Genomic DNA, 72,089 nt, shown 5'->3' with positions numbered 1-72,089 from the left:
AAAACAGGGCTGCTTACTTAAACAGGTGAAGCAGAAAGCAACCAAAAGTGTCACTATGTTTTTATTTTTTTATTTTATTTAATTCATAAGGTTTTAACACTGTGTCGACAATAATAAGAATCTCTCGATGAGAAGCCACACTTTTCAAAGTGGCTTTCACAAACATGTAGATGAAAATAACATAGCCTGTGGTGGGAAGTGAAAACCCCTATTTTTGCAATTAAAGTTAGGAAGAAGTTTCGTTTACGTTCTCATTTGGTTTCTTTCATGACACAATGCCGTGTTAGTGACTGTGATGTTTAGCCAATCAGATTGTGTTGTGTTATTTGATCACAGGGACATAAGAGAAAAAACTGGAAGGTGCGAAAGTTCATCCTGAGGGATGACCCTGCTTATATGCATTACTATGAGCCCTCAAAGGTAAATATATTGACTTATACAAGCAGAAATAAGAATAAAAGTTTCTTTTTTTTCTGATATTCTTTCTTGTTCTTATTTTCTACCTTATTGTGTCCCCTTTCTTTCTTTGTGTCAGGGTGATGACCCTCTGGGTTCCATCCATCTCCGTGGGTCTGTGGTTACAGCTGTGGAGTTTGTGCCAGATGGTGAGTGAAACCGTTGTCACAGGATACACATGGCCCATGTCGCTTCCCCACTGTGACAGTGACATGACCATGAAATATAATTGCTGTTTACTGTCAGCAGTTTCTCTTCAACTAATCCCTTTTATCTCCCTTTTCTTCATCTTTTCCCGGGCTCAGCCAAAAAATATGAGGTTGAAGGAAACCTCTTTGAGATCATAACCTCAGATGACACTCACTACTTTTTCCAAGCTGCAACAGCCGACGAAAGAAAGGAGTGGATCAAAGCAATACAGGCAGTGTCAAAAACTGGAAAATAACAGGAGCAGTGAAGCAGCTGTGCAGTATATACCAGCCATATTGTAAAATCACATGTTTGAAATGTGTATAATTACATTTAACAATGTGTTAGCTAAGCATAACTGAATTACTGGCAAGTTCCACTCCTCTTTACACTATCAAACTAATGTGCCAATGTTTTTGTGCAAAAACAAACTAATCAAAGAAAAAAATAAAGTTATATTGTCTAAATGTATCAGTATATTTAATCACTAATGTCTGAATAGACTTTTGTATGCAAATACAATATTGTGATATGTGGCAATATATGATTAAATTGGTAGCCCTTCAGATTTCAGCTCAGTAATACAAATATAATAATGGGTTATAGTTTGAACAACAGGTAATAACATAGTAATTACACAGGCAATACTTGTAATAACACTGATGATATCTTGGTAGTAATAGGGTTTATTTTCAATAATAAGGAAATATTATTAAAGCATGAAAAACATGAGGGTAATACAGTGACAATAATTTCATAATAAGTAAAAATGTGGTAGTATCACTGTGTATAAAATTTTTTCACAGGTGGAAGTAGTAATAGGAAAAATAGTAATATTAATATTATTACTAACACCAATTAGTTACAATTATAGTAATTATAGTGTAATTTTTTTTTATTACCTTTGTCTTTACCAAATATTACAGAAATGATTATTGACACAAGCGTTATTATCTGTATAATTACATTGTTATTAATGCAGTAATGGCCTGCTGTTCTCATGAGTGCTACTTTTATATCTTTTCGTGGCTGTAAGAACTCATTCCACTATTTAAAACACAGCGCATTATATAACTGTTGTATCTGTAAATACATAGTTTACGCAATGATCTGTGTGGTTTATTTTCAAACTAACCAGAGAAGTAGGGTAACACTACTGCATTTTTTGAGAAGATGTTATGGCAGCTGTTTCACAAGGAGGCTAATCTGTGAAGCTGTTGCATATTTTAGGTTCCCCAAAAAGTCAGAATCTTGTCTGTTTGAGCATAAAGGTTCCTGCCTTCTATGCTCAAGCAGATAAGTTTCTGACAGTTAAGAGCAATTTCAAGTAAAGAAGAAGCTCTGTGTCTTTGGTTTACTTTGCTATCATTCTGCTCAATGTGTTTTTTCTGATTTCCTCCTTGTTCACTAGTCTGTCAAAAGTTTGAGATAGTTTGAACTATCATGCAAGCACACTCGGTTCCTGAGTGTGAACACAGTCAGAATAATTTTAACGCCTTCGTATTTCAGTATCACTTTGTGGCCGAGAGGCATGTGTGAGAGATTTTATCAGTGACAGAAATGACTCACTTGAGCTAAAATGTGACAAAACACACAAAAACAAACAAACAAAACAAACAAACAACAACCAGACGCTCTGTTAAGTAGCTCTTTCAAATAATAATTGAATTTCTTACAGCTTAGGGTTTATTTTCATCAATCTTTGGAAATGTATCACAAACCATGTGTATCATTGTGGCTGTCTGCGTGTGTGTTTTACTATTTGAACACAGGAGGGCACTATGTATCAACTGAAGACTGTTCATGTGAGTCACAGCAAAGTGAGATCTTGCTTTCAGTGGTTAATGGCCAGTGTACTTAAACATGATGAAAACAGGTGAAATGTCAACACCCTGCAGTCAATCGCCCACACATCGCCTCCGAGCCTTGTGTTCTCGCCGGTTCTATTTGACGAACACGTGGCTCTGTAAAGCGGTGTGTTCATGCACAAGCACTGTTGCAATAAAGGTGTTGCTGTGACCAATAAATTGTCTTGTAGCTAGTGCAACACTTTCCACTGTAATCCAAGGTTTAAATGAGGAGACATTGTGTTTCTAGGGTAAAGTTCAAAAGCTGATGTTATAATATTAATAAAAAAAAAGAAGTGATTATTGAATTCTGAAACAATTTAACGGCATCTCATTTGTTTGAAGAAGAATACAGCTCTCTTCATTTTAATAGCAAACCTGATACTGGCTTCTACTAAAAGCTTTTTGTATTTTAAGTTAATGGAAACTGTATGGAGATATACTGCTGCATGTGTGGTAGAGTAAAGCTAAAGACCAAGCAGCAACCTCTATGGCTGTGAAGTGAAGCCAATATGGAAATGCCAAAAACTGCACTTCCTCAATATCAATATTTCACAGCAGAAATAAACATGTTTACAGCCAACAGCTTTTTTTTCTTCCTTGGGAGTTCCCTGTTCATGAAAACTATGTCATTTTTTTAAACTCACCCATTCAAATTATATACAGCATAAAGTTATGCATAATTAACAGCATGGTTACTTTGATTAACAGATGGATGCCATTACAGATGGCTTGGCTGAGCACCCAGGTGTCATTCAGCACACCTCAGGTACACAAATGATCCACGTTATTGTCTTTAAATTGTGAGCTTCACAACAACTCTTCAGAAACCTGTGGGTGGCGTCATGCATATACTGACCATTCTTTACATTGTCGGTGTTTAGCACTGACGTATCAAGCTCATGTATGGGCTGATTTATTTTATTTTTTAAATAGAGCAGAGTGAGTTCTTCCTAAAAAAATAGGAAAATCAAACACTCTTCTTAAATTCTGTCCACACTAGTGTAGATATGTTTCTTTTCCTCTCTTTTGCCACTCCAGAAATCATAGTGAAATAAATTTGTAAAGAAAATATAATCTGTGAAGGGAGAGCAGAACTTTCAAAAAGTGTTCACCTCTGGTCAACAACACTGAAATGTCGGATTGTCTCAGTGTAGCATTGACCTATCTTCTTTAGTCTTCTTTGACAGTTAGCGTTTACCATTCAGATATATTCATAGTTGACAACAGAAGCAGACACTTCTACTGTGTTATTAAAGCGCTGAAAACATAAAGAGCGACACATTCAAATGTGACAGCATAGGGTTTCACCCTGCTGATAACAAACAGAATTACCAGTCATGTTTTTCAAAAACAGTTCAGCCACGAATCTTACTAGGAGATAGTGTACAATTGTGTTACAGCCGTCATTAAACTTGAGTGGAGGAAGTTTAAAATGGAAAATGTCTGAAAAGCCTCATATAGATGAAACATCTTTTTGGGATGTGAACGGGATTCCTGCTTTAACTGCATTCACATGGAGATGGCGTCAGTAACAACTTGTGGCTCACCCCAGAGTTTGGCCAAAGTGATAATTTGAGAGCCCTTTTTTTAACCTGTATGGAACAATGTTTACCACACCTTTGACTGGCACCTCCCCAAGAGGAGTCTTGATGACACTGATCCACGGGATTTCAGATCTGTACTTTTCTGTCAGATCACAGATCGGCTTCTGCCCAGGTGGAGTACTTCAAAGCTCTTCAGACTAAAAGCCTATCTTACGGTTCAACAGACACGGACTATGTCTGCGAAATTGGACCTGTCACCTATTAACAACATTTAAAATGAGTATGTGCCGTCTCTGTTCTAACTTCAAAGGTTCTGATGTTTGACTCCCCAACTAACACATTATGTTCTGCAGAGGGCACACTGTGTTCTTTATAGAAACACATTCAGAGAACTTCATGGTTTGTTTAGTGACAAAATCTGTCATATACACAATTGAATTTAATTAGGTTTGGAAGTTCTGTTGGACAATGATGTAAATCATATGCTAGGGCCTTCCCAGTCAGATCTCGAGCTAATTAAACACCTGTCGGAGATACTGAACAACCTGTCACACAGCAATCTCCACCACCACCATCATCAAAACACCAAAAAGTAGAAGTAAGAGTGGAGTAATGCTTTAAATTATATAGCAGAATGTGGAGTGTTCTAGGCATTTCGGTATATTCAGGCTTACAGTGGTCAGACACACAACACTTTATGTGCAGGCTTTATTGAAAAGCAAAGCAATTAGTTAAAAGTTACCTAAATCTGCATAGAGCTGTGCTCATTCAGGGTTTAGTGTCATGAGTGACCTTTTCTATTTTAGACAGGGAGAGACAAGGGAAGGCGGCTGCAGACACCCACAGCAATCACAAAGGGAGACATGACGAGTGGAAAGAAGGGAACGAGACTCCCTCCTGAGTACCGGCAGCAGTTTTAAAAGGAAACAAGTTCAGATTAATAACAAAAGGTCTGGGTGTGAGACAGGCTTTGTCAATATTACAAAATCAATACGTCCCAAAGAGCCAAGTGAAGATGAGACTGACAATAACTGATGCTTTGCTCATACTCTAAGCGTCTATGCATTAATTGAATTTTGGTTATAATGACAAACAACCACACACAACAATCCAAGATTTTCTTAAATTATTAGTCATACCAGGGTCATATGCAATCCATCCGTTTTTTTTTTTTTAATGACAAAGTCAGAGCTGTGTCCATTGGGCACTGGAGTTCACCAAGGCCTTGACACCAATTCTGTTTATGATTTCCATGGATAGATATTCAGCATTAGTTGAGGAGTGAGTTCTCTTGTTTCTGTTTTTTGTTTTGTTTTATTTATCTACTTATGATAGATTCATAAAACATTGACATTCAACATGTTTGTGTAGTTTGAAAAGGTTAGGATGTCAGCATCATGTCGTGTTCATAGGGTTAGATAGTACATGAGTATGTAAACAGCATCCGGCAAATCATGTGACAACAATTTACTAATCAATCCTCATCAAAACTCATGGGGTTTGAATAATAACAGAAAGAATGGGGTCACAGCTTCAGGCAGCTGAAATAAGTTTCCTCAGCAGGGCTTCTCACTATAGGTATAGTAATGCCTTCAGATTGCTGAAGGTGAGCTGGAGAGCACGTCTGGGAAGGAAGGATATTTGGAATACTAAGCCTAGCTTGCTGCCATCATGACCTGGACATGGATAAGTTATAAGCTATAGGCGAATCAACAAGGCTAATAGACAAATTGTGTGTAAAACTGAACATGGAAATCGTGATGATTGTAATAACTGTGTTTGAGATCCATCAGAAAGCCACAGTGTGTCAGAAGTCACAGAGTTTCTGTGACTGCAAAGACTGAAGATCTTGCAGGATCGTATTTATTCACTTATGTGTGCATTGTGAAGGCTGCAGCAATTTCTGTCCACTTTTTGTCCTTTCTCCACTCTATCTCCCCTCACCAAAATGCATTTGTCCTCCAACAGTCTTCCCGCAGATTTCTCTGATAGCACTCATGGGGATAACAGCTTCTTTGAAACAAAGTGCACCTGTGTTTGGAATTCATTACACAAACCATGACTAGAAAAGCCTTTTTTCACCCTTTTGATCTGGCTATTTCAAGTCCAAATCTAAAATACAAACCAGCTTGTTTGTCAGTGCCGCCAAAAATGCCTGATGGGAACAAAAGGGAACAAAATACTCATTAGTGTTTTATAATCTGCCAGTCCTATAAGTTTGGATAATTAAAACTACTTGGTTATGGTCAGGGAAAGGTCGCCTTTATAACTACTTTCACCTTCTTCAATTATCATTATTGCTAGAGGTCGCTTGTCAGGAAACATACCGTTGGCTAAAGACCAAACCAACCAAAAAAAAACAAAAAAAACATGAAGCAGTCATTTTTCTGAGCAGTGCGTTCTCAGAAAGCAGTACATTTTGAGCTGTCACGTTTCATTGCACAACAAACAAGAAGGCAGACAAGAGGTCAGAAACTGTTAATAACTCACACACGTTGTCATTTCAAAAGTCATGCTGTGAGGTATTTCTGTAGATTCCGATGATGCATGAAATCATCTCATTTCACTTCAGTGTGTCTTGAATTCGAATCAATAAAACATTATCCGGTTGTGATAGAGTCTCATCAGTATCCAGTCTTTGATTCTGAATTCTGAACTATTAACTCAAATTTAAAGAGAGAGATTATTGTATTGGCAGTAGTTAACATACAGAAGTGACAAGCAAGTGCTAATTAAAGCATTTGTATGAAATCTTTTAAAGCAGATGTCTACCATATAGCACGTAAAAGGCAATGAAAACTTAATATAAACTATATACATACTATATAAACTAGATATATTTATATAGGGGAAGTTACTGACTGTGGTGTCTGTGTGTCTTACTTTATGTTTTTACATGACCACATTTTTATCTTAACAACACAGCTTCTGTACCAACATCTAGATTCACAGTTAATAACTTTTTAAACTGCACCTCTCATGTGCGAGTATGTTTCTGACTAATATTAATTAAGTGTGGTTAGTAAATACTTCTCGTTGATGTATTATTTTGTATTCAAGTGTTTATATTTCATTTGAGTTACATAAACCTCCCATGGCAGCACTCCAGTGTGCCTTCTCACCAGAGCATGGACAGGACGGTAACACAAAAAACAAGTATGGACTTTGCTCCCTGTTTCTCCTTTGTCTTTCCTGTTATCCCTGGGGTGAAGGAGAAGCTATCTCCAAAACCAGCAAAGCAGAACACTTAATTTTCTATTATTCTGAGGGCCTCTCCATGACACTGGAGAGGCTCATTGGATTTGTACCTTAACTGTCCTGGTCAAAATAAATGACCAATGCAATAGAGTGTGAAGTGCCAAGAGGCATGGGTGTAATAAGAGAGGCAAACAAACACACATTCATACTACTACTACTACTACTACTACTGATAAGTGTTGTTTAATATATTAATTTGAATTAAAAAATATATTATTTATTTATTATTTTTTTTAAGTTAAATGATTTTAAGGCCTTTTAAACAAAGAACCATGAGTAACCATTTCCTGTTTCTTTTCATCTTGGTGCAGAATTTCCTTAAACTTCCAATTTTTTTTTCTCTTTTGTTTGTTGTCATCATTTTTCTTTTTTTTATTAAATGAACATTAACTAGACCCTGTGTAGAATATTACAGGTATTTTGATAAAGTATTTGGATGTGTCTAAGCATAATCTGAAAATTAAAAAACTCTTAAAAATAAGACTTTTGGTCTTAATTTTTAAATTAAATTTAACAGTTTTAAATACTTTTTAAGGATCCAGGATTAAATGTTGTTGTTTTGCTCCGGTCTTCTTCTTCAACAATTCTCTCTGCAGGCTCAACGCAATCCATCTCATTGCATATACATATTTGACGAGAGCCTTCTGACCCATGATGACAGTAATTAAAAGATGTGATTGACAAAGTCTGGTGAGATTGCCATTCATGGAAAGTCTTCGCAGGGAGTTGATGTGTTAGATTTGTTGACTTGTCCTACTCCATTTACACCCTGATATTTAAGAGTGGCTAAAATCTGGACCTTGACAGCCTGTCATCACTATACCAGCACCATTGTAGGGGGGGTGAGCCACGCTAACTTATGACACGGTGGGATGGATGGTTTCTTGTTAGATTTTATGCCTGGTGGGCATAAAAGTCAAAAAGTATATCTTGCTACATAGGATGTGATGCTGCCTTAAACGGTGGAATGATATAAATAGCGCACACTTCATTATATCTTGTAAAATTCTCATTATCATCTTCCATGTGAAAGAAGTAGTTAACATAGTCACATTACAATCACAAAACCGCATTAATGAAGCCTTTAAGCAAAACAGCTTGCATACTGATTAAGTCATCTCATTAAGTAACCTATGGTCCATTACTACATGAATATGTCTTTGTACATACATAGCCTAAGAATCAAACAGAAAATGGTTATTTAAGGTACTATATGCAAATGAGAAAGCTAACTGCCCTCCATGTTGCCTGCACTCATTTACCTCTCTCAATCCAACTGTCTGCTTCACACTGACCTGCAGATCCCCTGCCCCAGTGTGTGCCGAAGGTCATGGTCTGATAAAGCCAAACAGAAAAAGTAGAAATGCAATTCGGAGATTCCCAAACCGGACACCATCCTTTAGATCCCGTCCATGAATATCATGAAGAGAAATGTTTCTCAGAGAGCTTTATATTAAAAGTGTGATGTTTTGCTTCATCTAGGCCTGGATAGTACATGGTGGACTGCTGGGTGTGCATGCTTTGGTGTAATTGGTATAACAAAGGCCAGTGGAATCATGAGCACTTCTTCATTTAAGCTGTTTAAGAAACAGTATCAATCAAATTGTTCCCTCTTCAGTGTAAGCCTGAAGTCAGAATCATTATTCATGATCAGACAATGATTTTCTGTCACAGGATGTCTCTTTTCTGCAAAGCTGTGGGCCATGCGCGGAAAGGAAAGTGCACAAGCATTGCATTAAACTGCGATCTAGAAGAGATGATCTGAACAACCCTGGACTGACGTCTAATAGTCAGCAGCTCGCTGAACATGCTAGCTCCTGGCAAGAATTACTCACCACTCTTGCATTGTTTCTTGATCAAATGGAGACGTGTAGTGAATTGAGCAAAATCTACTTAGATTATACATTTAGGCTATACATTTTTATAGTGCAGAAATGATTCACACATGATAATATAACTTATAATATATCGTGTCAATAGATGAGTTACAATGTTTTTGATCTATAAAACATTTTATTAAAGGAATAGTTCACTGTTGACCATTAGATGAATAGTCAGGAGTTTAAAAAAATAAAAAATAAAAATAAAACAAAATCCTAATTTTGTCTTTAAATAGCTTAAAAGCTATGAGAAGGCAATGGCCCAACATACTTGCACAATCACCACTATTTCAGTTTGAACCACTCCACATCACCACTAGTATTGGCAGTCATGGACTGAACCATCTTTGTCAGAACATAGCAAAAAGAGAAAGTGCAGAATCAACATCTGAAGCACCCCAGTTGTTTGAGCAATATGTCAATGAACAGAGGGGGCAGATGTCAGAACTGATGGAGCTCCAAAAAAAAAAACAACTGAAGTAGCAAGTGAACAGAATGACAGCTTAATTTGTTACTGCTTTAATGAAGAAAGACTGGGAACTTATTACCACGTTCTCCTGGTGGCTTAGGCTGAATTCTGTTTGTTTAATGGCATGATGTAGTTTATTCTGAAAACAACATTTAATGATGGATTTAACAATCATTGAGGTTCTAAACTAGGTGGCTCGGTCAAATCAGTGTTATGAGTTCACAAGGAAACTGCAGAATTCATTCAGTTTTCCAGAGATATATACACTGATCAGTAGCACTACCTACTGCTTTATATTCATTGCTATTCACATCTTCAAAATCCTCCATTTGGTCTCCTTCTTTCCTAAATACAACCAAGACTGTTTTTTTTCTTTCTTTTTTTTGGTCTTCCATGGGTATTTCAATAATGTCCATTCACATTTAGAAGCCCAAAATGTGAAAAGGTGTGGGGTATAGTGAATTTAGTTTGCCTCTGAGATAAGTGCCCATTGTGTCTGTTCGGTGTGATGAGAGATGTGGTGAGTGGGTAGGCAGAGTCTCTAAGCAGGTGGTAGTCACATTCATGAACATCATCTCTGATGTGCACGCTGCCTGGAGTTGAATGCTTGCATGTCCTCTCCTGTTTATGTAACTGTTTCTAACAAGTGTGGGTGCTGGAATGGCTGCACTGACTCCTCGGAAGCCAATTTTAAGTCTTAAAACTTGCCAGGTTGGCAAGCTCATCATCACTGGGTCATCATATGTATTTATTTCTCAGTCCACATTAGACCTTGCAAATGTCTGCCAAAATACAATACATGTCAAACTGGTTTGCTGTGCTCTCCAAATGGAGCATAGCAATTTCTTCATACACACTGATCCACATACTGCATTATATAATAATTGTAAGTAAATATTGAACACCAAAATACATATTCAAGGGTAATGAGTTTGCAAGGACAGCTTCAATAATGACAGCACACGCATATAAATGTGGAATTTGTTGACATTCATTTGAATATCAATTCGTTACATTTAATAGCTGAACTCAAATGCAGAACACAGACTCTTTACTCAGACTCGGACTTTATTGCAAAAGCTGAAGAATGGCAGACGAGAGGATGACAAATGGTTCTCGCTAGCAAAGGTAGAAGTTTTGTCAAAAATGGAAGATGGATGGGCTGAGTCGAAGTACTAAGTAGACCTGGGTAAGAGGGGGGGCTTCTTTTGGTGATTAGAATCCAATACAGCTGACATAAGGAGAGTGGTAAGGAGTGCTAAAATATTTATAAATGGGGCATTGATGTAAGTACGGAGGACAACAAGTGAGGTCAAATGTCTCAAAGCAAACTGAAATGAACAGATATGGGATTAAATGTCTTTCCAAGTCTCTCAGTTCTGATGGTATTTAACAAAGACTCCGGGGAAAGAGGTTCATTCACAGCTGTTTCAAGTGTCAGAGATTTGGACATGGGAAAGTAAAGGCATTGTAGATGTGGTGGAGACCATGAGTATTGCAATGTGCAGAGGGGGCAAAGCTGAAACATTACAATTGTGTTAAAAATTGTTGTATGACGACACTAATGCAGCAATAACCTGATAAAAATGAAGTAGCATTGGTTAAGGTTTTGACAATATTATAGGCGACTATATTAGTGTAATAACTTCAAAATACTGTGAAAATTCTTCTTTTGATGCTGAAATTCATACTCCTCCATTTTGTGTTAGGTTACTGTACAAATTGCGTTTAATACCATGGCTTGTTACTTGGAAACTTTCTGTCATTGTAGTTTCTGTGTAATAACCATGAATCCTATTTGATCCCAGAAAAGGTGGCTTTATCCACAGACTGACAGTTGAGCTCTGCTTGCAAATCAGTCAGCTGGAGTAGCAAGACTTGCACTTCAATACCATGGATCCAACCCAGAACATTACTGCACAGACTCTGCCTCCAAATTAGTTCACCAGCGCAAGAAGGCAGCAACTGTTTTCGGGTATTTTGGCTTGTTTCTGTACAATGGCAGAAAGTGAAGACATGCCATCAATCTGTACATACATATATGGGTTAATTAGTTGGATTGCTAAACAATAAGGCTAATGGCAAAATTAGAGATACAAGGCAGCAAACAGCAAGATGCATTCCTCAGCATGTATGTGTTCATATTACTTCACTATTATTGAAGTATGGGACAAAATTTGACATTGACATTTTGATTATTGCATTTTTCCAATGTTTCCAACAATAGAATGCAACATAAGCCAACTAATAGTATATTTATTCTCCACTCTTCCCACTGGTCAACATTTCCTTACATATTCTTTATTTTTGTTTCTTAATTTTTTGTAGTGTTGTATTCCCAGTTAGCATTCTACACGTTCTACACCAGTGTTAGTGCATACAATGTGTCCCTAACAACTGTATTTGACCTTGCTGTGGAGTGTTTTGAACATACTGAATATACAGAGCAAGGGCAAAGAGCAAGGGTGAAGTGGATTATGCTGCCGGAGTGGTTTGAAAAATCTGTATAGATATTTATACGTTGGTACAATTCTACAGCTGTAAGCACATTTCAAGACAGTGTGCATTTCATGCTCAAAATATGTTATTTTATTTCTTTTTTCTTAATGCAAATGTCTCTCCTATCACAGTGTTGCATGCATCACTGGACTCAGTACAAACTGTATCACATTGACAGGCGGGTTTTCTTCCAAACGGATATAACATTTTGGGTGTTCATGCTTTAATGAAAAAGTTCAATCAAATTCCATTTAAGGAAATGATCTGTGTCACTAGTGAATTAACATGAAAGTCCTCTGCAGTACAAGCCAGGCACTTTAAGTGAGGACAAGCTGAAAAGACAGAGGCAACTTCTTGTTAATGTCAAATGTCATCGTGCTGGATCTGCTTCAACTGGTCAACCATGTAAGGAAATCTTTTTCTACACCAAACAGCCTGGTCTCTAGGTAAGGAATGGGTCAAGCTCAGGCCAAGCACATTTGGAAAAGAGGGAACAAAGAAGTTTTTCTCAATGTCAGATTTAGTTATCTGGATAGCATCACTCTGCTGGATCTGCTCCTGATCGCAGGTCAAACTGAGAGTCAGCTGGGTGGACAGGTCAAGAGACAGACACATCACTGTTCCCACAGATGATCATCATACACAGACACACACACATGAGAGTTGTGAGGTGAGATAAGTTAAAGTCTTTTATTTTAATTCGCAGCAGGAGCTTGCGGCAATGGGGAAGGAATCTAGGTAGAGGATTTGCAGAGGTCATCACAGGTATAGAAGCTAACCTCAATCCTGACAAACTAACAAAATAAAACAAATTGTTTAAATTTATTCCTGGGTCTAGCCAGTAGAAAATAGGTAACTGACTGAAAGAAGTGGATGACATGAAAAGAAACAGGCTTTCAAAGTCCAGAATTTTGTTGTTACCATTGATCAATACTTGACTACACTTGCACTTTGTTTCAACTTAAGTGATGGATGATAAATGTTAAGTGTTAAAATTAGTTTCATTCGTTCGTTTGGTCATTTCAGACCCAGTTTTTTCCTCCAGCCTACCTCCATTGCTCTTACCTGTTTGCACTGAGCTGTGTACATGGTCTTTTATTTGAAGAGATTGAACAAAACTGGTGGAAGTGGTGGTTTTTAAAATTTTTAATTTTCTATTGTACAATACATATATTTAGTGTTATGTCAGTAGAACTTACAAAATGCTTGTGTGATTTCCACATTTCAGGAAAGAGAAATATTTATTTTATTTAAAAAGTGTGATGATTACCATTTTCTGTATGTATGTGAAATGTTATGCAAATGTATGCAGGAAAATATGTAGATAATATGTAGCTTCTGAGCAAGTGGGAAATAACATCTTGAGGTCATTTGCAACACTTGAGTCTCAGAGTCTTAAAAGCCAATTGCAGCTAAACCGAGAAACTGAACTATCTGTTGGGAGCAAAATATGTGTTTTGAAAATGGTTTTCATTAGTACGACCTAATGGCAGGTTCTCTGGGAAAGTAAGGTACAGCGGAAAAAAAGAAAACACCTCTGCTCTAAACTGACACTTCACCCACAGGGGCCAGAGCACAGAGACTAATGGAGACAATAAGCAAGATCTCTAATGGCAACATAAACATTTCCAGGTAATAAGCCCAGTAAGAAAATTAGCATACGAGGCGACAATTTTGTCAAGCTGTTGACATACTGAACAAAACCTTAATGACAAAATCAGGAAAAGCATGACTAAATGTGTGGTTTAACAATAAGGGTGACGCACGCAGAGTGGAATGAGGCTAAGAAGAAAAAAGGTTAACTTATGTAATTTAAAGTAAATGTGTTCCAGACAAAATCTCACTACTGTTTCTGTGTTATAAATGAAAATTGTCTCGGAGCTTGTAAAAAAAGTGCATGTGAATCAGAGTGTGAATACCTTTTTAACCCACTGCTTTTGGTTTTTCTGAAGCTGAGAAAATCAGTTCTCAGGTCACTGTGCCTTCTATAATGGGAACATGACGGCACCCTCTTTCGCCACCATGCCAGCAGGAGAAAGTCTCCTGCAGGTCGCTCTGCTTAGAGTCATTTTGTTACTTTAACATCTGTGCTCTAAAGAGGGAACTATTGTACCTTTACAACACAGGATCAAAGATCTGCAATTTCATGACCATCTATATATGCTTTGCTTTCTATCTGTGCATTATAGAGTCGTATATATTTAACTACTGTGCATTATTTCAGCTCATGTCTCTAATTCATAATTTCAGTAGGCCTCTATAGAATGTACAATGCCAGCTATCTTTATTGCAGGTCATACTGTATTAGATGGGTGTAATAAACTCCTTTGTTTCTCTCACTACTGTCAACTTTCATCTACAACAGCACAGAATTAGCCAGTTTAAAAAGGACTTAAGCAAAGACTTGATTTATGAATTCAAAACTTTACTGTCTCAGCATAAATCAGATTAAGTAGTAGACACCATTTGAGGCTAATTATTGATTATAAAGAGAAGCACCACAAACATTAAGCAGCTTCACCTTCTTGGCTTGACATTTATCTTCATTCCTTTCCCAAATGGACCCTTTATGTTGGAGGGGTGGGAATTAGCTACAGTGCCAGGAGCTGGAAGAAGGGCAGATTAAATATGCATGGATTATAGTAAGGAACAAAAGGTCTTTGTGCACTACAGCACTGATTATGAAGAGTTAAGGTGACACTGGTGGTAAAACAAATATATATATTTGCTTTTGGTTGTGCTTTTTTCCTAGATACAATGTTAGAACAAGAAAGAAATCAGAAAGCATATATCCTATGTCTGCCAAGATAGTATAAATGTTTAATTTTTAATTCGCAATATATCTCAGTCCAGATCTGCATTATATACACATAGGTAGATCTGAGAGTCTGCAGAAACGCTCTATATGTGACAAGAAATAGTTCCCTACCTTACAGGTTGATTCCCAGGTGATGTGACCTCTTGATTTCACAAATGTTGGTTGCTAGGGTCACACAAGGTCAATATTGACCTGTCACAGACCTGTAATTACTGTTTGCGTCTGTAGTAACTGTAACTACCTTAACCTAACCATAAGCATAGTTTATTTGGCATAACTCATATCTTTCATTCACTTTAATCATTCCATAACTACCATGCACAGATCGTGTGGAGAACAAACTTTTTCTTTTCTTTTTTTTTTATATTGGCACTAGACGCAAAATTACATTGTTAATGAAAAAATGCAAGGTTTAGAAGAATAAAAAGAGCTCATTTATGTTGAACACCGGCGCTGACGTCTTGCCTTTTACCTCTTGGCAAATACAAAATAAGAATTTTCTTTCCACCCATCTGGCAGCCAATCTGGACAGATGGTACCATGACGGTGCTGAATATCCTACATCTGGCTCAGGATCTATACATGGAATTTATTCTCAGAAGCTGAGATCTGGTCATGTAACTCAAATATCAAATATCCAAATCTAAATATTTTGTTGTTCTTCCTCTAAAAAAAACACCACCATTCCTGATTCTCTTGATTATTTAGAATGAATGGAGGGCACAAACAAATCTGTTAGACACCTGTTTGCTTTTCAGACCCTTACTTTTTTTTGTGCATGGTTTATGATAACACTATAGTGTAAAATATTATACATTTGAAGATTCACGTCTGATGATGAATCTGTGCTTGTTATATAGCAGGCAGAGCAAATAAAGGTTCGGCTTGCTTTCAAGTACTCCATAGTTTATTGAGATATGTACAGATTAAATGCATTCATCTACAAGGACAGCATGCACTGTATTCTTTTCTCAAAAAGACAAAAATAACTTTTATTTTAAAGACATTCAAAACACCTTCTCAATGCTCTAAATCGCATCAACAGAAAAACATGGATTATTTATTAGAAGCAAACAGGACAACAGAAAATATACAAGCAATGGTTAATTAAGGAATTTCTTTATCAGAAATGATTTCACCCTTTTGCCCTATTTGAACAAACAGATACAATGAATACAAAGATTAACCTTATGTACTATAGTCAACATCATGGATCAGTGAAGGTCAGTAGCAGCTGTTTAAAAGTCTTACATGTAATATATAATATACACATGCTACATTTCACAAGAACACCGTGTATAGTCACATTATGCACAACAATTACATTCTCTTAATGCCTCAGATAGAAGTACTGTATGTACTGCTGACTAACAACCTTTGAGATATGTTACCTCATTAATCAATATACGGTTTCTTTGTGGTTCATGATGATCCCCTTCTCTTCACCTCAAGTGAATGCATTCAATCTCCTCTGTTACAGGCAAGGAGTTTGTCCTCATATCCATCTCATCCACAGTCTTATTAGGGGCATATGATGACCTCCAGCGCAGCAGGACAATCTTCTTCAGGTACTTAACTGTGTTGTTCTTGACGCTAACAAAACAAAAGGTATTGATCATGCTGTTGCTCATGGCAATGCATTCAATGATGTAGAAGGCCACCAAAGAGTGCCTCTGTCGGGAGATCAGTGTTGGGTGGAAATCTCGTAGGATGGTGAAGCCATAGTAGGGTGCCCAGCAAAGTATGTATGCTGTCAAAATCCCAATCAGGACCATCACTGTCTTGCGGCGACAACGCAGCCTCTTCCTAATCTGCTCCGTCTGGAAACCTGGGACATTCTTGAACCAGAGCTCGCAGGAAATTCGAACATAACACATTGCCATGATGATAACAGGCGCAACAAACTCCACAGCAAAAACAAACAAGAAGTAGGATCTGTAGTAGGCTTGCTGATCCACAGGCCAGATCTGGGCACAGAAGTATTTGTGTGTGGTTGGGGTGGTGCCACCATGAGGGTACCTAATCTCAGAGGCAAAGTAGGCAGAGGGAATTGATATCAGAATAGGTACAATCCAGACTCCTGTTATCAGGCAGTAGGCGGTTTGGAACTTCATACGAGGCCTCAGAGGATGGACTATAGCCATGTACCTGGAAAGACACAGACATATTGTCACAATAAGGAGATGTGGAGTAAATCCATAATACAACACAAAGTTTTTGCTGGCTCTCGTAAAAGATTAAAGTTTAATACACAGGCTTCTAGTATTCCATAAAGTGATTTTTTTATATTGCCAGAAGTCATTTTTATGGATGCAAAACCTATACAGCCTCTAATCCATATGTAAAACCATAGCTATAGTGCTACCTATGTGTGTGTGTGTGTGTGTGTGTGTCTTTGTGTTTTGTTTTATGTGTATTTAAGAACTGCATTGTGGCAAATTCATAGCAACTGTTGCCATAGCAATAAAGTACTGAATTGAACTGACACAAGAGGGTGCATTAAATTGAGTGACGGCTGAACTAACATAACATAACTAACATAGAAATGAACGCTACTCATATTATTAGGATTGTATATGTTTACACCTATATGTTTACACCTATATTTTTCACAAACAATAAAATATATTTTCAATCACAATATGTTTATTGAGGCAAAAATTATCTATTTTAACACCCACGTTAATGTGGATATGAACAATCAAACAAATTGCCCTTTAAAATAAATAAAAGTCATCAATGATATGTGGTTATTAAAAAATGCTACTATCATACAGTAGGGAAATTAATATTTTCTGTGAAATTAAAACAACTTATAAGTGATTTATTTTAGTTAATATACATATTCACTGTTTTTTATGATTTCCCTCGTTTAACTCAAATAGAAATGTAAAAAGGGCAATTTTGAATTCTCACTGCATGTTTCTTTGTTTATTAATCTTCTTTCTCTACACAGACTTACGCTTAAGTAAAAAACTAACAAGTTTTCTATATTTTAATAAGCAACGTCATCACACAGCAGCCTCTTAAATTGATTACAACTGATCTAATTAACAATTAGATAGTCAGGACCTATTAAATGCTCTTCAAATCTGTGAGTTGAAAATGTACTTAATTATTTTCAATTTCATTTTCTAACGCTGTCCATTTCACTTTTTTTTTTCCCCTGCTGTGGCATTATTATTTAAACTACCTTCAACAACTCTTTAGATCAAAACATGTCTGTGTCCTACATTTAAATAAAGAGAACCATTCACAAAGAGGTAAATCATTTTCTTTTAGGATAGCAGCAGGCCTGTGAAATTTCCATAACAAGCTGCACTCAGTATGCTATTACTTGTTGTACGCACATACAACGTCAGGAGGAGTATCGACTAAAGAATACCTTGGAATAATTTCTTTGACGCACCAGTCATTATTCAGGCTCAGCACACTGCCCACAAGGCTTTGTGAAACTAAAACATGGTTCTTTGTTAATATGTCGGTATTGTGTGCTCTCATGCGCATATATAGTGTCTCCTTACATAAGGGATGTCTTCAGGGGTCACTACGTGTTAGGTTTAGGCACTTACACAACTTGGTTATGGCTGCAAACTTCCCCAGACTGCTCCAATAATGGTTGCATAAAATCAACAGTTTATAGAACATAAAAAATTAAAACCTGTTTTTTCCTGAAAATAAATCAAACGTTATTAAACAATGTAGTACAAAGAACAGTAAGGGGATGGAGGTGGCATTCTAGAGAGTGCTGGTTCTGTGTTTCCATTTTTGAAGAACTGAACTTTCACACTAAACAGGCAGTATAAGTAAATAGTATAAGTAAATAAGCAGTTGCATTTTTATTTCACTATGTAAAAGTGTTCAAGCATGCCAAATGAAGGGCAAAAAAATCAATAGCAACCATTTAAGTCACTCAGACTTTAACAGAACCTTGGTTTAAGGACCTTTTATCTGCAAAACACAGGTGCGACCAATTAACCAGCCAGCTCAATAAATCAAACCTTTTCAGTCTAAACAAATATAGACATTTTTTTGTCAGAGTAGGAAAAGCACAGGTTTTACTGATAAAACTGACAATGGCTTGATTTAAGCAAGCCATGACAGTGTGATAGTGAGAGCCTGCATGCAGAATAACTGAACCCTGAAATAGAAGCAGAGGCAGAAAAGAAGTCCAGCCATCAGGAAGTTAATTATTCAAACATGCTGTTCTTACTGTGACATGTCAACATGTCTTCCCTCTACTAATTGCGCATAATCAGTGATTAAAAAATAAATATCTGTAAAATATGTATCTTCCTTGCACTTTCTTGTCTCCCCCAGCCTGTGCCAGAGAAGAACTAAATAGATAATAAGTGGAGATGGGTGAGGGTAAACAGATGGACTCATCATGAAAGGATAGCCACCTGTTGCATGCTAAACAGAGCAGCAAGTGTTAAGCAAAATTATTGTCTCCTTATTAGGCTAAATGGCAACCAAACATGACTCAAAAGATGTTTTTGCATAGTCTTTGAAGAGCACAGACACAAATATTTTATGTGGATAAGTTATACATCAAGAGAAATCTGAGCCCCCAGATCTCATTTGCAGTATAGTTCCAATGTATGTCATGACAAGGACTGCAGCATTACAAAAAATAAACATATCTACTTCCAAGTGAATCAGTAAGGAGTAGAACCAGTGTGATTAAACCTTTAGTGGTATATGTTTTTTTCAACAATATGGTAGTAGTTCAGCTAATTTTTAAATGTGGTTAAAAGCTTGATAGAATAAAGATATCATTTTAAAAGATATGTTACAATACAGCCATGTTTGTTTAAAAGAGCAAGAACGGTTACATCTGTCGCCTGCTTTAATCTAAAAGTCAGTTTATTGTATCTATCAACAGAAAGCATGAAAAAAGCCTCAGTATCTCTCCCAATCTCTTGGAAAAGTCCAGATAGTGAATGACTGGAACAACAAAGTTGACCAAAAACCGAATTTCTAGATAGAGATAAATCTAGGTGAGAATATTGACAGATAAAAACATGTAGGCTTTATGGATTCAAATCTCTGCAGACACTGCTGGGAGATTTTCTGCAGTAAGCAGTGGCAGGGACACACTCACAAACCCACAAAAATATAAAAAAAACAAACTAAAAATACTGACCTGTCAACTGCAATGGCGAGCAATGCGTTTGTGGACACGTAGAGTGACACAGTCCGGAGGTAGTTGACAGAGGCGCACAGCACCAATCCATGATCCCAGGAAAGCTGTTTTACCACATAGTAGTCCACCAGGAACGGGCAGCAAACCACTGCCACAATGAAGTCTGAGATAGCCAGGTTAGCAATGAGTAGGTTGGTCAGGTTGCGGAGCTTTTTGTAGCGTGTCAGCGTGGCAATGAATATGAAGTTCCCAAAACCACAGACAAGCATGATACAGACAAGCACCACACCAATAACAATGGTGGCCACATAGAACGCCTGGCCCTGCGTGGTGTCTGGAATCTCATCAGGAGGGATATCATAGTCCATATCATAGTTATCCATGTAATGATCCAACTTGCCTGTTGGGAGACTTTCCTGCATTTCTGTATAAGCTACTGCCATGTGGCTGATGTTGGAGTCCCCCATGTCTTCACACGCACTTATTTTGTTTAAGAAAAATTAATGTTTGACAAGTCCATCCATCAAATTAGGTAAAAAATGATGACTCTTTTTGGTGCATGGTGCCAATGACAGCAGTTTCAATTATCACGTTGACTGTGTGAAAATAAAAATCTTCTTTGGAACCAGCAGCACATCTTCACCTGGAACAGAAAGTTCCAAACTCAGCGATACAGGGGCAAGATTCATGGCAACAAGATGTGATCAAAACAAATTACATGATCTCAACGCTTTGAGCGTAATCATGCTGACGTATGACATTTCTATGATATTTTCTAAAGAAAAAGTTTGTGGGTGAGGTCATTATATCTAGCAAAGTCCTTTATGTAATTTATTAGGACCTTGTCACTTTACAGCAAGCCAATGTCATAGATTGGACTCAGCGTGATGACAGGGCATTTCATCTGCTGTGATCACTTGAATCCCCCTGCATGCGTATGAGGTAAAACCAATTACAAGAAACTGAAATACAACCAGTTTATAGCAGATTCCTATTGTTTTAACAGAAGACAATAAGCCTGACACCCAGATAAAAGTTATTGCCTAAAGAGACCAAAAATGCTCTATTTTAATGCAATGCCAAGCAAAAAAATAAAATAAAAAAATGTCTGCAGAGCAAAAAGAGCCCTGAGGCAGTTTATAAAACCAAACTTGTATTTTTAAGTACTAGGGAGTCTCAACTGGAGTATTAAGCTCTTATAGATAATCACAGCCTGGAGGGGAATAACAGAGTGAAATTCATTCAAATAGAATTAAAAAAAACATACACACTGAAGTGTAAACTTTCAGCTGAGAGAGAGAGAGAAATGGGTGTTCTCGTTCATTATTATAGGAAATGTTCATCCTTAATGAGACTCCAGTGATTAAAAATACAGACAACGAAAAAATCTTACTCACCAGTTAAATTGAGCGACTTTTCTCGGCTAATTAACAAACAACAATGCCATTGCGAGCTCTGTCAGGTTCGGAAACAAGCCGAAGTGCTGAAGAAGAAAGTGGCTCCATCAACCTCCCCCTGAACACTGAATGTATCCGCCGTCAGCCCGCTGCGCTCCGCTCTCCTCCTCAGCGCTTCTTTGCAAAAAAAGGGAAAAGTTGCGTCTGTTTCTGTCTTCTGCGAGAGATCCGAGGATGACGCGCGGCGGAGAGTAACCGCATCACACGTCTTTCAGGAGGAGGGAGAGAGAGAGAGGGAGAGGCGCGTGCGCGTGCGCGTGCTCGCAAAGGTTGAAAAGTTGAAAGGGAGGTCTATCAATTCACCGTGTGGGATGTAAACATGTTCTTTACATTAAAGGCCGTGGTAACCTTTACCACATCTCACAAGACTGAAGGATGGAGGAAGCTGAGATATATTTGAAAAAAGCACACAGTCATATGCAGGCTCCTTTTTATTAAAGTCTCATATTGCGCTTTGATAATCAGAAATGATGCATCTCACTGTTAAACTTGGACGAAATGCTGGATATTTGTTCAAACTGACCATGGAAAAAAACTGCTTTTAAACCAGAAGCATACAAGCTGTAATATTACAGTTATTTAACTGTTTATTTGTTTGTTTGTTTGTTTCTATTTTGTTTTTGGACACTTGGTGGCAGTGGAAACAAGCTGCCAACACAACACTGACAACAAACAGACAGCAAATATAGAGCAACATTCATATCTGATGAGTATCCACTATTCTTTCATTCACCCCGGTGGAAAATATCTTGTTCTTTTAGCTTCTAAAAGCTCCACTCTGTTCACCAGCTACTCTCTAACTGTATCTCTATATGTCCAGAGTAGCTATGATAGTGTATAGGTTTATCGGAGCATTTTAGCAGAAAACCAATCAATAAAGTGGCTACATTTCTAAGGGCAGCTATACATGAATCATATCACTGCTCTGGTTTCGACCAAATTGAATCTTGACCAACCGTTGACCCCCAAAGACGAACATCCAGTGTTATTCAATTATTATGGTGAAGACCTACTGGAAGCAAACAAATCAATCAACAATCCCATGTTTGTGTCAATACCTACAAGCTGGAGATTAGCACGATAATGCCACTGTGTAAATAAGCAAAGTGCACGCTCTCCAACAGTGTATGTGATGATGTGCTATTGCATTTTGTATGTGCAATCCTGGAGGAAAGTACGGTAGTGCAATAATTATCTTCCCCTTCACAGACATGTATCCACAACAGGTAAATTTGATATTGTCCACCTTTCAACCTCTCCCTTTTTTTCTTGTCAGTCCTTTGCTTGGACTCCCATAATGCCTTGAGAAGGGCAAGATTTGTCAGACAAAATGAATCAGGCAAGCTTTGAAACGTGCTCTGCGCCACAGATGTTTCACTTTGACTGAAAATCTAACTGTCGAGAGATAATGGAAGAGACAATTAAGTTTGTATGTCTCCGAATTTGTTATACAACTCTCCTTTTGACTCAGAAGATATCCACGTTCATTCTGATGTAGCATTTTAAGGATTTTGAAGACCACTTGTGGTATTAATGTGGTTCAAATGTCTTGTGCTGCTTTGAATCTTAAAATGTGTTCACGTGTGTGTTCACACCAATGGTTGTCACTGACACTGATTGCACAGTACCTTTGGGGAATGTAATCAATAGCAGAGATGTTCAGGAACATATTTGGTCACAGTGAGCAAGAAAACCATTTTCCGCAGTGAAAAGAAATCCTCAACTTTAGAAATTCTTTCTTTTTTTTTTTCATAAACCTTCCAATAGGTTCAGTGGGTTGAGGAGAAACTGGAGTATGCCTTGAAAATACAACAATTAGTGAGACTGTGAATTTAATCTGAACCCTCTGATTCCCTTTTCTTGGTCAGCGGTCCACATCTATACAGAGCTGTAGAAAGCTGTCATCGCAATATCTCTGTGGTCATCCATCCTGAACAGCAGATAACTGACACCGATGACTTTTTAGGATCAATTCCTTATTGTGATGGAAAGTTAGCACTGCTGGGTTTTTTTATATCACCTCTGACAATCATCTGCCAATAGCAGCGAGATTTAGAACAGCTTTTTGTGTGTCTCGCATTGAGGGCAGTGGACTGGCAGATACAGTCAGTACAGTTTAAATATAATAACAGATAACAAAAACCGCAAGTGAAGTAGCAATGGTGTCCTTTTGTCATCTATAATGGACACAGGAGGGGAGAAAACATGCTTTCTTTTCTCGATCTTGCCCACCAAGCTCACAAGAGATTAGAAACCAGCCTTTGCATGTTCCTATTAGTTTTTATTACCCTCTAAATATTAGGAGCTACTTGTTCAGCCTTGCTGGTGTCTGTCACTGTAGCCCAGGAGGCTTGACCAGCAGGATAAACACTAGGCTTTCATTTCCAACTCTGGACAGCTCTCTAATCTCACCCAGGTCTCTGATTTACCACCACTCGTAACCAATGAATATAGATGGAAAAAGAGGATAGTGCGATCCTGGCATCTCTCCTCAGCCATGAAGAGAATATGCACAAGACCTGTAATCTATGGCCTGTGCATGAGGGCGGATAGATAGTCAGGTAGTTTATTGGTGACAATGTTATGGTGGAATAAGCAGCAGTGAAACAGAATCCATACAAATATTTATATAGGGTTTAAATCTGAACAGAGGCAGTCTGTTCTAGCAAAATGTCAGCTCTGCTGTGGATATTGACTTGTTAGTATTTGTCCAGACGCTGTGGCAGTATTCAAGCACACTTCTTTTTCTTTTCATGTATTTCTTTATGATTTGATTATTCACATTCTGTCTCTTTATGTGACCACAGGTAGCAAGTAAGTGGATTTCCAGCTGGGTATGATTTCTTCTCTCGGACACAGGGGTATATTAAGATATTTGTGTGAGCCTTTAGAGAGAGAGAGAGAGAGAGAGAGAGAGAGAGAAAGCATGTTGTTTGTGGACTATGTCTAAATCAACTTTCTAACTAGCTGCAGGTTAGAGATGCCCTAAAATGTCACTGCACATTTCCTCCTGACTGTAGCACCACAGTTCACAATGCAGAAACAGATTTCAAACTAAATTCACAATGAAACCTCAGTGATATTTGTTCAAAAGAAAACAGTACTGCTGTACACAACAAGTGGTTGTACAACTTGTACAAAAAAAACACCAGCTTGGAGCACTTAATGTTTTAAATCTCTGCATATTTTGTACATAGACACATGTACACTATAGACACTCTTTACCTTTAGCTGCCACATATATTCAGTCGCAGAGTGGTTCGTGAAATATTTATTTAGTACTTCAGGGACTGATACAGATCCCTGCATACAAGTGGAGATTGATACAGGCACACAGCCGGGTGTCCTTGCAAGATAGCTCATTAGTTGGAGGGGACATTCTTGGTCTTGGTGTTATGGGAAAATGTGAGTGGCTCTACTGAATGCTAAACAATTAGAACACCTTGAATAGCCTTGAGTTTTGATCTTGAAGAAAACCGTGAATCATAACATTGACATTTCAAGTAGTAAAAGATGAGTGATGTACCACACATATTATTTCATTATCTATAAGAATTAAAACTAATTCACTGCAGCGACTGTGGTGTGTAATAAAATTTGCATTATGCTACTGACAAGATCAACCAGGTGAAAGAAAAGTACACATCTATTGCTTGAAAGTCAAATTACAGCATTATGTTAATGCCATTATGTCCATGGATTTTTTGCCTTGTAGTTTAATTGTCATACTACTTCCCTTAAGCCATGGGCTTTGCTGGGTCTAAAATATGCTGAAACGCTGATGTAAAGCCATTTGACATGTGTTTCATTCAGCCGTTTTACTGACAGCTTGATAGATCTGTCTAGAGGGACATTTTGACTGACCGCGTACCAGAAGCCTGCAGAGAGCAAGCCGAAGCAGAAGCTCTTCTGTCGCTTCCTCATCACTTTCTCTTGCTCTCATTTTACTAAATGTTATTGTAAGTGAAAGAGACAGAATGCTAATACAAAAGGGAAATAAAGATGTCTGGGAAAAAGCACCATGAGGAAAACAACTATAGGCTTTCTTTATTGTTATTTAAAAAAAAATAAACTGACTGTGCTATTAGTTGTTCAGTTCAATTTTACCTTGTTTGCTATGCTTTTAGTGCTATAGACAGAGCTTACCAACGGGCCTGTCTGCCAGCAAATATGAATAGATTTCTGTAATTTACGGTGTTTTTGAAACACAATTAGTACCCACATGTGAACAAAAAAACAACATTGTCTCTTTCAGTGCAATGTACACAGTGTGTCAACACTTAGTCACTTCTGGCAGGAATGGTTCTCAGCAGTCCACACAAATTGCACTGCACAAAATGTCCCCTCTGTCCTGTGATGGGCCACCATCCAATCTGCCATATCAAACAGGGATCTAGAAAGCAGCTGACTAAGAACCAAAATAATGGTGTGTGACAACCCAGTGTTTTCGCAGGGCCAGCTATTGTTTGTTTTCGTGGTTCTGCTTTGTCATCAACAGCATGGCTTTTCTAATCTCTGCCACAAAGGCAACAATACACTCTGGAAGGTCCCAGGCTGGCAACATGTGTGGTCACAACCAGGGGGAGGTTTTGGGGGCTATTTCGCCACCAGTCAGTGCTGTGCAACGTTTAGTCTAGCATGAGACAGCCAAGGGTGAGCACCCGAGTTTTCACACAATAAAGGTGCGGAAGGGGACTGAGCACTCCGGGGATACCACCAACCCACGGGAGAGAAGCCTACCACCATGTTCAAGACCAGCTACCTGCGCGAGGTGCGCAAGGAAAAGTACGAGCGCTCAAATGTGTTTGATGACGAAACTGAGGACTCTGAATCGTCTGCAGGAATCTCAGCCATCCAAGGCTGGGAGAGCCTTCAGGAGCTCAATGGCCGCTTTGCCCGGTACATCAACAGAGCAAGGGTCCTGGAGCAACGCAATGCCGTGTTCCGCAAGCAGCTGGAAACGCTGCAGCGAATGGAAGAGTCCAGTGGCCTAGAGGAGGCCTTCAACGAGCAGATTGAAGTCAACAGGCAGCGCATCCGAGAGCTGACCTCTGACCATGCCAGACTGGAGCGAGAGCTGAAAGATGCCTGCAACATGCTGGATGAATTCACTAGCAAGTAAGAGAGTGGGCGGTTGTTGGTCTTATTTTTCTGTCAAAACTCGAATTTCTTCTTTAGAGGTAGGGTGATGGAATCAAAAATCAAAAAGGATATAACAGATACTTCTCAGCAAGCTGCAAACCGCTGAAAAATAAATGTATGGACTTTATGTTATTATGTTAAACCAAATAATACCCAAATCACATCAACAAAAAACAAGACAAAGCTAAAACAAACAACACTTTTTCTCACTTACCACTAGTAATATCCGTACCAACACTAAATATAATGGAGGTAAATTGAGATTAAGCTGTAATACTCATTAAAGTCAAGCAGCATTTGAAGACAACAGCCTTTCTTTCCAGAAAGAGCCAGCAGTTTCTCTGGATAATCCACAGAACAAATAACAGGTTCAATAGGGACTATTTGTTTGGTAGAAAGTAGTTCCAGTAAAAAAAACGCTTCGGCTTCACTTCGGCCGTAATGATGTGGTGGCAATAAAACCAAAAGTATCGACAGATAGAGATTTTCTTTTAAATGGACCATCACTTTAATTTTACCTCTCTACAAAATGATGATTAAAAAAATGATTGTTGTGAAACCTCACAACATAGTTCAGGTGTTGAGAGGAATATTGACCAACTCTGGTTTCTTTGTTAAAAACAAAACAAAAACTGTAAAAACGTTAAAATACAGAGGTGTAGCGCTTCAGAAAGGGGTGACTGATAATCTATCTGTCAAATAACACACAGGTTATTTAAAGTATGTATTCCTGCACCATGACATACTGTAGTTTTGATATAAAAATATCACGTCTTCCGGCTTCATATTAACACATAATTGAGATGTTTTGTCTTGCAGATATAAAGATGAATGTGAGTATCAAGAACAGCTGCGGGGCACACTGGAACAGTTAAACAAGGTATTGTATTATTATTATTATATTTACTTTTTTTTTTTTGCAATTTAAGTATATGTTGTACATAAAATATTCAGAACAGTTCATTTGTACTGAACATACCACATAAAGTTTCACTGGTTTTAGTTTGCCAGGTTTAGGCTGAGTGTACATGTACGACAGTATGGATGCAGTATGTTACTGGAGTGTTCTTTGGGCTTTTGTTAAACTCAATACACTACACAGTTTTCTAACCTTGGGTCTTCCATTGTTTGTTTCCTCTTGCAGGACGCTGACTGTGCTCTGCTGAGAAACCTGGACTATCAGATCCAATCGCAGTTCCTGCAGGACGACATCAACTCCACCAGAGAACAACACAAGAAGGTCAGTAGTGCTACCCCATTAATCATTGAAATTAAACTTAAGAGGGAAATAAATTCTTGTGCAAAGATTTTGAAAGAGAAGCTAGCAAACTCAATTAGATGTCATCATTGCCATGTTCAAAAGGGTTTTTTGATAAATCTGCAAACTAAGCATCTACCTGTTACCTTAAGTTTAAGAGTTTATGTGTTGTGTTGCCATGATTGCTTCTAGAATTTCATTGTATGTACAAAGTGCTACACTTTACTGGAAACCACATCATCACATAAGGCTGGGCAACCAAACACACTCAGGTTGGCTAAGGTTTCAGTTCAATTTTAGTGAATCAAACATGTCCTGTCTCATTTTTCAAGCCATCTTTGACATTATTATTAATATTAACTAAGACCACAACCTTTCTTTTTGTGCTTATGTCCCTATGGGACATACATATTCATCTAATATTATACTGGACACACTATGCACCTTTTAAAAAGTTCACATGAATAAATAAAGGATTATACTATCAATACTTTGCCAGTGGCCAAGGGGAAAGTGTTGTGGATTTGATCAGTGTACATAAATCAATACGTATTGATGCTAGAGCAAAGACACATAGAGTACAGATGTGACATTGAGGAAATGCACTGATGCTCACATTATAGCAATACTTACTGACTGCTTTTACAAACTGGGCCAGTGACAGTGACTGGGAACTGGCTTTAATAATTACCTGTCATCTTTCCAGGCAGTTTATATCTCTGACATATAACTTTAAAGGACATTCTGAAATTATGTCTATATTGTTATTTTACACAGCATCTTTGATCTCAGGGCAGTACATTTTGCAAGGATTTATTGGATTACACACAGACAGTTTGAAAAACCCAATTCACATCAAAGAATATCAGTTCAAAGTATTTTAGACTGTGTAGTTTTCTTTTCCTGTTGCTTTTGAACACTGCTGACCTCAGGCCACTACTACATGAATGACAAAGGACAAAAACCTGACATAGGTGCCAAAAGATGTGTTATGATGTACCTGGGGCTTTAGCTACAATTTACCTTCTGTGGTGTGAGTGAGGAAAGGTTTGCAGAGGAAATGTAACACTTCTCTTCACGGGCAGTGGCATATGACAACAAAGCACATGAAGTCGAGAACTGAAATATTACCGCCTGTGCAATACAACTGACTTTAAGTTGCACATCAAAATTGCCACAAAAAATGCTGAGATAAAGGAAAATGAGACTCCTTACATAATGCATTAGGCATACAACTGTCCATAGTAATTTCTCTCTCTCTCTTTTTTTTTTTTACATTTCACCATTGCTGCTTTTGATGATGAATTAATTTGTGACTCTGCAATATGAGATAGCATATGAAAGGGGACTGCTGTTACTACATTATGTGGGAAAGAATAGGCAGTCGTCTTACATGAATATTGGTCTTCTGGTTCTGAGCTTTGAAGTAATACTCCAGAGAGAGGAAATATATCTCCTTTTTATTACTGTGTCTGAGATCACGCTTGTACAAATGGATTTTAAAAAAAAAAACTCTCTTTGGACCTGTTGGCATGATTTATCAGGGTTTTCCAGTCCAATGAAAGCCTGTCATTGGAAACTTTCATCCCCTTATCCAGTCCTCATTAAAAAATGCAAAGCTCGGGGTTTGTGAGCAGACTAGAAATAGTTTTCAGTACTGTATGTATGTATGCATAATTAAACAAGTAGGAGTTGCTGAGTTGTATATCTGTTTTGCTTTAATATCATCTTCTTTTACACAGAACCTTGCAGAGATCCAGACCTATGTGAACATTTTGCAGCAAATCAACCAGACACTTCCCCTTGGTCCTAACGTGTCACTGGGCATCTCCGAGGTGAGGTCACTAATGTTGTCACTGTGAGTGCGTTTGTGTGTGTGCTGCAGTCCCCGGAGGAGAAGATGGTGTTTGCATGTGTGTCAGCTTGGCTACGTGTCTGGGGTTGATGAGGTTACTCATTCCAATTGGTTGCCTGTGAATGCATTTGTCTGTTTTACTGCACATATGTGTGTGTGTGTCAGACACATGGACAGGACAGCAGTTTGAGGGCGTGAGAACATAAAATAAAAAGAAAAGACAGAAAGGATAGCTGTGCATGATAATTATTTGACCAACGTGACATTTTTAGCACACCAGAGTCTTATTTGTTCAAGCATTTCTAAGAGGCAAAGCTGCTCTGGATGCAGAAATTGTTTCATCGGTTTAGTTGAATCTCAGTGGGCAGAGACAAAGAGCCAGAGCTTTAGCTCACAGCTAAAATCCAGTGGAAAAAAATGGAGAGAGAGAGAGAGAGAGAGAATTAGTGACAAATTATGAAAAAAACAAACAAATTAATGAATCAAGACAAGTAACAAATGCAAATGCGTCCATACAAGTCATCACTTAATGTTATAACCCTTTTAGTCACCAGATACCAACACTTAGGCATCCATCACCGTCAACAAAAGACCCATAAATAGAGAAATGCATACTGTAAAATAAACCAAATCTATATTGCGACCACCTTTTAAAATATGATCATATTTTGATAACAGATTTGTGTCATAAATATAAAATGTCCACCCTTTTTTTTAAATTCTCACTATGGTAGGCTAATAATAATAATTGGACAAGAAAACACTTTTTCCTGCTTAGTTCTGATGTGGCAAAGATTTAACTCACACTACTGATCAGCTGTTTCCGCTCCTGATGTTTCATGTATCATATTAACACACAAAACAAATACCAAATGTTGTGTTTGCTGCTTGCGTTGTTAACCAGTTGAGGTTTGACTGACTGCTCTTTTAATTATAACTGTATTGCATCCTCTTGCTCTGGTTTTCAGCAAGATTTTTTCATCCGGAGAATCGGCAGCACCTCCTGCTTATCACAAGAATCAAATATAATATATACTCCAAATATCTGCATAAAGTAATGAATGGAAACAAGCATGAATTTACTTCCTTTTTCTTCCCTTCTTGAAATCCAGTTGAAATTTGTGAATTGACATTAGCTGACATAACTTGGTTACTTATTGTACTTAATATGCTTTTTAATTTGAAATGTAAGTGATTACTCAAAATGTAATCTTAATTTTACTTAATTTCTATTAAGCCCAAATTCATGCCTCAGCTTTTTAGGATAGCTCTAACACAGGTGTGACTGATTACTGATGAGCTTCACGTTCGAGAAGTATATTGGCAGAAAATGTGTCATTTATTAAATACAAACTTAATATTCAGCATGTTTATCAATTTTCCAACGTAACAGACTTACTTATGCTTTGGAGATCATAATTTAGACTTTTATTTGCAGTAATGATGCATCACAAACATGAAAAATAGAATGGAAACCCATAATTGGATTTTCATTTTAAAGTGGTCCAACGCATAAAAAAGTCACTTGGAATATAAGAACATGCTGCTTTGAATATTATAAACTCGCTGATCCAAGGTGCTTTGAAATGTTTTCTGTCATAACCAGGTGTCAGAAGTAAAGCTCTAAGCACAGCCACTTTTGTCACCTTTATCATGATGGATTCAGCTTCTGGGGGGTGGACACTGCACTCTGAACACTCAATAGGTTCATCTTAGAGAGTAGATGAACAGAAAACATCACCGCTGCCAGCAACACTCTTAGAACTCTTAAAGCGCCATTACATTCACAAATCAATCAATAAACCTTTTAATACAGCGATACTTCAGAACCTTTAACTGCTGACTGTGTGAATGTGTGTGGTGTAATCTTCAGGTTTTAATGACAACTTATTTTTTCATTGGTTTTATTTTATTTTTTATTTTTTTGCTCAATGTATAAAGGAGCAGGAGAAGCTGCTTGCGCAGAGGAAAGTGCCGGGGCTGCAGAGTCAACTGGAGGAATATAAGAGCGCCCTCTGTCAGCTGCAGGGCCAGAAACAACGCCTACAGACTGAGGTGGGTCGCACTGTCACCATGACAACAGGAGGTTTCACATTGATGATTTTTTTTTTTTTTTTTTTTTTTTTTACCAACAAGCCATTATTTACAGGCATTAAAGCTGAACTAAATGGACCCAAAGCTATTTCAAATTGTCTATAAATATCGCGATAGTAACGTTATTATGAATTCTTTGGCACAAAATAATTGTCTAGTAATAATCTGGAATCCTCAGGACCAAGAACAATGAGTTAGTAATTCAGTTAATTTGCCAATAAAATACTAATTTTGGCATTATTGCATTAAAAATGGCAAAAGTGAACAAACTGAGATTGTGTAGACAATTGTTGGTTTGTTATTTAGTGAACATACCAATTCCCAAATATTTGAATCACATTTAATGTTTCTGTTTCAAGTGATAATATGTTTAGGTTTACAGTGATAGATGTTTTAGAATGACACTATAAATGATCATTTATAAAGGTATTAATGAATGATTCATTTCAGCCTGACTGAGGCATTAAGTAGGGTTTTACCTTGCAGCCTCTATGATGTTGAGCTAATTGCAAAATGTACCACTAGATGTCATCCATGACCACCTTATGCCAGCAGATTTGCTATAGGTTGAGTGAAGACAGCGTTTTCTCACAGCAAATGAGATATGCAACCTCTTAGGTTTAATGGAATAAAATACCACACAATTAAATTTAGAACCTGCATTGATTTCCAAAGTGAGTGTATCTTCACTTTGTTACTACAGGACTGAAGACATACCCCTGCTATCTGCAAAAATTATGCTCTTTGCTCTGCTTATGTTATGCACCATTTATCGCTCATCTGTTTGGACCTTGTAGAGGCATACAATGTGATTCATTGTTGACAGTAATTTATTGTTTTACATCAATAAATTACTGTTTTACTTGTCTGATAACACTTTATTTACATACTTTTAGACGTAAACCCCTGTGCTTTTGATTTCAACCTTAATTATAATTTCACTTGACTGCACTAGTCGATAAGCAACACATAATTAACTACTTTATTAAAAACATGTTTATTGCACTGCTAAATCTCTTCAAGGGGCTTGGGTTTTTTTTAAATGTTTGAAATCATATTTTCTTAATTAATCATTGCTTCTGTCTCTTCTATCAGAATGCAGCTTTGGAGCAAGCTATCAAAAACACACAGGAGAGTTATGACAATGAGATACAGATGTACAATGAGCAAATTGAATCTCTGCGGAAGGAGATTGAGGAGGCTGAGCGGTCCCTAGAGAAGTTCACCAGTGAATGTCGCCACCTGGCCATGTACCAGACATCTCTTGAGAACGAGCTGGAGAGGTACAAGAGGATCATCGAGAACGAGGATAACAGGTACACCTTCACCTGGGTGTCTAATACACGCATACACAGACATGCAAGGCCTGACTATAAAAATATTAACTATAAAAAAACTTTGCTGACTGGAATCATTTTAAATTACTGAAACTCTTAATACTGTTTCATGGACTTCTTCACACATGCTTTGGTGACTTACAGACAACAGAGGTTAGGTCTGCTTTAAATGACATAGAGTAACAGATATACTGTTGTCACAAGGTTAGTGTAGGGTGCAGTATCAGCCAACAAGTGGCACTGTTTGACAACAAATATTTCCCTCTACTGCCCTACCATAACAAGAGGGGTTATGTTTTCTTGTAAAATTAGATTATTTGTGTTATTTATGTGAAATTACTTGTTGTTTCCTTTTTTCCTATTTCCCAATTTTACTGTTTTTGAAAATAAATGATTCATTTCCTTGCCAGATTTCCCTGAGTAGCAAATCTGTGCATCGCTGTTGCATGGGTAACATTTCACTGTTATATTTCCTGCAGGTTGAATTCAGCAATAATTGGCACTCCCATTACCCTGTTCACCACTAATTACCGCTATACTCACACACCCACTGCATCAAGCAGGGGAAAAGGTAAGGACACCCTTAGCACCTCACTGTTGGTTTACATTGAGAATCACTATGGAATCAGCTGCCATTGTTAGAGACAACTATACACTATTAGAGATTAAGCCACACAGATAACAAAGCAATGGCCTTGTTGCATTTAGCATCCCTGAAAATTGGGGTGGGTACATAATGTTTGTCCTTTCTTAGTTCAGCCGGTTCCAGCTTTTTGACTTATGACCTTATTTGTGTCTAGATATCACCCAGGCTATCCAAGATATCACCAGCATCAAGCCCCGCCAGAAGATCATGGCCAAGAAGGTCCAGAAGAAGAAAGATCTGTCAACAAAAGACATAATGGACAGTGGCCAAGAGGAAAGAAATGGTAGAGCCACTGGAGAGACTCCAAGCCAAGAAACAAAGAAAACCCCTGTGGAAGTACATGAGGAGAGAGTGAAGAGAAAGGACCAGAGATCTGTTCACACTGGAGTGTCTCCACAGGATGTCCCAGATGGAGCTCAGATCAGCAAGGCCTTCGACACTCTTTGTAACATCGTCAGAGACAGAATGAGAAGGTACAAGAGGCCTGAGCCAATCGCTGACTTCTACACCCAGGGTCGATATGTCCTTGTCAGCGGTGATGGAAGCTACTCGGACCCCTGCTTCTACACCTCCACACCATCAGGCGGCCACATCTACGTCACTATCAGAAATGGAATGATGGGTCCATATGAGCCTTACGAACCCAGCAGACCCTCTCCTCCTCAGCCTATTGTAGACCCCAGGCCTCTCAGTCCCACCCTGCCCTCTAATGGTGGAGGAGGAAAGGGGGATAATAAGGGTGGAAAAGGTAAGGATGGTAATGGAGGAAAAGGTAAGCATAAGAATCGAGAGCCTCATCCTCACTCTAAAGATCCCACCCCAGGCCCTCCACCCTCTGGCCCAAGCACCATTCCCAAAGATCCCACCCCTATGAATCATCCCAAGAATAACAGTGATGACAATGGGCACAGTGGTCCCACTCCAAAGCCTGCGCCTCGTGGTGACAGCACCAGCTCCAGCACCAGCTCCAGCTCCAGCTCCAGTACCAGCACAAGCACCAGCTCTGGCAGCTTTAGCCCAGACACCATGAGCTATGAAAAAGTGGAGGTGATGGAGTCAGTGGAGAAGTTCTCTAATGACAGCAAGCTTAAAGGTTATGAGGAAACTTCTGTGGTGGTGGAGACTGTGATTGAGAAGTCCAGCAAGAAGAAACACTGAAACACTGAGATCATCTGACATAGTCAGTTAACTCCATTATGGTCATACATGGTTCAGGTCCACTAACAAGAAGACAATATGGATTTTGGTATCAGTCTCAAGTTTTTGTCCCTGAGACCCACCATGCTTAAAGACCAACTACACATTCCTGCTCTGATATAAAATGCTCTTCCATTTGCTTGCAGTCTCTGGTCTTGCGTCCAGAATTCGTTTGGCTGGTTCCACAAGTATTGCTGTTGTTGTTCGACTTAACACCCATGCTCACGCTATGAGTCCTTTACTGTCTGAAAACTTGAGGAAATGAAACACAAAGCTTCACACCACCAAAAAAAGAATAAATTAATAAGAAAACAAATTAAAAAAAAAAAAACTGAGAAGTTGCCACCCTCTGAACTCTGTCTTAGAACTCCAACTTTCCCCTTTGAGCTCATTTGTTCAATTGGATGCCATTGCCTGCCCTCAGCATTATTTTGCTGTGTATTAATTTGCTTTATTGAATAATAAAAAAAGATTCAAAGGTCACTGATAGCTTGTTCTGTTTGATTTTGGCCAGACACTGTGTACCAAGCATCTCACACACATATTCAATAGGACATAAAAATTATAAATGAGAGTGTAAATGTGTAAAAATTTACCTATTTTTGTGGTTTATGTTACAGCTTACAGGTGAGCACATAGTATCATTAAGGATAGGATAGAAAGTCTTATTCTAAGTGTTGCTGCATCTTTTTTTGTGTGTGTGTGTGTGGCCTTGAGTAGTTTACAGCGTCCCCTGCATTTACTGTAGTATGATCCAATCTGTCTCCAGAACAGACAGGAGAATAGTAAGAAATAAAATATAACAAATCAATAAATCAGCAATAAACCTGATTAAAGCTACTTTAAACAGAATACAGTTAGTATTGAAAGTCCAAAGGAAAGAAAACGGAAAATGGAAACAAGGCAAAACCAGGACTTGAGTGGAACTTCACTCTTAAAAGGAAATGTATTACAATCACCTTATTAGTCCCATAGTCCAGTGATATTGAGAGATTTTAGGATACGTTATTCATTACTCCTCCTCTCCTCTTAAACCTGTATTAATTGATTTTCTGGCCACTTGAGGGCAGCAGAAACAAGCTGTAAAAACAATTCACTAATGTTATTTTAAGTTCATAATGACCATAATACAGTAATACTATTTTACACATCTATCACTACAAAGATGATGATGAATGTCCGATATTTAATTCTACCGCTATCTGTGTTCCACTTTTTTTTAGCTAGTCACTAGTCACTTTGTCATTCAGCGGTGCTCAGGGACTCATAGAATAGATTTTGCCGTTATATAATTGTCTTTGTCCTTATTTGCCGTTAAGTAGTCCAGTGAATCCCCTGAAAGATCCAGCCAGGCAGCAGCAGATATTTGGCTAAATATAGTTTTCTCTCCATGGTTTATAGATTTATAGTTACATTACTTGAAATTGTTATGACAGTGGTTTTTGAGCCTACATGTAACACCTTTACCAAAAACGTATCTATAATGTGAAATGCACCTTGGCATAATTAGCTCAGGCTCCGCTTTCCAAGGGGCATTTTCCTTTTATTGGACAGCACAGTACAGAATGAAAAAAACATTGGGAGAGATTGAAACTCGACACGGTATGGTTAGGATAGATCGCTAGGCCACCAAGATGCTGTTTGTGCTGTACTTTTCGGAATATATATACAGTATGTACTCTATCTTCTGTCTTTATTTCCCTATTTGTTTTACCTATAAAATCGATGTTTTGGGCATTCAAATGAGAATTTCATGCTACTTTTACTCAGTGTGTTCAGTAGTGTGTTGCAAATCACTCAAGTGCTTTAATAAACAGCTGAATAGATTTATTATAGTATACGTCAAAGATTATGAAATATGAACTGAGGACCACAGGCTGCAAAATGAATCACATATTCCTTTCCTTGTTTATATAAACAGTGCATGTCACATAAAAATATAAACAGAAAGAAGTATCACTGCTCTGTTTGCAAGATATTAAACTTTAAGTAGAATGACACAGAAAATCATTTACAGTCACAAACTGTACAACAGTTGGCAGAAGAGGGGGTGCGGGGCAGTTAAAGCAAGAGCATGAAAGAGTGGATTATATTTAGTTTATGTACAATTCTGCAGAGTGTAAAAATTCAGTTGATATAGTTTGCTTTCTCTATGTAGAACAGATTATTAAAGATTACACTTTATCATGATTGGATTACATGAAACATTCATTGAAGGTTAGGGGCTAATTGAAACACTTAACAAAAAGCAGAGTGAAGAGGGGAAGAGAGGTAGACATAAGGGCGGATAACGAGAGAATGAGAAGAACTGAGGGGATGCAGTGGGATTTAGAAGAAGGATAGAGCAAGATTGCAGAGAGGGAGAAGGATAAGAGAAAGTGAAGGAGTTGGCAACATGCAGATGGGATTTTAGTTGTTTTTACTCAGCAAGCTCTTCAGACTTCTCTCTACAGCCTCATCCAGCTCCTCCTCCAGCTCCTCCTTTTTGGACATTGCAAGTTTGGACTGATAATCACGTACTATCTGGTCTATATAAGGGGCACTTTGTGTTCCATGCAGCATGAGAGTCCACTCCTTTAGGACTCCACGCTGTGGCTCCTCACTCTGAAAGCCCACCTCCAGGACCCAGGTCCCGCGGGGGTCCTCACCCCAGGTGTGGGTGGTCATGAAGGGCCACTTATCAAATCCCACCTTGGAGTCGTCATCACGGGGTCTTCGGCTCAGCAGGATGGATTTTGTGCCCATGGGTGAGGTCATGTTGATGTTGAGGTCGCCACGGCGGCTGGCATTGACAGTGACCACGGCCTGAACATGCTCCAGGTAGCGGACAAAGTTGTCCTTCCCCTGGCAGGCTTCAGTGTTGATGGCCAGTACAAGCTTGTTGCCAGACTGGATTTTGCTGGAGAAGGAGCAACAGGTTGACAAAGTCAAATCAGTGTTAAAACAAACAAAAGTAAAAAGAATGGCATGACAGCATACAGACAAAATAGCATCACAATTAGATAGATCCCTGTCAGTAAGACCAGTATAATTTCTGTATTTCATTGTACTTACAGCACAGTCAGCCCTGCTTTCCTTTGAATACAACCATAAATACAGTACTTGACTTATTTTCCCTATACAACCATCCAACCCTGATGAGAATCATGCATCTTTATGAACCCACTCCTTCAATGCACAACAACAGTGATGGCTGTCATGTCTGCTTACTTTGCCATGTAATTTATCGCTTGTGGAGGGAATGAAATAGTCTGCCTTATGATCTACAATACATGGCCACCTTTTATATGGAGCGCCACATTCATTTCGCATAATGTTCTAGCTGCCACCAGTTTAAATACATTTTTTTCAATGCTTTCTGTCCAAAAGTCATACATTTTATTCTGACCCTAACCCATTTACTTAAATATGTGTTCACACAAATCTAATGAATAGAACCAAAAAGAGACCTTGAGATTATTTAGCTATCACACAATTCCTTCATTACTGACACTTTGCTTTTGAAAGAGCCATTACAATATGAAAATCCTGTTTTTGTTTTATTTTTATTATTATTAATTCATCCAACAATTTTATAAAAAATTCTTTTTCAATAATTGATGAATTGTTCAAGCTACAAACTTTCACAAAATAGTGAAAAAATCCTCATTAAAACTTCTTTAAAACTCAAGACTAACCCAAACAATGCAAAACAGATCAGAAAAACAGTTCATTGTCACATGTAAGTAGTCAGAAACAACATGACAGTCATTTTACCATAAGCAAAAATCGAAACTATGTGTAGTAAAGCCTGTTAGATTGATGTATACATTTGTAGGGTGGAACAGTGTTAGTGAGGCCCTGTAGGTGTATCATGTCATATCCTTGATACTTAATTCTAGCTCCTTTTCAGTGCACAGAGAGATTCTTTTTCTTTTTTCTGTCACAATGGATTTGTTCAGAACAGAGTGTAAAAGCCGCCTAGTCTTGGTATTGTTGTTGCTTTGTGGTTGGGAAGACATGCGGCTGTTTCCATCTCTTTGGGTGATGAAAAGAAAGACCGAGGACACAGCAGGACAGGGGTGGCGGCCAAAGGCTATGAGGAGGCTTAATAACATTATTAGAAGCCGAGGCTGCTCCACAGGCAGCGGGATATCATGGAGGCAACAGGGACAAGACACAGAAAGTGAGTGAGTGAGACGTGCGGAACCGAATTCAGTTTGAAAAATGATTAATAGAGCACGATGCTGAGCACGGAGAGGTAAGTGCAGCAGTGAGCATCTAATGGCTGATAAAGCAAATTACTATTCCCAGAAAAACAGAACAATTCACAGTGGGGAGTTTCACAGTAAGTTACACCCTACAATGCATGTTGGAAATATTTGACATAAGCAAATATTAAATAGTTTTCCTATTGCCACCATGACTGCACTGCATATGTGGGTTGTTATGTGTAAAAAGAAAGCATAAAGAGTAAAGTCTTTTTACAGACTTGTAATTTACTGCCCACTTTCTTATCTTCATTATCATGAAAGCTTCATTATTTATGCTTCATGATCATTATTATTTTATTCGAATGCATGACTGTGTATAACTAAATATGGGAGTGGACATGTTCAGATCTCTCTCTTGACCCTTAAAATGATTTTGCGCCCAGCAGGTGATCAGTTCCCATCCGATAATCTGCGGGAGTAATTACAGCAGTCGGTCATAGAGCGGGGAGAGCGATGCCTCTGAAGGGCAGGACCAGTGGAGATTAAAAACAACCCCACTGCACAGTGGGGCACTGCGTGCCAGCTCCTCTGATAATGAGAAGTTCTCCTCCAGCAAAGTAAGCCACAGCCAGCCAGAGTAGCTATCAGATCAATGCTGAGCAGTGTGTTTGCGAGCATGGCTATGTTGGTGTTTATTGCTTTTCTCCGGTGATACACTATCATCAGAGGTGGGCTTGTTGTAATTATATCTCTACCACAATAGAGGCAGCAGGAGCCCTGCGGTGCTGCTGTGGAAACAGTGAACTGACGAAAAAAATACGACACTGCCAGCGAGACAGCTTTTAACAAACAGCTCGAAAATGGTTGAAAAAATAGAGATGGTATTTCTCCCACATTAATGCTGTCTTCATGAGTAATTATTCCTTTAGATATTCAAGGTTTGTCCATGTCAGACAGTGTCTAAAGTCACAACCATTCAGCATGAGAAGACAAGAACTCTTCAACATTTGCCTGTGATGTCCTCAAGGATGTAAAAAGACTCTTAAAGGATGCTCCTTTTTATCTGGCACTGCACTCAAGAGATCCACACACACACAGACACACTTTCACACCATGTTGTCGTGACTGCATTGCCTGTGGAGCACTGATTACAGACTAAAATAAGGAATTGGAGGTGTTGTGGTGGTAAAAAAATTTTAAAAAATGCATAGAGGTATTGTATCCAGTTTGCTTTTTTTTTTTAATTTTATCTTTACCCACACATTGATGCTTTCACAATGCATGTGAAAGCTCAGGCTAAGGTCACACACATCTACACACAGGGACACCTCCACCTAAAATCCCATCCTGCTGTCAGTCAGTTTAATTGACAGTGTTTCCAGGGCACGCCACGCTGGGCCATTTGCGGTGCTCTAATTAGAGTGAATAAGAGGGCTTGCCACAGGAAACCACAAGGCATCACACACGGGAGCTCAAAGCCTCAGGATATGATAGATGAAGGGATAGGAGAGACGTTATGAGGCGTCCAGAGGGGGACAGGGCAAAGAGAGGCAGAGGAGGTGAGAATGGAAAGGAAAGGGTGACAGGAAGGCAGACGGGAAGCCCAGAGGAGAAAGCCAAAGCAGATGGAAGAGATGTGGGGAAGAAGATAGGGCGATGCCAGGGGAGATACTAAACGTGGTTGGACACAAGGAAGATCAGGTGATAAGACAGAGGCCTTAACTACAGCTGCATCTGTGAAAGATGACAACAGAGGATCTTTGTGTTTGATATGGTTTTCTCATAAGTTCGATAACCCAGATAAACATTCATAAATTACATTTTCTCCTTCTACCTCAGAGATTTTTGATTAAAAAAAACAAACATAACTACTGGACACAAGATGTCTCCTACTTCACTGCAAAGTCCATTCACAGTGAAGTATGTACAGCGGATGTTTCAGGTTTCCACATGACGCTAAAGTTATGTTACTTTAGCTGAACAGCCACTGTGATTAGAAGTGAAAATAATTTATATTAGAAAGCTCAGTGCTAATCCACTGACTCATCATAGAGCAATAACCACCACATGTTTGCTAAGATTAGCCACCCCGAGCTAAATGTCACACCACCTCGCTTTGATGGAAGGTCAAAGATCCGAGTGACGTCTAAGTAACATTAAGACATTTCTGAGCATCTTTTTCTCAAGACGTCTCCTCAGTTTTCCCTTCAAATCCAAACAAGATGACACTTGATGTTTGTTAGGGGTGTTTACCATAATCTGTCATACAGAAATCCAATTCTGAAGAGTAATGCATTAACCAACAATCAGCTGCCAGGATATCAGTCCATGTCATTATAAATCTACAGGACCACCAGACAGACTGAGCAGCTAATCTAAATATTACAGGGTTATGAAGTAGACACTCCCATCACATATGTTTTATTGAATTAGGCCTCATTGGGATTACTCAGTAATTAGATGAGTGTGTCTCTTTTGCTCTGCAGTGTTTTCCTTCCAAGATTTACAATGTGTCATGAGTGCATGTAATATTTAGTATGTCTAGTATAAAAATCAAAGAAATGACTCACTGGGTCTCCTGAATGGATCCGGCGACACAGTGGAAACGCTCAGGCACTGTTTTCCATTCTTTGGCCATTTTCACCATGCCCCCAGCGTCCAGCACACCATAGCCAAACAGGTGGTTGAACTCGAGGCCCACACCGTTCCTCCTCCACTGATGGACCTCGTCATGGAGCTGGTTCCTTTTGGAGGTCAGGACTGACAGATGCTGCATGTCTCTCCATGTCAGGTTAGGACTGGGGTGGAAAAACATCACAGACAGAAGAAAGGGGGATAAAGAAGATGAGACCGTGTCGGGTAGCAGGACAACACAAATAGTAAAACATTTCTGATTCGTGGTTTTGCTTTTCATTTATCATTGTGTCTGTACACTGAGGCAGATGGTTGCCTTTGCTCGTGTCTCCCTCCGTTATCTTGGCAGTGTGTAGTGACAGCTTTATTCTGGCTGACTCACTGACTGCTGGTGTTGCATGATTCAAGTGTGTTTGGGCAGTAAAAAGGCCGTGCACTCGTCCTAACAGCCTCGTGGGTTATTTGCCGCCGGACAGGCTAAGCATCCGTTCCTCCCAACAGCAACATCATTACTGTGTGTGCAAAGCAAACAGTGTGTCTTTACTCAGCTCCACTAGCTGGTGTCAGTTAATGGCAGGAGAATCTTGTCAGCCTTTAATGTGAGAAATGATGCACCACCAGGGAAAGAAAAGGCTCTCCTCTGGGATCTGAGAAGCAGTAATTCTCCAGGTTTTGGATTTGTCATACTCGTTTAATTATGTGTGGGTGGGTTTACTTAAGTGGAATTTTTTTCACTTATTTCTGATTCACAAGGGACAAATTGTTCAGAATTCACAAGGATTATAAAATAAAGTCCAACTTGCCTTAATATGACATGATTAATAGATTTGGTTGCGAGTATCAATAACAGCATTCTCATCAGCCGATGTAACATTTTCAGATGGTTGTGATAATCACGCACTGCAGTGTGTTTCATCATTCAGCGCAGTGTCTCTGCTTCATACAGTGCAGTAATAAATAAAACATAAGAGCTGAGCCCATCTTAACAGTATATAAACTGCATTTTTTTAACCTTGTACTGAGATATAAAGAGCACTGATCCAAATATGATTTGTGTCCTTGGCACATCCTTGTTGTTCCCTCCACTTGTGGTTTTGATAAATAAGCAATTCTGTGAAAAGTGGAGAAATGATTTCTGCTTTTACGGAGTTCAGACACACAGAGAGAAAGTTAGAATAAAAAATATGAGTTTGACAGAGGGTGTCAAAGACATCAGTGTGATATAAAAGCTCAAGGTTGGACTTGGAAGAGAAACAGCAGCTCATGAAAGAATAGCATGAAAACAGTGTTCTCTCACTCGAACATCATCCACATTGAATGATTGAAAGCATTTTATTTGGAAATTATACATGCTGACCCACAAGTTGTTTAGCAGACAGGAGTCAAATAACTTGAAGATGAAGACAATCCATCTAAATAAACATCACAATTATTAGAAGTGTGTACAGAGAGAGTACATACTTAGCCTCAAGAGCCAGAGCAAAGACACCGGCTGCCTCTGGAGCTGCTGCTGATGTTCCAGAGTGACGCAGCGTGCAATTCCCATACAGGTCTGTGGTAGCCTGAAATAACCAAATCACAGTAACAACAATCACAAAAATGCATTTAAAAAAAAAGAAAAAAGAGAACTAAAATGAAAAATGATTGGGGATGGGGCTAAACATTATGGTTCTGTTCATGTTTATGACATGTTGAGATCTTAATGGAATAATAATTTCCACATAGCCATCACATTGGCAAACATCAGAAAATGATGCTTCATTTTTTCAGAACATCCCAGGCATGATATTTTAACCAAGAAGCCGACTCTTTACTTTACTGTAGTGCAGAATAAAGTGGAAGTGGGAGGAATAATTGCCATGCTGTCTGGAGAGATAAAGTTCAGTCACTAAAAACTCCCTCACCCAAAAAACATATACTACCCAATCTCCTGCAAAAAGTACAAACACATAAACCTCCTCCTTTTCTGAAAAAAACCTGTCCTCCTTAATCATTTTTCTACATTGCCAAAACAACTCTCAGGGAATGCATTTTCAGTTTAAAGACATAGGAAAGATATAGGAAAAGGACAAATAAAAGTGCAGAGTGTATATTGGCTGTACTCTTATGTTATAAACACATCAGCAGACATGTTATGTTTATATTCACTGAATAAGCATTTCATTATTTAATTAGGTGCTTAATTAGAAATGATAACAGATTGACTGAAATTAGAGGGGAAACCCTGGGGAAGATCCGTGGCTCTGTCAACAGCCAAAGATGATTTGCATAATCACAAACACAAACACTGCTGCCTTTGTACACCGGGGGATTCCTTTTGCACACAAGCATGGCAGCCTATGTTTTCCAGGTGTGCATGCTTAACATTAACCATCAAGGTCAGGCTTTTGTTTGCAATAAAGTAATGTGTTGTGCATAAGCTGTGCTCTCTTGGTCTGTTTGATTCTGGTGACTCCCCCACTCATTTATCTCAGAGATCACCCGTTGATGACACAGTTCTCCAGGTAAATGCTCAAATAGCCATGAGTGTGAGTTACCTTTTCAGCCCAATTTTGTATGCTACAGTTATTCACTAGATTCACCTTGGTGTCTCATTTGTTCCACTGTTACTTTTCTTTACACTCACCCATAAAAAACAGTAAAGCTGAACTCTTCACAAATGGTTTCCCTTTCATGGTACAAAAAACAAAACATTTTTCCTATTTCTTTTAATGATTTACCATGCCTTAAATGCTGTGATCAACAAGGTATGGCAGCTGCACTAAGCATCTAAAGCAAAAATGATGCATCTGGATGTCCAGCAAAGTAATCAAAAAAGAGCTATTCCTCCACCTGAGCCTTCATTTTCCACAAGCAGCCAGCAATTACAGAGTAACAGCTTCTTAGGTTTGATCCCTGGTCTCATCCAATCTTCTGAAAGGCCTAGAATACAGTGCCTGCTGGGCAAACTGAAAAGAAGCCATTTACAGTTCAGTCTATGAATGAGGACGTATCTTTAAAAGATATAAAATGAACAAATATTGAGTCATCTTTCAATGCGGAAAATGTACATACCTACTGAAAGAGACAACCTCAGGAATCATGGAATGTCAAAAAAAAAATTCCACAAACTTTACAGCAGCTGTTTTTGATTATCTTTTAAACATATATGTAGTTAAACGGAAACACACTCACAACGCCAGCCTCTGGGTTCCTCTTGCGTCCGTTGCTGAACGTGGACGCCAGGGTGGAGGAGCAGCTCTCATCGTACAGAGCGGTGCGTCCGTCATTGATGGCTGAGTTGATGGAGATTGTCCACATGCTCGAGGCATAACCATCGCAGTTGCAGTCGTCATAGCTACCGCCATCCCCTGATGCCCACACGTAGATGCTGCCTTTTCCTCCGCGCCCCTTAAAACAGCATCATTAGGATGAAGTGAAGTGAAAATATGTCATAGTTCTGCGTATTACTCGTGGGACCTGCATGCTTGCATGGGTGAAATGAGAACTGGGAATTTGGGAATTTCACCTGACTGTAAAAATGCAGCGTGTTCTAGTTTAGTAATTACGTACATGTCTAACTCCAAATGATCAAAGAATGAATCAGAATCACCCAGCTACAGGATACAGTAAGACAAATAAAGCAACTAAACACGTGTCAAAATGGTGAAGAACATATTTTCAGCAAATAGATCAAGGTCTCAAAGACCTTTACCCATACATGCAGAGCCAGACAGTGCTTCAATCACTTCATTAGCTCTTAATGTAGCAATTGTACTTGTCCTTAAAGCACTTAATAATTGGACTCCCGGTTACATTTCTGATGTGCTCACTGACTACAATCCAATCAGACCTCATCATCAGGTCATCAGATGGTGGTTGTACCTGGACAAAGATCAAGATGGTACCCTGTGAAACAAATTGCTAAATGACATCTGTGACAACTGTGCTCACATTCGACAACCTTTGCTCGGGCTTATGATAAGCTACTGTGTTTATCTGGGTAATGCCGGTAGACATGAACAAGAACAATGGTGAACTGCTCAATGCTATACAATCATACAGTATTCACACAAAAAGGCATTCAAGCAAAAAACAGCACACATTTGAGTTCTACGAAGATCCACTAATTAGTATTAAAGTGAATCTCTTTCCACAGACAAAACAGATAAGACCAAGAAAATATCTGCCTTTAATTAGCACTATTCTGTGCATGTATTATGTGACGCCATCAAATGTTATAAATAGCACCACATTGCCTCTGTTTGTCTTTAACGAAGTGCATTTCCACTGAGCAGTTGCAGCAGCCATAAAATTAGAAATAAACCATCATACTAATGACTGGAATAACAGGAAATTGGCAATTAGTAATGTAAAAGCATCATAATAAAGATCAAGTTCAAAGAAGACGTGTTGATACTGTTCTATTAGATAGATAGATTTCAAGACTTGCATATATGGTCCTATCTCTTGGTTTTACTAAAAGCCACGCTTGCTGCAGCATTCTGAACATATCAGACGGATACCACCTCTAGATTGTTACAGCAGGTAAAGAGGCAAGATGTGACAAAAATGATATTCTCTCTGTACCTCATTTTCTAGAGTATAATGTCTTCTGTAAATTCAAACACAGTAAATGTCATCTTTGTTACTGACAGAGTGCCCTGAAACATGAAACAACTGGCTGTGGCTCCACGCAGAGAGCATCCTCTTCACCAAATGCTGCACCTGTTTCTACAAAAGGCCGGACGTTTCCCCGCAGAACAAAGGATCAAGTGGAGGAGGAGTGGCATGTCCTTCCCTTTGTGGTACTTATTCAAGTCGCTCTCTATTTGAATTGCAAAGACAGATTTGAGCATCGTTGAGCTCACCTATGAGCTTCAGGCCTACTGCCTTCTGTCTCCAGCTCAATCCAAACAGAGGGCTTTGATTTTGCACAGCACTGTGTCATTTATTGCTATTATTGGCGGCAAAACCACGTAATCACGTCACAGTCAAATCTCTGTCTGAACCAACTGTTAATATAACATAATGTGCTTTTTAATTTGAAATGTTTCCTTTTTTTGCACAGTGCACATAATGTTCTGCCTACACAGTGGCTTATATAAGTGATCGTTAGAATCTAAGACGCAGATTAGAGAGTGGCTGCTTGATTAGTTGCATTTACATGATCAGACATTACAGTCAGCTTTGCTCCTACTCAGCTACCCTGCCTGAGACAAGGTCATTTCAGAGCAACCCACACCTGCATGCACACGGTGCATGATGATTAATCAAGCAAGTAATTGGCAGTGGTACTGTTAGCATGGCAACTTTGTATGTTTGTGTCCAAGAATACTGCCCTTCAACCAGAGGGCCAACATTTACGCTCCCAATGGCAGGCCTTGGGGAGTTTTCACCTTGCTAAAGTGCCCTTGGCCAAGACCCGAATGCCTAATCAGCTCTAGGAGCACTGAAACACCACTGAATTGTTGGTTATTGGAATTATTTTGGTTTACAGACCTCAGTCAAATAAAAAGAATAAACTAAAGAGTCAAGAAGATGTTAGGCAGGATACAGCGTTTACAGTCTTTCTGTCCACATGCTTGAGGCGCAATGAAATCTTATTAAGCATATTAGCTTGCTAATATTTGCTAAATAGCATAAAACACAAAGTACAGCTGAAGCTAAGGCTGATTGCAAGAATTAGAAATGAAAATTAGATCATGGTGGAGCTAGAGTTATCCTGAGGGGGGTATTAATGTATGTACCAAAGTCCGTGGCAATCCATCCAATGAGTGCTGAAGCGTTTGACCCCAACCACAAATGGAAACTTCATGGGGCTAAAGTCAGTAGTATTTTTTACCTGCTGGTGGCACAGTAGGAAAGATGAGGGGATCACCAAAGTTATTAGGATTCATCCTCGTGGGACCATGAATGCAAAAAAAACATTTTTGGAATTCCATCCAATAGTTAATGGGGTTTTTCAGTCTGGACCAAATTGTTGGACTAATCAACCAACATTGCCATAGTGCAGTGCTGCTAACATGCAGCAGACAATGAGAAGAAGTCAAACGCCAAGGGAGAGCTCTGTTTTATTCGCAGAGTTCAACAGGCCAATTAAGATCCAATAGAATAAAGGACTTTAAAACTCACCTGTAAAGGGTGAATTAATAAGTGTCAAAGATCATTTAAATCTACACCAGTTCCTTTTTGTCACCCATGCAGAGTATGGTGAAACCCTCAGCACAGCTGGTGTAATGTTGCCTTTACCTTGTTGACGCCATCAGCCATAGCCTGCAGCGTGAGCTCTCTAGGTCCATCCACCGTCTTGCCATCATCTGTTGGTCCCCAGCTGGCACTGTAGATGTCAATAACCTGAGGCATGTGGCTGATGGAGGATGCCTCGATTATGTCAGTCATAAAGGGCTGATCCAACATCCTAATACCTGAAATAGTATGAATATGACATTAAAATTCTGGCTTCTGTTGGTTTATTGTATTGTTACTGCTACTACTGTTGCTGCTGGATCTAAGGCAGCTATAAATTGGTGATTTATAAAAAAAAATCTTTTAGCTGGTTAGGTCTACAAAATTTAGGATATCTGAGCAGTATAATGCATCTCATTTATGGCATCTAAACCATGAAAAATACCAAGAAAGTGAGCTTCATAGCAACACACAGATCAAGCAGTCAATACTATCAATAATACTTCCAGAGCAAATTTGTAGAAAAATCAATATGAATATGCTCTCTGATTTAATGGTGTTGCCCTGTTGCCATGTGGATTCTAACTGACCTCTGCAGTAATTTGCAGTAATGAACAATTTTAACATGCTTCACTAGCAAACAACACAGTTTTCCACATTTACCTACATGTGATGCGTGCCTACAGTATTTCCCTCAGAGTGAATCAACCTCATCAGACCTGTGATCCTTTCATCATACCACTATCAGAACTGTAATTTGCTAACGTCGCTGTCTGCTCATTGTTATTCCTCTCGTTGTCCAAACTGCAGCTTTAATGTGACACACACCTGCCACCTTGGAGTTGTAAGCGACTCCCACACCGCAGATGTTGTTGTTGGCTGCAGCAGACACCTCTCCAGCACATCGAGTGCCGTGACTGGTGATAGAAAAAAAGCAGAGAATATTTCTAAGGGGATTTGCATGAATTTGCATGCATTTACAAAGGATGTATGGGATAAGTTGGAGATAAGATTTCTCAGATTAGATGCAATGCAAGATGTTTTTGTTGACTTTGTGTCTAATGAGGACATTGTTAATGGAAAAGGTTTAGCATTCATGTAGCCATAAATCATTTCAAATTTGCATAAACACTGTGACCTGAAGATCATCAGCTCATGGAGAAGCAGCAGCATTTATCCATACATTGATCCAACGTTCATCTGAGCCCAACTGTTTGCACATGTCAGTTTTTTATGTGCACCATGTGATGTGTGTCTATCTCTTCATCCCTCCGCTCCCCACAGGGACACTGCAGAGTCAACCCCTCTCTCCCAGCATGCTTTGCTACAGACAGGCAGCTATTTATAACAACCAGCTGATTAGCCAGCGAGTTGTGCCCGACAGTCAGCAACTGCTACACTGGCAAACCCAAATACTCCCTTCTTACTCCCACACACACACACATACACACACACTCATACATTGGAGCAGATGGAGGCACGGCAGAGGAGGAGAGGAAAAGAAAGAATATATTTCTCTTTGTTCCTTTCCTCGACATGTGTTGTGCTGGCAGTGGATCACTCAGTGTGATTGGGAGATGAGGGGGGGCAGATAAGGTGTTATCAGACAGAAGGTCTGGCCACTGTGAACACTGCGACCCTGAGATGAGACTCGACTTGTGCTAGTTCTCCGTTATCTACTCTATCTCTTCCAAGTGAGCGGGTAAAAATAGACAGTATGTTTTCTATTATGTTGTGTTGGACAACGGCTCTGTTTATACCGCACCATTATGTCTTAATGGAACTATGTGGAGAGAAAAATCAATAGAGAAGAGCCGCCAGACTCTGGGGAGGGAACACACATATGCGCACAAAAACACACTGGGTATGTGTATATATATATATAACACGGGTTGGCTGGGTGAGCTTTACCTGTTGAACCAGTCGTCTGTGTAACGTGGAAATGGGAACGGGTCATTGCTGCTGAAGTCATAGCTGGCATCGGCATTCTGAAAAGGACCAAATGGACGCATTTACAAAAACAACATTGAGACAGAAAAACAAAAGAAGAGGAAGCATTTCATGGTGAAGTCGTGACCTTATCGCTGCCTGCTCTGTCATCTGGATGTACCAGTTGGGAATTATTTTTGAGGTTTTACCAAACATGGCTTGCCAGTGTGAAATACTCATAGTTACAGCCTATTATGCACATCAAGCTATGACTAACACGCTTTAATGGACCTTTTGTAAAATACAATCATACACTTTCTCACAAAGAGTTAGACCAATAACCACTCTCGTTTCAGTAGGGTAAATATGAAGCCATAGCCGGGCCCCTGTCTCCTGTATTTAGCTTATCTTAGCTCAGCTTAAAGATAGGAGGCAGACGGTAACAGATATCCTGGCTCTGAAAAACCTCCTATCAACACCTCTAAAGCTTACCAATTAACATATATATCAGGTTTGTTTAACCCATGCGGTTGTTAAAAGGTCTGGCATATTACACCCTGTGTAATACTATTATAACACTGTTCCAATTCAGTTTTTGTACATGTTAAACAAATCAGGTTATTAGATTTTCATGCTAAGTCGCTGTACGAGATAGCATCATATTTGTCACAAGACTGGTATCAATGTCCTCGTACACCTTTGAATAAGAATCACCAAAAAAACGTCAAACTATTCCTATGTGCAATAAATAGAGGTTGCAATGTTCTGTTTTTGTTGAAACAGTTTTAGGGAAATTGACAACAACAAACCCTAACCCAAATTTAACTACAAATCTTTACTCTCCGGCAATACTGGAATAATGTGTGGTCACAGCAGGGATTTCAAGCCGAGAAAATAATGACCCAATCATTGCCAGCATTTAATTCCACATGGCCAAAAGTAATAGGATCAGAACGAACAGCAGCGGAAAAGCAGGAGAAAAAAAAAGACACAGGAGACACATCTGCAAGAGAGATATTAATGCAGTCAACGTAATTATCAGAATATCCATGTCTGAAGGACACACACACCAATACACACAATAAGATTTAACAGACATCCTTGAGAAAATCTTACGCTCATTGCTTTTTTGCTTTTTTGCTTTCTTGCTTTCTTTTAATGACCCATCACTCATGTCACGTGTATGTGTTTTGGTGTGTGTGCTTAGTAACAGGTGCTTTGTGTGGTCATGGAGAAGCCACAGTTGTGTTCATTAGCCATAGAGCCAAACACATCATACCAATCTTGGGACTGTTTCCACGCTCAGGCCTGACAGTTCTGCTGGCTGGCATTTAGAGGAGGTGAGTCAGTCAGTGACAAAGAGAAAGCAAAATGACAAAAGCTTACTGACCCAATGGAGGAACACTGTAATTATCACAAAGTAGAACGGGTAACTCGAGGAAAGTAGAAATGCTTACGTCAGCTGGGGTTGCATGTTGAAGTGGCCATAGAGAGAGGTTCATACCTCTGTAACTGTGATGATGAATATAAGGTTAAATGACATTTAAACATCTGTTTTTCTGTTTCTTCTCTCTGTTGTTTTATCGCTCTGTAAGATACGTATGCCAAAGAAAAACTAAAAACTAAAGCATTTCTATCAGATAGGACAACACAGCAAATTGGTTTGAAAATCCAATGTTCCTTATTCACAGCACAACATTTGTGAGAGAGACTATGCTGCTCTCAAACAGGTTTTGCGCTCACGTCAGGACCAGGACTTCTTTTTTTTTTATCTTTCTTTTTTTTTTTTCATTAAATGGAGTGAAAAGTGCCGAGCCCTCGTAATAAATGACGCATGGGGCATGTCCATGAATCACTTTCTGTGCTCCTCAAGCTCATATCTTCTGCTATCAATCAGACTATGCGCTTCCTCCGGTGAGTAACCAGAATCAGAATAATGGATTGTGCCTAGTTTCAGCCACCACACCTTTTCCTGGCAACCTACATCTATTCACCGTCCTCTGAGTGAATTGGTATCTATACATACTGTATATAAATTACTTATATGTTGGTAATGTAGCGGGACTAAGCAAAGACAAAACATCCTTATGTAACTCACTTAATGCCATTCATCATGTTATCATGATTTCAGTAGTCCATTTGGTGCTGACAAACTAATCTATACTCTTGGAGCGTGGATGCAGGATTGCTGTATAATATGACCTTACTGAAAGTCCTTTGCAAAGATGCTGTGAATTAAAAGAGCTATGAAAGAAACACAATGTCCGGGCCAACTTTGAAAAGAGTAAAGATGAAATACTGTTTGTCTGTAATTCTCCACTTGAAAAGAGAACATCAACTAAAGTATTTTTCATCACACCATATGATGAGCACCCAGCAATATAAATCCATAGAATCACTTCAAGGTAATTTTAAAGGACACTACTTCTCTTAGTCTCTCATATTCATACAAAAGCAATATATGAGATAAACTTCATGGTAATGTGACATCATAACATGTTGTCATGGTAACTTGTCACGGTGTACAAAATAAAAAAACCCTCGACTGTTTTTGCAAATGCTCTTTGAAACAGAAACGATAACCGCCATCTACTGATCGATGCTGCCATTACTCAAAAATCCTTCAAGTACTGGGAGCAGCCAAACACAATATCATATCGACGTATTGATCAGGTGCTGGCAGGCATGGAGTTAAAAAGAGTGCACACACACACAGCTGCCATGCAGAAATGACATAAAGTTCAAAATTATAATTGGAATCCATCCAATCGTCCCTTCTTTTTATGTCATCAAAGACAGGAAATAAATAAAACAGTATCTGCTATTATATGACTTACTAGTACAATAGTAGACTCTGTATAAATGTAATTTATGTGAAAATCATTTAAAGTACTATTGCCATTTGCAGGTAAATGTGCCATGAAATTGACCTACCGAGTTAGAAGTTTCTCATCTCAGGACACACTCAATCTCAGAATTAAGTCACCATATCAAAATGTATCTTATGAGCTGTTACAGTATGATTATCCCACCAAATGGGAAATCTTGAACAACAAGAAGCACGCAATCCAACACCCTTGACTATACATCACACATACAACATTTGGTTGTTTAAAGCAGATACACACATGCACATAATCAATTTGAATCTAACTAAAAGATGTGATGAAGCCAATGACATTTTATTTTTATTTTATTTTTTATTTTTTTGATGTTTTTTGTTCAGCTGATAGAAGGAGGCATTTGCGGGTCTGCGAAACACCATGACGACAGTAACAAAACAGGGTTACATACACAGCGTCTTCCTTTCTATGATGCGCTCACACCAACAGACACTTTAGATCTATGCACAGCATGATCCATCAATCCGGTGGAGTGTGCTCCTGCATCACCACACAGCTGAGGCTGCGTGTTATTTTTGGGCCAAGGCTCATCTCTGTTCACAGGCAAGAAACATGCAAAGGCAGGCAAACATAGTGGTAGAACAAAAGAAACACAAACACACACTTATGTAAGCCACATTTAAGGATTTATGGATCAAGCAAAACAGAAAGTGCACTGTAATCTTTAATATCTCTTTTAAATAATAGGTGAGATAAGTACACAAGCTACTGGCATTTGTTAATAAAATTATTGTTAAGAAAAAACATGGGCATAATCGTGAAGAGGGGGTGTTTGAGAGCAACAAAGCAGCATGACTCACTCTTTTAACACCTCAGTTTCCTTTGGAAGGTTTGCATTTGTACTTTCTTGAATTCAAGACGGCAGCATAATGCAGTCACATTGACAGAACTGCAAACTTAATAGTCAAATCAAACTAAGCCTTCTGCATTCCCTTGTTCCATTTAGCAATCCCTCTTGTCCTTTAAGGTTTTATCAGCATTCTGGAGATAGAGCATCACATTATGCAGCGCCAACTACCCTGGCATTATCTCTGCTTGTGACAGATCGGCCTGCCATTGTGGCTGCCACAGTGCAGTGTGCATTAACATTAAACAGCTTGGCTGGCCGTCTGCCTGTCTATGCGTCCTCCAGGAGTACAAGGAGACTCGGCAGCCATGAAGGCAACTTGGAAAACACCTGTCACTGCCAATGGCACACCACACAAAGCCCGTGAAATCAACCACCTGAACCCCTGCTTCAGTTAGTAACGGCACTTCAAAGAAGTGAAGGAAAGTATGAAATTCAATAAAGTACTCACGTAATTTGATGCCAGGTCTGGATGTAGGTAGTCGATGCCTGAAATGCGATTTTGACATTAATCAGTGATATAATTACACATGAGAGGGAGCGCTTTTCAGAGGATGTCATGACCTCAAGTGTCTTATTGCTATTACACCACAGTTTTATATTTATTTGGGTTTGATCTTAATGACACTGTGATATGAATGAATCATTTAATCCTGACAAAAACAAAAACACAACAAGAAATGCTGAAGCAATTCCTTGATTATTTCCAGCTTCCCAAGTGCATCCTTTGATATTTTTCTCTGGTTTTATTATAAAATGAAAATCATTTTGTTTTGTTCATTTTGATACTCTACTGGCCTGTCATCATGTGAACAGTTCCTCTGTCCTTCCTACTCTTTTATGCCTGTTCTTGCACTATGTACCTTTGTGCTTAGGGTACGCTCGCTCACCCACGAGAAGTACGTAATTCTTTCTGCCACCAACTATTTAACTTATTTAAGTGAAACTGAGTCATATAGACAAAATCTGACAGAACATGCAGTATGCAGCATTTTAACTCAATATTTGGTGATTTGAATTTTCATAAAAATACAAAAAAGATGAAATTCTTCTTGATGAGAGGTCTAATGTTGTAGACTTTAAAATAGAACTTAAGTAAATACACTTTCATCGCGCACCTTGAACATCATCTGAACCAATACATATTTTATAGCAAATTATACACAAAAATATTCAAACTAATTTACTGTATTTTTTGAACAAACACAGGAATTAAAAAATGTGTCAATGTGCAGGTATAAATCAGTGTTTTCAGAAAGCATTAAAGGGTAACAAGCAACAGCACTTTATACTCACCATCGTCCATGATTGCGATGGTAACTCCTTTGCCCGTGTAGCCTAGTTGCCAAGCTTCAGCAACATTAAGATCCAGCCCAGGGGTCCCGTCTGCTTGGCCTGTGTTTATCTAAACACTCAGACAATGCGGAGAACATCCATGACTCAGGGTAACCAGGTGAGCTACCACTAGAAAAATCAGTCGGCATGGAGGATGGGTGTGTGTGTGTGGGGGAATGGGTGGCTATGGATAAGGACTGCTTGGAGGCGGCAAGTGAGCATGAGAAGAATAGATGTAAATGTCAGCAATACAGCACATTCATCTGACATGGTAGATGAATGACGGTAAGCCCACACCGGCATAAAAGTCACGGTTGCCAGTTAGGCTAAACAAGAGGGGAAGAAACTAGGCGGCATGAATGCAAAGATGAGATGGCATGGGCGGTATTGGCCAGGCTAATTAAAGAATGAATAACAATGTTGATTCAGGAAGTAGTGGGTAATATGTCTGGCCTCTGAGTAATTAGGGTGGAAGAATGCGGGTTGGTCCTAAAGGTCAGGCAGCATGCTGGCAGCAGCTTGGCTGATTACTCACCAGATACCACTGTTTGGTGAATAGAGGGTCACTCATATTGACTTCAATATCATTGATATTTCTGTAGCCTCGCTTCTGACGACTAAAACCATCTTGCTCAAAGATGTTCTTCACCTGTGGATGAAAGCCAAACACATACCAGATCATGGTCAGTCTAAAGTCTGCAGTGATCTCACAAAACATTTAATAAAAGGATGCATACAAGGGTGCACAACGAGGCCTGTGCTGGAACACAAAACAAGAAATAGGATTTCTATTTAGGCGTGTGCCGTTCTGTGCACAGGAAATCAGCAAACCCAGCTGTGCTCTACTGTACCATTAAGGCAGACCATCATGTAAATCAAAAGGGCTATTCTTTTTCTCCTAATCAGAGGGGCTGCAGCTGGAGCCAAGGCTGCCAAACTCACCTGCCACACAAGAGTCACGCACACAAATCTTTTTTTCATTCTCTCTCTCTCTCTATCTCGGTAGATTTTCAACCAAAAAATAAATAAAAAAAACAAAACACAGCAATTACATTCACAAATACACTTATGTTTCTTTGAATCATGAAAGACACTCAGGCGGACGAACAGCTGTGTTTGGAATCACAAATGCTTCCTGAAAGCTGTCACAATAGCGTTTATCAAGCAGATAACACAGGACAGACAGAGCACATGAATGATAAAATTCAGGTGCTTGATTAGCTGGTGGTTGTCATCAGAAATGATTGTGTGCTGTCCTTTGACAGTGCTGTTGTGTTTTCATGCATGCTAGAAATCAAGCCACAAAGCAAACACAAAGCAAACAGTATTTTACTGCCTTCACGTCTGTCAGGAATAGCGAGGGCAACAGCGAGGTTCACAAATTTGGAGAGAGGTATCGGAAGAGGTAAAGGATGGATGAGTCATTTAAGTCCATTAGAGTCTGGCACTACGTAAAGCAAGCGTAAAGTAAAGCTCTCAATTTGAAATGTATTACCAACAATTATCCTTGTCACCAAGGTCTTAAAGACAATGATTTTATTTGAAAGTTTTAGGTAATTTATTTGCATTTAGGTGTATTTTAATTACGTAAACACTGAAAACACACTACATATGTCATTCATTTTAATTCCATTTTTATACCTATGGTGATGCTAATAAGAAAAGAAATGTATTACCAACAATTATCCTTGTCACCAAGGTCTCAATGACAACGATTTTATTTGAAAGTTTTAGGTAATTTTCTGTCTCTTTATTTGCATTTAGGTGTACTTTAATTACGTAAACACAGAAAATAAATCTGTACTTTACATATGTCATCCATTTTAATTCCAAATAAATCTGTACTTTACATATGTCATCCATTTTAATTCCATTTTTACACCTATGGTGATACTAATAAGAAAAGAAATGTGTTGTTCACAGTTTCAAAGCTACACTTTGAATATGGGTCCCTGTGACTAAATGTTCCTGTGGTGCTTACCCTTGGCAAATTCACTCTAGTGTGACTGAGAGAAACAGGCATTGTTCGGTGTGTTTACCGCCACAGATAAGAGAGCAGAGCAGCACTTAAGATGGCCTTTTAAAATGGCCTAAGCCTATTCATCCAGATCTTTCTTTTATGGCATACTCTAAGCAATCAGGAGGCGCACACACGCGCACACTGTAAATCAATGCATCAGCAAGTCCTTTAAATCACAAGTCAGTCCTGAAAAAATGAAATCGCTATATTTGCATATTTATCTTTTGTCTGAGGATTTTAAACGGATGGAAATAATTTTACTGATGGCCTTTTTCTTTATTTTTCAATTGGCCTCATGTGACATTTTGTCGTCATATCATTTCATTCACATTCAGAGGGAAGCAACCAGCACTTTTTCCATTATCCCTGAATTTACCCCCTTCTCTCCATCCATCATCAATTTATTCCATCACTTGGCAGGAGAGCTAGTATTTCCCCTGAGATGGCATGTCATACTGCCCACTCACAACATCAAACAGTGCCCATGCACCACCATCACTCTCCGCCTTTGCCCACTGCCTGCCTCACAACGCTTCAGTTCACTTCAAATCAAAGAGCTGTGCTGCCCCGCTTCTTTCTCCTCGTCCTCATTTCCCTCCTGACCTTCCCAGGCGTGTGTCTTTCATGGTCAAAGGATGCTATCCATTTAGAAAGATTTATTCAATTTCACACCTTTGTTTACTTCACACTTCTTAGCACACCTTAAATTTTGAATGTATGTGTCTCATGTAAAAAACATGGGGGGAAGGAACCACGAGTGTATGGAGAGGGTGTAGGCATGGATGTGTGGATGAATTTCATTTGAAATGAGTATGAGACATGACATGAAAGGACAAGAGAGGACAAGGAAGTAAGCATAGAGAAAGATGCAGAGGAATACAAGGAAAGGATAGCGGAGTCAGAAGTGGGTCAACATGCTCCAACAAAGAACAGGGCTCCTGGGACACTGAGAAACCCCTCCAATACACTCTACAACACACCCAGTGCTGCTACTCAATTAGACATGTTGTTAAGAGTGTGTAATGACTCGTTTCGATTTTAAAAAATCATTTAACAGACAACTACAAAACACAACATTGTTTTTTAACCTTTAAAGTCCAATTTAGGTTAAGGGATTTTTTTTGCATTAATGTTTCAATGTAAAAAAACTATTTTCTTTCTTTGTGACAGAACTGCAGGCATACAACTGATATGTCTGTACTGAAGTAGCTTGAAAGACAGGAGGAAGACACAGTGATGAACAGGCAACATAACCTCAGACTAGCTGGCCTTGTCCATTCTAAAGATGCACCGAAATCAATAACTGCAGCCTCGCATATGAGCATGTCAAGCATCTGATTAAAATCCAGCTTTTGGAACGTAGACCTGCCCATGTCCTTGCTGTCTCACTTCCATTAGCTGTATCAGCTCGGTGGAGTGGCTCGCATTTATTTTCATTAGCACCTCTCACAACCGCAATTAGAGAGGTTAGATGATTTGCAGCAGGACCTCCGCTTTCACCGCCTCCAACTGTGGACAGAGCTAAACAGAGAGGGCTCAGCATGTAGACAAACTGTTTTATTTAGACAGGAGCTTGAAGACACACTTGTATTTCATATTAGGAGCTAAAAACAATTTGTCAACTGGTTGGCTGCTTCGAGCTTCTCAAAGGTAAGAATCTTCTGGTTTCCTACGTTACAGTAAACTGAATATCTGTTGGTCAGAAAGAAAAAAAGTAATTAGAGCATTTTGAGCTCTGAGTAAGTCTGATGGACATATGCTTTAATATTTCCTGACCATGTACACCAACTGATTTATGGTTAATTGAGAAAATAATCAGCAGATTAGTTAATGGAACTAACTCATAAGCGCACCCCTATTATGAAGGTTAGTAAGTAATAGGTAAGTAATGGGTAAAAAATGTGTTAAATATATGACTGCAGCTTATAACTCTACTATATAAATATGATTTCATATTGAGTTACACTAGTTCAGACTTCCCGACCCTGTTGGCTTGGAATTTGGAGGGTGGAGAATAGAGTGTGGACTGGAAGCCGGAGAGGTGCCCTTGAACAAGGTACTGAACCGTTAACTGCTCCCATCACGCCACCATCTTTCTACATTAAGCATGTCTATAAGCCCTTTAGTGTTTGTGGTTGTACTTCGGCCCTATATGTGTCAAAACTTGGGTGGAGAATTTCACCACTGAAGGATCAGTGAAATTAATTTACTTTTCCTAAAATATCGTATTAGCATATTAGGGCACAACTCCTCAACCCCGACAGTACTTCATAATCACGTCCCTTATTGTAACAGGAAGGCATATAAGCACAAATCGTGATACAGAAATTGAACACAAGAAAAAACACAGTTGCTTTTTTTCCTCAAGATAAGACACAAAGAAAGTGAGAAAGCCCCAGTGATCTTAACCTGGGATGTATGCAGTGTAGTTATAGGTGCCAAACCATGTCACGCTTTAAACAACAATTTATCTCACCATCTACATTTTAGCTATAGCTTTTTAAGATTAACTTATGGTTATTCAAGGTTAAGAGATTTTTTTTTTTTTTTTTTTTTGCTACCTGCTGATACGCTGATCAGACTCTGTTTGATTGGTTGAATTGCTAAAATGAATCCAGGAATCATGTGGTGCATACTGTGCATCAGCTCCTAACATCATCTTCTACACCAGAGCATTTTCAAAACACACACATGTTCACACACACTGTGTTCTGGATGTTTTTTTTAGTGCACCAACATTCAGAGGACTCAGTCCTATGTCAACTCCAATAGGCTAAACTTCTATGCTATGTAAATCTGCAAGTGCAATCATGTCTGTATTAAAATTAATTAATTAATTAATTAATAAGCTATCTTGCAGTGTTAACAAAACTGATTTCGCTTCAAAACTTAATAACTTTTTCCTTGACCCATGCTTCACTCTTCCACCACGTTTTATGAACAGAATTTTTGCATAATCTTGCTGACAGACAAACAAACGTCGCCAAAAGCAAAACCTCACTGGTGAAGGTAATAACCATCTCCACTTGTATGTTTGTAGATACGTGATAGCTTGTGGAGACCACATAATGAATTTTTGAGCTTATCATTGTAGCTACGGTTTAAAGAACATGATGTACTCAGTTTAGTTTTTTCCTCATTAATCTTTATTATTCTAATATATTGAAGAATAACATGTCTATTCTAATGATGTCTTCTCATTACAGTAACATTCTGCATTCCTCTGGTGGCTTCTGGTATCATGTGGTCTGTCCAGGTGCGCTCTGTCTGCTCTGTCTTTGGTGTTTTCTGCAAAATAAACAACTTGGCTTCTGCAAGCTAAGCTGAGTGCATCCACTTTTCTTACAGTATTGTTAAAGCCCTGATTTTGCATTGTATTCTACATAGTAGCCTCAAAATAACCATTGTCATGCAAAGTGAATGTGAACCCATGCTCCTTCGGGCACATGCGTACAAGAAACGCACAACGTGCTTTTCTCAGTGTGCATCTCCGCCTGTGTGCTTACCCTGCGGTCTTTTTGGAGCCGCTGTCTGCTGCGGGCACTGCGTTTGCTCCGCCTCTTTGAAGTGTCCTGAGGATAGAAGTGAAAGAGCCCCTCTCCAAAGGGAAGCTGGGGGAGAGAGAAACACGGATCAGGAGAAGAAGGAGATATAAGGGATAAACACAGAGGCAGCAATAAGAAAGTGTGTGAATTGAAATGACAAAAAATACAATAGATCATTAATGGTGGATGACAGTAGGTCATCCTCCAGGTGGGAACAAGGACACTGATTCCTTTGGCTTTCACTGATGGTCTATTTTAAGGCACTGGAGAACAGTGCTGGAATCAACCATAATAAATCACAAGGGCAGTAAAATGGGATGCATCATCCAGAGCTTTCCCTCCGGCACTGTGCACAGATTTAAAAAAAAAAAACCCCTTATGCTTAAGTAACAGCCAGGGTACAGGTCAATCCTCAAAATAAATGCTTTCAGATGCGCCTGTCACATCTAATGTGGAAATGAAATTCTCACGGAAGGATGAAGATTATTCTTCTCTCCCTCTGCTCTTTAATTCTACCTCTGTTTGCTGTATCCTATTGTAAATCAAAAACAAATACAAACACTGCGCCTCTATTCAACGCCTTCCTTAGTAATTAAGGTTTATTTGAATATTGACTGATCAGAGATCTCTTTCACTCTCTTTTATCTCTCTTTGTGCTCACATTTGTATGTGTGTCCCAGTTGTGTCCTGGTCTAGTTAATTAAGCAACAATTGAAGATAATTCAAATGACACAGACATTGTTTAATGGTGCATATCCCATTAAGACAAATATAGCCGCCGATTACATAACCTGGGAGGCAGGGTGGCAGAAGATGACGGGGGTGATCTAGCGCCTACAAGAAAAGGAACTAACAATTACAGAGCTGGTGCACAAACACCACACAAATATCATGATGAGTTACAGACTGAATCAGTGTTTTTTTATTTTTTTGTTTTTTTATTGAGGAGGATAAAAAAAAGGAAGAAAATCCTCATTCAGAGCAGCGCAGACACCCCTCTGTTCTCTGCTACGCCTCACTAGCTAAGGCTACAGCCAATTTCACCCACACATTTATTTTGACATGTGATAAGGCACACACACACGCACACACACACACACATACACTGCTAGGGAATTATTTCCATTGGTCTGCCATAAACGGCTTGTTACATCTTTTGACATGTTTGACTTGTTGTGATGCGTGCTGCGTTTGTCAAGCTATTTAGTGAGACACATCGTCTCAGGTGAGTAAAATGGCATGTCTGCAGGGAAGGCCATGAATGTCAAGACATGCAATGTATATACACGATGTACCCCTGTGTGTGAAGGGTAGAGAAAGGTGTGTTTTTAAATGTCAGGATACCCCTTTGAACAAACCAGTTACCAAGTACTAGGTGAGTGAATAACACAAATAAACAAGATTTTCATCATCAATTGGGAGATTGATCATAATGTCAACCTCATGTTATAAGAGGAACCCCTGCTGATTATTTTAAAAGCATCATTCACAAAAAAAAAAAGCTCCAAGTGTCTTTTGCTTGAAAAGACACTGAAATTGGATGTGCAATGTGAATTAATTTGGCCTTGGCAGCTTTGCATCCCTAGGGGCCACAGGCCAATGGGCAACCTACTAATCAGGGCCTGCATTTTAATAGGAATGACGTCATCAAATTAAGCAAAAGTGTAATGAAGTCAAACCAAAAGAAACCCCCCCCCCAAAAAAAAACAAGCCTCCCAGTTTCTTTTCTATTAGACCGCTTGCAGTCACACAGTGATGTTTGGTTATTTCTGGATAGAAACGTTGCCAAACAGGTTTATGTTCTCGCAATTATTTAATAATGTATTAAAGTTTCGTTTGGTCAAGAGAAACACCAAAAAAATAAATAAAAAAAATAGCTTATAGAGCCAGCAGTGCTTGACAATTTCATCCGAGCATCCCTACCTTTCGGGCACTCTGGAACCCATGTTGTGTTGCAAGTTGGTGCGCCTCATCCTGTGCGTCCTCATGCAACTGAACCAGGAGATGGTCCGTTAAGACTCCTTCTGCAACCTGCGTCGCAAACAGCAGCGCGTTCAGCAGCACTATAAATCCCACAGCTGTCCCATGTTGGGGAGATCCACGCATCGTGTCTGGCTTGGGTCAATCCGCCTGTCTGCCTGCCCGTCGGAGTGAAAAAGGAAAAAAAAAAACAAAATCAGTGTGCGGGATGCTCCTCGCTAGAGATGGGAGGAGGAGGAGGAGGAGGAGGACGAGGAGGAGGATGTAAAAGGGTCGAATCAAAGCTTTTGCGGACGCATCTCCTCGTCGCCAGCTGATGAGACTACTGGAAGTTAGATATCACCGAGGTGCAGCCGTTCCTGCTATGTGCTTCGAGTGGAAAGGTTGTGTGTTGTGTGGAGCCAAACCTGCATCCTCAGCTTTCTATCTCTCCCCCTCCTCTCATCCGTAATTCATTTACCTTACTCGCTCGGGTACTTTCTGCGCGTGACGTTGTACCAATGGGCTCCGGCGGGTGTGTCCCATTGTTTTCTCTCCCGGATGAGCTCGGGGACACTCTTCAGCACCTTGGAGAATTCCTCCCATCATCCTTAGAGTAAATAGGAATTTTATTGATTAACTGATGCTGGCCTCATCTGAATGACAAACACGTGATATACACATATTATCCCATTAAGGACTGGTGTTCTATATATAGGCCTAGTGCTTGGTGACCTTTTTCAATGAATACCTCATTTATATTTATATTGAATTTAGCAGATTTCTATAATATATGACTCTGATTTTTTTAAAAATCAACATACTGTATAGCTCTATTCTGAACAGCCTGACCCTCTTTGTGTAGTGGAATGTAAGAACAGTCCCATTGGACTATAATTGGTCATTTGGATGTGAACAGCAGGTTGTCAGAAAGAGCCCTGCAAAAAAAGAGACTGCTCTTACAAAGGCCACTCATTAAAGGACTCCATCTCCCTTCGCCTCCCTGCTGCTACACGACACATGAATGGGATACAGGGCTGCTGTGGACTGATGTAACAGTTATGTGCGTATGTGAGAAAGTAGAGCGCAAGAGGGAGAATTAGTTCCTGCGTGTGTGATACTACTAATACAGACATGCTTCAGTGAAAAGGAAAACACACAAGAAAAGGAACGCTGGTGCATCTCCATCTAACTGGCTTTGTTATCCAGTGGCAATAAAAATGTTCACGAATAAGAGATGAAAACAAGGTCTACAAAGCATAGCCTTGTTCATATTACTAGTCTTAATAATTCAAGTCTTCAGTATAGCACTCATTTCAATAGACAGCTCCATAAAACCAGTTGAAGTTGTGAATTATTTGTTTTCTTGCTCTGCTTTTACAGAATAAATAAAGTAAACTCATTCACTGAAAAGTGAGATAAAATGCACCTAGAGAGAATAAATAAGGCCTTATAAAATATGCACATGCATTTTTTATGAGCTATGTTTCGTAATTTAAATTGTTCATCTCTGTTAAGTTTGCGTGCCCCTGTTTAAATGACGGTAATCTATCAGGATAATGGCATACTTGCCACGTGCAACGTGCCCTCGTTACATAATGTAATTTGAAAGGTGTGGTAACAAGGGAGCACAACAGCACGTGGATCAGTTATCACAGAAGTCTGGAAAAATAATGAAGGTGGATTTTCAATAAGTGGATCCGCTTTACTAATCACTGTTTCCATGCTCCCCACAGACCTCCTCCCACACTCCTACAATTCTGCAGCCAAGAGATTATTTATTTAGCTTGGGTAAGCCAGCATCCTTTCTCTTCTCCATGAGTAGACCATTCTTTAGCGCTGGGCCTTCGTGACTGATCTACACTCCTGTTTTGACTGCTGATTCACATATGCTGTCGCCTCTTCATTATGTCTGGGGAAACCTGTAAAGAAAAACTACAGCATCTTCTGCTTTTAGACAGTCAGGGGGGGTTTTCTGACAAATCACCAGGGATTTATGTTGCGAGAGGAGTGGGCGTTTGTATGCCTTTAAAGCTGCACCATCTCCCACTGTGTGAAGGAATACTTAAAGACTATGACACCACTGCTCTTGCCTGTAATTTCTACAGAAGGAAATGGACTCAATTTGACATGGTGGAAATCCTGTCACACATTTTCGCAGCTTATAATTAAGTTAGTTATAATAATATTCATCAGCACAAAATGTTCCTGATATGTGATATCCCCATTGTCCGCTCAAAATAAAAAAAATAAAAAAAAGCATTGGGATCTGTGGGACACCAAACAATGAAGAAGTTAAGTGTTAAATTGTTAGTTGTTTCTTAGATTAGATTGTAAGCGGTCTATGTAAAGTTAAATGTTTACACAGAGCTTCTCAGGTATGATTACATCTAAAATAATAATATCTCATATGAGAGTTTGTAGAACAAGCAATACTGCCCAAACAAATTAGCTCAGTTTTATTGTAGTAATACTGATGGGTTTATTAGTTGAACCCATGGCTTGATAACAGCTCTCTGGTGTACTCTGGAGTGTTTATGACATATAATGATTACAGCTTTTAATCAGCTGACTCTGTCACAAGAGGCAAACACAACCATTATTGTGCACAGTGAGTACGGTGTGCAGTGACACTACAGTAATCTTCCTCGTTTGCACAATTTGTATTTATTTTCAGAGAAAAAGCACAAAACTATTTACACACATGGTTCAACTAATGTTTGTGGCCTGCAGTGGATGGATGGCAGAAACTTGATTTGATTTAGCACAAGACACAAAGACATTCATTCAACTCACTTTTTTTAAAAGTAATTTCCGAAGCAGAAGCTTGTTCTCCATTTGTTTTTACTTGATGATCAAATCTCACTTGATCTTACTAAACTCCATTATAAGTGATATTTAAGAGTGCTTCTTCATTGAAACCAATAGAGAAAAAATAAAGGATTTTTAAGTTGAAATCATTTTAAATATTTGAAGGCTAACGACACAGTAGGGGTTAAGACATTAAATCAGAATATCTTATGTCCTGTCGACCATCTTGTCACCACAAGACACACAAATAGAAGCTTGATGCTTCTCTGGTAGCACAAAATTGAAAATGTCTCAGTCCTTTTTTACACTTGGACAAATCTTTCTGAATCTTCACAGCACAATTCCATTAAAAATGTAACTCTACTCAACAACCCATAACAATAATAATAATATATCCAAATGGCTGCAGTTACTGTTGTTCCAAACAAATAATATGGGTTTTCTTCAAGCACTGGAGACTGGAAATCTTACTGCTGTTATACTGTATGATTAGAAAACCCTATATTATAGATTGGCTGTGCAAAGAGCTGTTGAAATGGTTGTGTATTTGTGGCAGTGTTGGAGGAGGAGCTGAACAACATATTTAATTTTTCATATTCGCCCGAGGCTGGCAGAGTGGATGCAGACTGTCTGTCAGAGATTTTGCTTTGACTTTCAGTGAGAAGAAAAGATTGGACCGGCAGCTGCAAGCTGATACTCAACATATAATCAAGCACGCACACTCACAGAGACCCGAACAGAAGGATCACAAAGCCATGACAAAGCCCCCTGCAACCTCCAACACCAACCTTTCAACCAGACTGGAATTGTCTGCTATAGCTCTCAACGAGACAAGATCTTTCCCTCCTACATTGTAGCAATCTCAGTGCTATCGGATCAATCCAGAAACACCCAGTATGTTTGCAACAAAGCAACAAAGCACGCTGTTATATGCAGTTTATGAATAGTTAATATTTAAAAGGCAGATCCCATTCCACTGCCCTCATTTAGATGCTGATTTAACCAAAACTTAAATTCACGCGTTCACTCAGAAAACAAGTTAGCGTAAACATACTCAGGAAACCTCAAATAAAGACCTCCAAGTGGAACCATCGAATCACACTTTCCCTCTCTATTAGAGTCACAGAATTGCACAGAGAAAGGCAGAGATAACAAAAAAGACAAAAGCAAAAGGCTTTTCTTATCCTTCCCTGTAGTTAAGCTGTCATTTCAGAGGCAGTTCTATACTATACTGCTTCGTCAGTGCCAGCCGTTGTTGTGGGATTGGATGTCTCTGAGTGAGTGTGGGATTGTGGGTACTATATCCGCATTGATTGTAGTGCGGATAGTGTCAGGAGCTGCTCTTGTAATGGTTTCATTCGCTCTCTCACTCTATCTCTTCCTCTGTGTCTCTCTGCTCCACTCTCTCTATATCATAGGAAGCTTCTGGCTGCCTCTGGTTCTGTGAGATAAGATGCCGGCCTTCACAGGTAGACAGATATCAAAACCCACAGCCAACGCTGGTCTTCAAAAAATGGCAGAGGGTTGACAGGCGATGACATATCATTAAGCCGGTGTCTCCTGCTTTAGATCATTTGGCTTCAGCTGTGTCTTGACGAGAGACACGTGCACAGGCATCTATGATTCTTGGTTCAGCTGTGGGAACCAGGATGTAATCAACACAGACTCCTTTGTGAGCCACCACTGAAACGTTATTGGCCACCAGGTGTCAATCCATTATCCTAAATTATGCTCAGCTATCTGCCCATTAAGGCAATTTAAACTGTTTTAAATGTCAAGGATGGTTGACAAGTGTATCTTGGCCTATGTTGCAAGAGGCAGCTAGTAGCTTTTGTGTTTTTTCACATAAATTTGTGTACTACAATAATTTGTCCACCCAGGCTTATTTATATTCATTTGTTGTTACTTAAATGTTACTTATAAAGTTTATTATAGAAGTACGGCACCACTCTGTTGCGTTGGGATCGCTATATTTATTTAGCTACAGGAATGTAAGATTAATTAATGTTATACCTACATGAGTGTGTTTGTGTGTGTGTGTATTAAATGCCACCCCTGTGTAAACTAGTGCACCACTTGGACCACCCCAGTCAAAACGAGACAGGATGCACCACTGCAGAGTAAGTAACTGTGGAAGTAGGATTTAATTGCAGCTACTCTGCAAGCAGATTGTGTTGTAACACTGTGTTGTACAGATCTATTACTTCCATCAGGCCAGCTGGAGAGGCAGATAGCAGGGAGCAGAGGGACAACGCGAGGTTATGTTGGGCTTGATGTGCTGTGAGGCGTGGCAGACAGCAAGGCCAACTCAGGTGGAAACACCAGCTCGATTTGTCATGGACCACACGACTCAGCACAGAGGTAGATTAAATTGAACTCATCACTCATCCCTCTCTACCTCTCCTGCAAATCAGAACATCATTTAACATATCCTCTCCCCTCTATCCCATAAAATTGTCATGTTGTCATGTAAGAGCTGTTTACACCCCCTCTGCAGTCCTGAGTTAGTTTCAGGGAAGAATGCAATATGAGAAACAGATCATTTAGGTTACCACAAGGCACAGCTTTCAGGGTACAGTACTACACTGTGATGTTTTGATCATTCTCCTTGCAGGGAGTTAGATAATATGGACACTATTGATATTTCTGTCGGTGCTTCTGCTTCGCCTTGAGCTAACCTCAAGCACAATATTAAGAGGTACTATAATACCGTACAGTAATATATCAGGTAGTCTATTATGGTGTCTATTCATGAAGTGAATAGGTAGGTTTCATCATTCACAGTAAGTGGTTGCCACCAGTGGCAAAGAGATAAAGGGATGCTGGTGGCCAGTGGCTAGGATTTGAGATTGCTGACAGCAGCATTGCACCTTGTTGCAACTGATTCATTCCCCTTTTTTAATGACAACAAAACATATTGATTACAGCTCACTTTAAGGGCCTACAATCAGGCTTGACTTCTCTTAGCTACAAAAGATCTTTTTTTTTATAGATGAATAATCTACATTTACCATAACATGTATATATTAAGAAGCAGTGAATGAATGTAAAACCCCTCAAAATGTTATTTCACCAGCTGTCTTATGTTTTATTCAACAACTGGAAAGATAAACTATGCAATTGTTTTCCTCTCCAAAAATGAAAAACCATGTCTTCTCTCTTCTCAGCTCCTTCTATAAATCTCTGTACAAATGAAACATACACTTACTAGGGTTGTGCCAAAGCTTAGCATCAATATGGGGAGAAATGTCCTATATTATTAATGGTCTCTTGAAAAACAATCCACCATCACAGCCTGTAGCACTGCAGTTCTCCCACAGCTTTCCTCACGAACAACAGTGGAGTGCAATGGGAGCAATGGTACCACCTGCTTTGTTATTCATAGTGTATTTCGAATATAAATTTGGTTTAATTGGAAAAGAAAAACAACTGTGCAGGCAAAGATTATGCATAATCACAATAATTACTTCCCCCTGTGTATTACTTATTTCGAGGTGAGTATTCTGTGCTTCCTAATGAATGCACCACCTAGGAGGGAATAAAAGGACATGGAAATTAACATCAGAAATGAATCATATTTATTGAGAGAGAGAGAGAGAGAGAGAGAGAGAGAGAGAGAGAGAGAGAGAGAGAGAGAGAGAGAGAGAGAGAGAACAGTCTGATTTGATTAATTAGAAAAGTCACTCTGACTTTAAAGGAAACAGAATTTTCCACAATTTGCTGGAAAACATTAATATCTGTATTATAATGTGAATCTACAGGGACATTTCAAGATTGTATCATTTTCTTATTGATTTTGTTCATTTCAGTGAATCTCTGACACTCCAATTACTGGGACATCAAAACCAGATCCTATCATTTTATGTCTTTCTTTATCTACACATACAGTACAGTACCTTCTTTCAAAAGGTCTTTGCTTTTCTGCTGCTAATGAAACATACCCAGTGCACCAAGCTACGGTAATTTGATTGTTGTCACTATAACATCATCAAATTGGCAATTTGGAAATTGTGTTTTGTTCTTGAGTTTGAGGTGGAACAGTAGCACATTGTTTGGGTTGTGTTTTGAGCAGAGCCCATTTACTAGCAGCTACTGCTCTGTGACACATAATGGGATGATTTGTCAAAAGCACAACAGTGATCGGCGAAATGATATGAGCTAGTGCTTTATAGTTTACAGTAAGTTTATGGATGAGCAATTCTCATCTCTGAGGCAAGCATTCACACCCAACATGTGTTCAGAAATTATGTTGATGTCATGACTGCAGTAGTTTAATTGCCATTACCAGTGTATCATGCCGAGTGCCCCCCAACATGCCAGAATCAAAGACCTCAAACACATTTGCCGCTGATGATTTTAAATGGACACTGTGGAAAACATTACCTCAAAGTTAATTTTTCTAATCAAGCCTCCTGAGCTGGACCTAGTCCTCAGCTATTCACAGCACTGCCAACATTCCCATTTCCTTTCATACACTCATTAAGTCGTCAGCGAAGTCAGCCACCTCCAATCTGATGCCTGAGCAATTATCAGCTTCATTCGGGCTGTGACGTTTGACGGTGCAGTGTTTAACATTGCATGCCTTTTTAGAGTCTGATGAGACAGCCTGGCCTTTGAGGAACCACAGGAAATAACTAAATATAAACTAAGGTCACTGTCCTAGACCCTGTTGAGCTGGACATACATGTGCAAAGAAACCTGACTCACAGGGAAGTTGTAGTCTTAGTGAGTAAGATCATCTTTTCCATCTGTTACAGTCATTAGAAACCGTTTGTGCCAATTCTTAATTAGTCAAGAATCAGCATATCAACCAAGAAGATTATATCATCAACTAAATACACATTAGGAACGTTCGGAATAGAGAGTAAAATGCTTAACAACAGTTCTTAAGCTTCAGAAATGTGCCTGTTTTGCTAAGAGGCTAATTTCTTATGTGTCTGAGACTACAGGAAAGGGACAGGCCAAGTGACCTTGGCAGGATATGATGGCAATGGGGCTGTAACACGCAAACAGCATAAACAGCATACACAGCAGTCTCTGTGTGTGGGCTCTGATGCTCTTTCCATTTTAAAAGGACATTAGGGCTAATGGTAATGGTATCTCTGAGGTTTCCAAGCCTCTTTCCAGTACTGCCCTATATACTAGCAGCCAAAGAGCGTAGCCCATTAAGAAAGCAAACAATGGATATTTTTCATAGGCCACAGAAAGCGCAGGGTAAACATGGTTGGGCCACAAACAATGAGTGACATATCATGTGCTTTAGCTATCCAATGATGTTCCGCCATTATCGTTTAATAACATAAGCAGACAGGAATGAATGTATGAATAAGAGGAGATTTTCCGAAGAAAAAGGGTGATAAGGTGCAAACATTTCCACAAATCTAGTCACAAAGTAATTAACGCAACCACTTGACATTTAAGCATCAGCTACTGTGAACAAAGGTTACAACAGATGCAGAGAAATGCTTTGTAAAAGAGGAAAAAAAACAATCTATTGTATGTGCGCATGTGAATTACACGTGTGAATGATCATGTTTTTCCATGCGGCTCCTCGTCCTTTGTGCATTACCAGTGCGCACATAAGCTGCAGCGGGGACTCTCATGGAAACATGGAGTGACACCTTTCATCAGACATTTAACACAGACGTGAGAACCTGCAATGTCTAATCCAGCCTGGGATTAGCGATGGCCACAGTGTCTTTATGGCTCAGTAGCTGTACTGAGTTGACAACAGCTAAGTGATAAGCCTGCCATTCTGCCTAGTGGCTGTGAAGTCAGCACAGCTAATTAGAAGTTCTGTCTTGTGCTGATTAATTTTATTCGGTGTAGCCTCATTTATTTAATTGAGTAAAGTGAATTCATTTGCATATGGTTTTATTGTTTTCACTTCACAGCTTTACTAACCATAGCCACATTGTATTAGACAAAGCTGTTCACTTCATTATAACCAGTCGACTGTGCAGTGAGTGACGTGTAATACTTCCCTCCGCACCTTCTTCACAGATCCATCATGCCGTTGTAAAAATAGGGTGCGGAGGAAAGTGTGTAAATAAAGCCTGCACTGGCTGCTCCAGGAGGGTCAATAAAACCACCAGCTGAAATGCATTTAGAGATCCTCATTGAGAATCTCATTGTTCATTCTGCCCCTGCGATTTGTGAGGATACCCCAGCCAATCAATATAAGGACCATTAGGCTTAACAAACCTGGCTCGTCTATAAACTTCCCACAGCCTCTTTAAAGCAACAGCATGTACTCCAGGACAGCCAGTCTACCTGTGATGGCTCAGTAGCAGACATGGTTTGTACAAAGCAGGATGTAATTTTATTCCGACATACTGTATTCTGGGACTCATTTGTCATTTCTAGGTTAATGTACATGTGGTGACGCAGACAACCCCCCTAACTACATGCAGTAATCCCCCTAATGTACATGTGTGCATGTGCTCTGTTTATACCACAGTGTGCTGTGATTTGACATTTAGCAAATGGAGTAATACATGACCATCTTTTCCATAATAAGAAGTTCTATTACAGCATTTTTTTTTTTATCACTGTCAGTCATGTCACTCTCTGGCAACAAGCTTAGGGTGGCTGCAAGACTGAGATATGACTTAAAAGAAATATGATGAAACCTAATAGACGAAGCACAC

The 72,089-nt window shown here is 39.1% G+C and overlaps 4 protein-coding genes across 5 annotated transcripts in view; 2 read left to right on the top strand and 2 right to left on the bottom strand.

Annotated features, from left to right (window-relative positions):
* plek (pleckstrin) overlaps positions 1–1,751 on the top strand; it is a 6,569-nt gene extending 4,818 nt beyond the window's left edge. Inside the window, exons 6-9 of the mRNA XM_019264141.2 lie at positions 1–25; positions 337–420; positions 536–605; positions 762–1,751. The exon at positions 1–25 is cut by the window's left edge and continues 80 nt beyond it. Of these exons, the coding sequence (XP_019119686.1) occupies positions 1–25; positions 337–420; positions 536–605; positions 762–901 (319 nt within the window). The 3' untranslated portion in view covers positions 902–1,751. The remainder of the gene's footprint in view (positions 26–336; positions 421–535; positions 606–761) is intronic.
* Positions 1,752–16,027: 14,276 nt separating this feature from the next.
* Positions 16,028–21,668, bottom strand: prokr1b (prokineticin receptor 1b). 2 transcript variants are annotated; one of them, XM_019264143.2, is made up of 3 exons: positions 21,507–21,668; positions 20,110–20,752; positions 16,028–17,111 (listed from the first exon to the last, which is right to left on the bottom strand). In XM_019264143.2, the coding sequence occupies exons 2-3, from the start codon at positions 20,574–20,576 to the stop codon at positions 16,406–16,408; spliced, it is 1,173 nt and encodes a 390-aa protein (XP_019119688.2). In that variant the 5' UTR covers positions 20,577–20,752; positions 21,507–21,668; the 3' UTR covers positions 16,028–16,405. The 2 variants fall into 2 exon arrangements, with proteins under 2 accessions (XP_019119688.2, XP_010744217.3); XM_010745915.3 differs by lacking the exon at positions 21,507–21,668 and having other exon boundaries at positions 20,110–20,793.
* Positions 21,669–25,679: 4,011 nt separating this feature from the next.
* bfsp1 (beaded filament structural protein 1) lies at positions 25,680–35,578 on the top strand. The gene is made up of 8 exons (XM_010745610.3): positions 25,680–26,684; positions 27,528–27,588; positions 27,853–27,948; positions 29,709–29,801; positions 31,763–31,876; positions 33,011–33,231; positions 33,732–33,823; positions 34,053–35,578. Exons 1-8 carry the CDS (start codon positions 26,311–26,313, stop codon positions 35,054–35,056), a joined length of 2,055 nt encoding a protein of 684 aa, XP_010743912.1. The 5' UTR covers positions 25,680–26,310; the 3' UTR covers positions 35,057–35,578.
* A 1,482-nt stretch (positions 35,579–37,060) lies between these two features.
* pcsk2 (proprotein convertase subtilisin/kexin type 2) lies at positions 37,061–62,775 on the bottom strand. The gene is made up of 12 exons (XM_010745598.3): positions 62,593–62,775; positions 60,631–60,735; positions 55,640–55,753; positions 55,066–55,174; positions 54,221–54,258; positions 50,002–50,078; positions 48,919–49,007; positions 48,154–48,329; positions 45,097–45,312; positions 43,384–43,484; positions 41,859–42,086; positions 37,061–37,994 (listed from the first exon to the last, which is right to left on the bottom strand). The coding sequence occupies exons 1-12, from the start codon at positions 62,773–62,775 to the stop codon at positions 37,505–37,507; spliced, it is 1,926 nt and encodes a 641-aa protein (XP_010743900.1). The 3' UTR covers positions 37,061–37,504.
* Positions 62,776–72,089: the final 9,314 nt, after the last annotated feature.

This window comes from Larimichthys crocea, chromosome III (assembly GCF_000972845.2).
Source record: "Larimichthys crocea isolate SSNF chromosome III, L_crocea_2.0, whole genome shotgun sequence".
In the NCBI taxonomy this organism is placed as follows: Eukaryota; Metazoa; Chordata; class Actinopteri; family Sciaenidae; genus Larimichthys; species Larimichthys crocea.
The sequence above is the reverse complement of the archived record's forward strand: the minus strand, read 5'-3'. Positions and strand labels throughout refer to the sequence as shown.

Excerpts from the sequence above, each read along its gene's own strand:
- prokr1b (XM_019264143.2), bottom strand. The coding sequence starts at position 20,576 with ATGGGGGACTCCAACATCAGCCACATGGCAGTAGCTTATACAGAAATG. Across the intron at positions 17,112-20,109 it reads CTCGCCATTGCAGTTGACAG|GTACATGGCTATAGTCCATC; the intron begins GTCAGTATTTTT and ends GTGTCTTTCCAG.
- bfsp1 (XM_010745610.3), top strand. The coding sequence starts at position 26,311 with ATGTTCAAGACCAGCTACCTGCGCGAGGTGCGCAAGGAAAAGTACGAG. Across the intron at positions 29,802-31,762 it reads TGTCACTGGGCATCTCCGAG|GAGCAGGAGAAGCTGCTTGC; the intron begins GTGAGGTCACTA and ends CAATGTATAAAG. Across the intron at positions 31,877-33,010 it reads AACAACGCCTACAGACTGAG|AATGCAGCTTTGGAGCAAGC; the intron begins GTGGGTCGCACT and ends CTCTTCTATCAG.
- pcsk2 (XM_010745598.3), bottom strand. The coding sequence starts at position 62,775 with ATGCGTGGATCTCCCCAACATGGGACAGCTGTGGGATTTATAGTGCTG. Across the intron at positions 55,754-60,630 it reads GGCTCCAAAAAGACCGCAGG|GTGAAGAACATCTTTGAGCA; the intron begins GTAAGCACACAG and ends TTTCATCCACAG. Across the intron at positions 43,485-45,096 it reads GGAACCCAGAGGCTGGCGTT|GCTACCACAGACCTGTATGG; the intron begins GTGAGTGTGTTT and ends TGGTTATTTCAG.